Source organism: Atractosteus spatula, chromosome 4 (genome assembly GCF_055471065.1).
Source record: "Atractosteus spatula isolate fAtrSpa1 chromosome 4, fAtrSpa1.hap1, whole genome shotgun sequence".
Lineage (NCBI taxonomy): Eukaryota > Metazoa > Chordata > Actinopteri > Semionotiformes > Lepisosteidae > Atractosteus > Atractosteus spatula.
The window spans coordinates 62,133,622-62,205,710 of NC_142709.1; the positions used below are offsets into that span (position 1 = coordinate 62,133,622).

Here is a 72,089-nt window from a genome sequence, read left to right on the forward strand (position 1 = left end):
CACTGGCTGTTAAACTCCGAACAAAATCCCCGCTCCACCGTAATCTTCATTTCCTTAATTTTCTTTCTGTCTCCCTCTCCAATGAAGGATACTGTCTCTCAGCTGCTCGCAGTCAGACACTGCACCAGTGTAAGTGTAAGGTGTAATTGACTACCACAGACTCCGACAGAATTCTTAATTATAACTCCAGGGCATAGCAGCCAGATGGATCTGAGCTCATTGGTGCATTTTAGAACACCTTGGTTTGTGTTTTCTTGCTGCTTCTTTTCCTTCACAAGACAATGTTATACACTGTGTTCACTGCAGTCCAAGGTCAGAACTGGGACCACCTAAAAATTGAAGACATTTCTGACTGGTGCCAGGCGCTTGTTTTTTCTCAGATTCTTAAAGCGGTTTTGTTAACGTGAAGAGAGTGCAGAGTACAGTATATGATTGATCTCAATTTTAATGTCACAGTTGTGTCGTTAGTAATAAACCCTGAAGCTGTAGCCTTTTACTAGGCGAACAGGAGATTTAAACTTTAATTAAATGGCAACACGATATGGACATTGATCACAGCTGCCATAACTAATAAATTAAATAAGCTGTTTGTTGCTGGTCTACAAGTTTCATTTAAAGATTTAGAGGTTGAAAATGCACATCCTCTTAAGAATTCCCATTGTAATCTTTGATACGAAAATGAAAGAATTTAAATTTGTGTGGGCTTTTAGTTGATATTTTATGTTGTGCTGCTCCACGTTGTTATTGTGCATGAATATTTGTAGTTTTTCTTTTACATTTAATTTAAAAGAGTGATTATACTGTTATGTAGTACTGGTCAATCAGAATTCCACAGTCGATGGTACCAGAGTCTGTTGTCATACCAGTCTTCTTCAGGCCTAAGAAGCCCCTACAATTACAGAAGAAGTCTCAGCAGAAAAACTAAGAGAGGCCTGCTCTTGAATAACGTGTATCAGGTTACATGGGCTTACTCTACCACTACTTAAATAACTAAAGCATGTGATAATATTATACTATACATCTTAAAGCCCAACATTCAAATCCAGACTGTTTAATATCACAGTGAATTATACCGTGTTATATTAAAAGGAAGAGATAATGTTTTCCCACCCCATTGTTCACACAACCACTGTCTGAACAATTTTCTACAACATTTTCTGCACATTTCTCTTTGCTCTTGTTATCAGACAAGAACTTGTAAACCAGGATCCCAATGAGTTTCTGACTTATGATACTAGGATTACCTTTTAATACTCTACTGCCAGCTTTGCCTGTTAAGAGCAAACAAGTTACATTCAGCGTCATGTTCCTTGCTCCATACTCCCACAAACTTAAAAGTGAAGAAGAGCCGCCAGTTCTTGTTTTTAAATGCATGTCCACTCGCTTTTGTTTCACTGTTCATTCTAAAAAATCTGGCTCAGTGTGCCATGATGTGGAAAACAGGGATTCAAAGCTCCTAATTTCAGATAGAAGTTAAAACCGTCTCCTGTTTTTGCTGTTTATTGATGCTGCCATACTTCCCCTGTTCTCAAGATAGTAAGGGAAACTGGCCAGCCTATGTGAAGCTGAGAAGCCAACAGCTGGACATGAAGCCACAATCTTTGCAGGGTTCTGTGTTGATATCTGTGCTGAGCTTTTCTGGGGGAGGATATGGAAGGGGGCGTAAAACAACCAGACAAAATGGCCCTAAAGTGCTTAGAGCCTTTTCTTTCTTTAATCAAAGTACACACACATCCGAAACAAAAGCAAACCATGCAACTGAATTTTATACATCCACTGTGGAGAGATAGTTTCATTCCCTGTTTGTCACATTATTATGGACACTTTTTCTCTCCATGTGTTGAGAATGTGATACGCTAGAGTTGAATGGGGGGGTGTTTAGTGCAGATGGTAACATACAATATCTTGATAGTGGAAGGCTTGGGATAAATTAAGATCAAGTACCTCTATTGATAACCGTTGTAGCGATTATCATCCAGAGAGACTTGAGTGAACGATCAATTCAGAAACGTTCAATCTCTTATTACAAAGCATACCTTGACCCAGAATTTTGACATCCCACAGATATTGCTTTGTAACAGGATTTTTCACTTTTTCTTACCAAATCCATAATGAGCTCCTTTTTCCGATGCCAGCTATGCACTTTTGTTAAAATAAAATCCCCTTCTGTTGCAAAATAAAATTTTCTAATGTCTTGTCTAATGGATAAGATTTTAACATTGTCTAATGTACAGTAACAAAGAATACACTACAGGCCATTATACTCAGAAATAACATTTGACATTTACATTTGACATTTTCGCCATAAAATGACATATTCTGAAAGAGAAAAATCAACACAACAGTGGTTTCAAACCCGACTCAATTCAAAGTGAATCTGACTACAAGAAAACAAGGCACTGAGAACAGGAGACACTCCCGCAGCAATAAGTGAGAGCCCATGAGCCCGATGAGCCACACCCAAAGAAGGCTCCACAGACGAAACACTATGTTTCCTTTCTTCTCTTTTCAGCATGGAATAAACCTTCAACTTGTTCCTTTGCGGCCTACGCACGCTGACGCAGCTGCCTCCTTGAACTACATGAGCCAGATGTTAATTCACCAGGATCCTTCATGAAAAAGCTTGGCTAGGCTGTAGAATAAATGAATTATAACCAAGTCAAATAAATCCATCTATAAATCCATTCATTTTCTATCTGTTTCATCCAGTCCAGGGTTGTGGGGGAGATAAAGCCTATCATGAGGCAGGGTACACCCTGGATGGGACGCTAGTCCATTGCAGGGCACACACTGATACAAAATTTCCCAGAAGCCAATCTACCACCCTATCTTTGGACTGTGGGAGAAATCTGGAGGACATAGAGAAACCCCAATGCTGTGAGGCAACAATGATAACAACTGTGTCACCATGCCACCTGCCAAATACATGAGTTCCTTTAATTTATGACATAATATAAGTCATTATAGGATAATATACTGTAAGTCATTATGTACTTAGGCTTTTGGGAGTTTAACAGACCTTCAAAGGTATATGAAAATCACTCCATATACTGTCTTGTATGTGTTCACTCCTTGATAAAACATTAGACATAGAGGTCTTTGTATGATGGCCAGGTTTTGGGACCTGCTTTGGTACTTAAATTGCATTTTCTCCAGTAATGCCAAGCTGGAAATGGTCATTTTAAATTTCCTAACCACCTTCTTGACCCTTTTGAGAAAGGAGCAGTAGTTTTAAGCAAACTTTGAAAAGGAATAAAAGCGAGTCAGCACCTGGAATCCACTTGGCAGAGTCGAGGTAGTTCAGAATCTATGGCTTTTTTCACGATCCCCTTGCCCTTAGTCTAACATTCAGCCAGCGTGTCCCTTTGTTATCAAACCCCTTTCCCTGCAAATTATCGCAAACTTCGCTTCACCTGCCCTCCAGAGCATTAGGAACTGAGCAGCAGGAATGAGGAGAATAGCTACATTTATAATTTTTTTTTCTTCACTTTCCGTAGATTAATTTTCCAAGAAGCCCTGTCACTACTACAGGGAAACGAGAGAGAAAGAGGGATGGGGGGGGGGATTGAGCATACTGAGTAAGTGAGAAAGAGATTGGGGCTATGGTACGCAAGCCTTGCGTTTTTTTTATTTTTTTACTTGACAGATCATTTTCCATTTCGAGGTATCAGGGGGTCTGGCCGATAATTGGCATGCAGATTGCGGCTGATGGCGTCGCAGCGCAGAAGAAAAGAACTCGCTAGTTAGAATAATGAGCCGGCCTTCCTGATGGATGGGCAAGGAAGGAGGTCATACAAACTGTTTCAGACACAATCCAACCCCCCCTCCTCCCCTTTAATTTTTTTCATATCCCACAAAGCTGTAATCTTTCATTCTCCTTTTTTTCTCTCGGAAACAGAGAGGACTGCTGTTCTTCTTTTTCTTTTTCCCTCTCTCTCTCTCTTTTTCATCAGCCCCTCTAAGCGATATTCTATGGAAGCAGCCCCTTGGTTTAATAAACTGTTTCATGTACACAGAATTATGGCAATGTCATGGCTCATTAGGAGCTCTGTATTCTTAAGCGTTCAGAGAGTTTTAATTACAGCACGAGAATTAATTGTCGCCTTTGCTTGGGTCTCTCTCAGTTCCTCCTAATCCACTTTTCAGAGGGAAATGACAATTAATGGTAATAGTAGCTAAGTAATAACAACAATGACAATGTTGGTAAATGTTGGTACTATAAATAATTATAATTAAATAGTTTAATTTACATGCAAGTACAAAACACTGCCATATATGCTATGTAAATATTTAAACTGTGTTCGTTCTAGATATTGCTTACAAAAAAAAACCAGGATATATCACGCCTTGTGCCCATTGCTTGCTGGGATAATCTCAGGCTTCCCCATGACCCTGTATTAGATAAAGCAGTTAGAAAATGGATGGCTATAGGGTCAGTCTGACATTTTTAAATGTCAAACTTGCATTTTTGTTTACTGTATACTTCACTACCTTTATAGTATATCCACATGTGGCGGGTTATAGAAGGTATAGTTTTTTATTAAATTATATCGGGTGAGCATTTTCTCTGTGCTCCTCCTCCACTTACTTCATGTGTTTGTGCATCTGTGCATTAAAACTGAAACAGTCTAATCCGTCGCACAAAGCCTCTGACAAACCTTGGAGGCCTAACAGGCCTCAACACAAAAGAGTATGTCAGCCCCTGTCATTTGCCGAAATACAGAAAACACATTGCTTCCTGTCTGACAGTTTTAAGTTCTCTGATTTCTTCTTTCATGGTGTGTGGACTGAAGGAAGCTTCCCTTAGCAAGCTTTATAAAACCGTGGAGGCCTGGGGGCACGGTGTGGCCTAGTGGTTAAAGTTTTTCACACAAAGCCTGCTGTCACATCACCTCCACCCCTAAATGCCATGTTAGACAGTTTCTCTCTAATCCCTCCAGTTATATAGATAATTAACCTACCCTGTCATTTCCCCTGACGCCTCCCCCCTTTTGATCAACCTCTGAGCCAGGTAGGTAAATAGAGGTATTAACTTATGAGTGCTGTTAAGTGCCACATAGCACTAAACTGGATGACTCTCCTTAATCCACTTTTGTCTATTGTAAAATGTGAAGCTTTCCTTTTTTGCTTTCTCCAGGTCTTCTGAGAGAAGTACATGTAGAAAACAACATCTAACACAATGACTTCGAGGATGCACTGTTTTGCCAGATACAATTTTTTTGGGACATCCATTTTATAGCTACAATTTCCAAAATACGTACTGTACAGCTGTTTCACAGCCTCTGTTTTGGCCATTCTTGCTTCTTTGGCATCCACCGCTCTGCTGGGCACTGGTGTTTTCCCTTTTTCCAGACGCAGGTAGATTAAGGAAATTCGAGGAGCTCAGAGGCTTCCTGTAGGCACAGATGCTCTTAAAATTATACACCATCAGAAACAATTGAGATGAATCTGCTGTCTTCTTTCACAAGGTCAATGATGTATATTATATTTAGTATTTGTGCACAGCTATATTTGTGCTCCTGTACTGTACATCAAGAAGTGGCCCATTGGAGATCTCCAGATAGCTTAATTAAGCAAGATATCATTGCTGTAACTGCTTTACTGTGGAGTGTGGGTATAGGATTCACAATACTTGCGAATTTGCTTGGCTGCCAAGGTGCACGTAAAGCTTAATTCCACTCTGAAAAGTAGAAATACACTCATACCTGAAAGAAGCTCAACAGCTAAAGCGTTGCGTTTCTTCTTTCCATTTCAAGTGTGGAATTAACCTTTTCTTGTTCCTTTAAAGTGTTTTTAGACAAACAAGTTAATTTTAATGAATAGTACTTAGAAAAAACATAACTGTCAGATTAAAGGGCATAGCCCAAGCCAAGCCCCTGGCTGAATCTTTTATTGACTATGCCACCTGGTGGCCAGCTCTGGGCACCTTTAACCTATGCCTAATGAATAACTTTTCACCCCCATAGATTTGACTCACCACAGCCCACACGACATACTCTCACAATTAACACGAGCGTTGACAAAGTCAACTCAGTGGACTTCTTCAGAACCAACAGTGAACCAGGGGACAGAGGACACAAGTGGAAACTACTTAGAAGTGCACTCAGAACTGAGACCAGGAGGCAAAACCCTTAGTATTTTTCATTGATGTGTGGAGGCTGAGCTAATGAGAATAATGCTTTTTTGACATCTGTGAATGAATATGGTACAGGTACCCAACATCAGATCTTAAGGGGTTTTGCAAGACGGCTATTTCGACAGAGAGCGTAAAACATTTTTTCATCACAATTTGAAATGGTCTACAAACACATGGGCTTAAAATTCACAACTTAAACTTATTTTTTTCCAAAGTAAACCCATACTGTACCTACACATCATGTTTCTATCATATGACAATATAGAACACAGTGATAATCCAACCTCAGGAATGAAGAACTTCCTAGAAAATAAGTGAAACTACATGATCTTAAGTCTTATCTGCTGGAGGGGGGAACTTTCAGTAAGTTTCACTTGAGGAAAGCCACCATCCCAGGAGTGCCAGTAACTTTATCACACTTGCACCTCACTAACATGAACAGAAAGAACAAATTCACCGTCTCATCCGCATTCTTCCAAGCGCGCTGAGGAGCTGTACACAGTACACACCAGATCAAAGCCTTAATTGAAAAATAATTATAGGCACTTAATCATTGAAAGCAGTGGGCTAATTGAAGTGAAAACAAGAAGGGAAACCGAGGCCCTGTGAATCGTCACATAAAGAGGATATTGTGCAGCTTGAGTCTTTAATAAGGCATCCTCTTCAATCCCCATTGTCTTCCAGATTAAATTGGAGAGGGCTATTAGCAGAGTTAATTGGCTCTCTAATTTAGATCTCGCCACTGAATGCATGACGAATGTGAACCCATCAGCCAATAATGTGAGCACTCTGTCACTCCCCTTGCTGTTGCCCGATTGGTTAATTACTCTAGGTTTCTATGACTTTTATTTGTTTATCTAGCCCTCACCCCCTCCTCCACCACCTACCCAACAACCCATCCCTCAAAATCCCTCATACAAACCAATCATGTGCCCCCTTACCCTCCCTGGCCATTTTAATCAAGTGTTTTCCTGATGTTCAAAGCCAGGGGATAATTACTGCCAAGGGATTTCACAGAGGATGGTAGTTTTCAAATACCATAATTTTTGAAGATGAATAGCTGATCATGTTCAGTTATAATCAGAGCAGGTGTTTGAGCGGATTTTCATAGAGCGCAATCTCAGCAGAAGACCAAAAAACTGTGTCCTGTGACTTTTTTTATTCACAGACAGTACTACTTGTAGTCTGGACTGGTTACTGTCAGAAGTGAAAGTAAAGTGAAAGTTGCTTTCTTAGAACAGGGAAAAGAGGCAATAATGGACGATGGTGTAGAAGGGACAGTAAAGAAGGCAAAAAGTGTCGATGAGGCAAGAGTACGGTAAAATGGAAGAATTTAGTTAAAGGCAACTTGTTTTTTCCTGTTTCACCCTAAAGTAATTTTGTTATGCTGCCCTCTAACTAATTATAACCAAGCACTATTTAACAGCAATATTTTCTTGCATATTATTATTAGCTTTTATTAATAAAACACCTTTCCAAGCCCATAAAGGATAGAATGTAGGGCAAACAGACACATTTTGGTCTTAAAATAGCCTAAAAAGTCTACATGTTATAAAAGTTACATGTTACATCATACATGGCACTGTGGGTAAGGATCTGCACCTTGGCTGGAAGTTTGCCATTTCAAATCCCGTGGGCGACAGAGGAATCCTACTTCGTTGGGCCCCTGAGCAAGGGCCTTAACCCCAATTGCTCCAGGGGCACCATATATGTAAATGTCTAACCCTGCACTCTGACCCCAAGCTTCTCTCTCCCCGCCTGTGTGTCACATGGAAAGCCAGCTGGGATATATGAAAAGACAAATTCCTAATGCAAGAAATTGCAAATGGCCAATAACGGGACCTTATCTTATTAATATATCACCTATAAGGCTCTGCATTGCTTGGCACCTCCTTACCTGTCTGAACTATTATCACCCTACACCCCACCTCACAACCTTCGCTCTTCTAATTCTGCTCTCCTTACTGTCCCCCAAGCCCGTCTACATTCTATGGGTGACAGGGTCTTCTCCTGCTATGCCCCCAATCTCTGGAACTCTCTGCCCAAGGATAACAGAGAGTCACCTTCTCTAAACTCCTTCAAATCCAGACTCAAAACCCTCTTCTTTAGAAAAGCCTTTACTTAACTGGTTCCATTCTTCACCCCTCTGCTTTTCTTAGTACCACCATCCATGGTCTCCTCTGTATATTGTATTTGAGAAGCCACCTTTAAAGGTGCCATATAAAATAAACTTTATTATTACATTATTAACATCAAATAGTATTTAAGTCAGGAAGTATATTTCAAATAGTTTTGTAGAGTTTGAATGCAAAACTAGAAACATTCAATCAAGAGATTCTCCAACTGCATCAGAAAACCTTTTCTACAGGCCATATTTACTGTATATTCCTCCTTTTGGTTTAGTTGAAGAATGAAGTCTGTTTTGAAGCTTCGTGTCCTGCTGTTGTGCTGTGTTTCTAAACTTGTTCTGCCCTCTAGTGTAAAGTACTGGGCACCACATGCTGTTTGCTGTTCATCCTACACAGAGTAAATTATGCCTCTCCAAAATCATTCTGTTAACAGTTTCCTTTCTTTTGCAGCTAAGAATATTTCAATTTAAACTTAAATGTATTTTTTTCCTTATCACAGCCCGAGCTGTTTGTCTGAAAACATCTTAAATTAAATTATGGCCTTTGTTAAATTGTTTCCTATAAAAATAAAATGCATATCCAGGCATTTGCTCCTTCAATGGGCCATTTAATAAGTAACCAAATGATTTCTTAGATTGTTTAAAAAAAACCAAATCTCTCACCTTTGAAAGTCCACCCAGTCTTCAGAACATTAAAATAATTATTTTCAGTTGTGCATCTGAATTTTGGAAATATACATTCTTCCAGTAGCACATCCAGAATATAAGAGGGTAGAGGGAAGAGGAAATCCAGAAGAATAAAAATGGAAGCACCCCTATTTTTCTAGTTACAAAGCTGGCTTTCATCTTTTCTGCACTGGACTTGTTTTCTGGTTTCACTAATGGAAGCCAGGAGAAATGTAACACACATAAAAAGTAAGCAGGGTTGGTATAGAAAACAGGAAAATGCAGTTTTTAGAGCTGAGTAGCCCCCAAAATGCTATTTCGGAATAAGCACTTTCTCAGATTGACAGTATTGTGAAACAGCGAAGTACTTATAGTTTATAAGGAAACTTGTATAGCATACAAGAGAAGTTAGATCCAGGAAAATACATTACTTAAAACAGCTTCATTATGGAAACAAGTGCAAGGCTCATTAATGTTATGAAATGTAAGCTGTAAAATATAATTAACAAATGAAACCCTTGTCCGGGGGGTGTTGCATATTCTGGCTTTACTGTTTTTTTTTACTTTCCTATTCATTTTGTGTGTTACACAGTAATAGTAGACAGTAGTAGATCTGGACGGTTTACCTTTGGGTCCCCTCCTCTGGATTGTAATATGTAACTGCGACACCAAACAAAAAGATAAGAATTACAAAAGCCCCCCAAAAATATAACAACCGTTGCAAAGAATAATACTCAGTAAAATACAAATCCTATACTCCATTGCTATTGAAACTACAGTAAAAAAGATGGTTTACCATTACGTATTATATTCACAGAGTTTTACCATGACATAATGCAGAACCGTCTCCCATTTACTTTACAAGCAATAAACAAATATACAGTATGTGCAGTATCTCTAAACTCCAGAGAGGGCTGAAGGGCTGTATTCAGATCATCATACCTTTCACACACAGTTGACCTGGCCAGGGTTGCATTAAGTGGGCTTAAGTGAAGCCAAATCGTCATTTTTTTGTAAATAAAAGACAAAAATTCTGATCCGGGTACAAACCACAATCATTTACAGGTTGCAAACTGAAATACTAATTTTTTGCTTGATTAATTTCATCCTGTTAGGAAAAGAGACCGATAACAGCTCTATGGTAACCCTCACTGGCCGAGACCTACTCGTGTTGACAGAAAGATAACATTCTGAGAAAAAAGGCACCCAAATTACCTCACCCATTTGCTTATGGGTGAAGTTTTCACTGAAGTGCTGGATTACCATAAAATGCAGTACTTAATGCAGTACTGTTCAACCAATGTCTTAGATGGAGGGCAGTCTGTGGTCAAATTTTGCATTACCAGTCCTTTATAAACCCTAGTCTTTGATATAGAAATACAAGTACTAGTCTATGAAGTACAAAGAACCTGCTGTAAATAGCTTGTCTCATCTGTTCATGAAGAGTTGTACCAAAGGGCTGGGCTGCTGTTTGCCTTAATAATGTGTTATTCAAAGATTAGTTTGTCCCAACATGAACTGATAAGATTGATGTAGAGTTTGGCATGACGTGGCACAGACAGACGTTACATTTCCTGATTCACATTTCAGTCTAAACTCAACCAAGTAAGGTGAAAGAATTCATCACTCAAGTCCATCCTGGTCTTGTTCACTGGAGTTTCTACAATATTCTGGTGACCCCTGACTTTGTTTTATGTTTGAATAAATCTTGACTTTATGTGCTTCATGATTTTAAAAATTCATTTCCCCTATTCCTTAAGAATGATTCTTAATAAATTTGAAAGTAATTTATACATTTCCCCAAATACACAAAAAAACCCTAAAATAAGCTTATTTTAACTGAAGGTAACAATGTCTTCTTTGAGACAACACTTCATTCAGTCTGATTCATTTACTCTTATGGCACAACAGTCTGGGGCTGGAGGTTTTCAGACAAAGTAAGGGAAATCAGGAAGGTTTAGCAGGTTTGATGTAATGATTACTGTACATTGGGAACTGTACAGTATATTCCTATTTTGTTCCTCTAAAGTACAATGGCTTCTCTACCACTGTTTGCTTTAGCCTGGAACTAGGAAATATTGCGTCAAATAAACATGGTTTCTGACAGACCTATCTTAAAAAGCAGAGCTGTTCAACAATCATTTTGGGCACAAAATGTAGAGTGCTGATTACTGTACATGTGTGAGATTGAGGCAGTACTAGTGAGAAAGAAAGGATTACATTAATATACAGATTATCTCAAAATCACGAAACATTTTATTTAAAATAAATGAAGAACCACAGCTGGCACTCTTTTGCACATCTCAAAAAAAGTCTTCTTGACCTCCCTGAGTTATACTGTACTTTCTATATACTGCATTCAAACTACTGTCACAACTGGCAGAGCTGTAGATCATGGGGGTCTTTTCATTATCAATATACTGTATGATACCAATTTTAACTACACCGTTAAATTCTCAAGAGCCTTGAACCATTTTCAAATTAAAGTATCTACAGATCAAGAGGATACTCCCCCTTTGCAAATTAATGGCTCTTTTGAAAGTAAATCCAGGACAGCGATGTGGCCCTTAAAAGAAACCCTTGTTTTTTGTTATTATTAATCAATTTGGTTGATGCTTTTTCAGTGACCACCTGTAAATGTACACCTGAAAGAAATCAGTAACACAATTGTAGGCTTTAACCTTTCTCCCTTTTGTCAGGAAAAGAAAAATCTCTTTCGAATCTGTATTAGTATGTTTTTAGACATGAGTTCTACCCAAATGAAGCAAATTGAGAGTGCCTCTTTCACACTTAAAACCCTCAGAAAGGGACACTGGAAACAAAAAAGCTCTGAATAAACAGGAAAGGGCAAAACACCACCACCTGCCAAATGGGTGGCTCAACGATAGCCACACATAAAATGAATATACTGTTATCATGCCCTTTGCTCACGCTCTGACAGATTGGTGTTTGGCGTTTGAAAGGTACCAGGTGGACCTGTCCCTCCAAACCTATCAAAAGAAAACAGTCAGAGGGCCACATTCACGTCAAGAGGACTTGAGTCATATAACTGTGTGGGAGGGCAGATACCGACCCTAGTTAACATCTCAGCCCGATCTCAGCTCTCGTACGGCTTCTGTGCCTGCTTTGTGTCTAGAACTGTGTAGCCAGTGCAGGACACTACAAGACAAACTCCCTTCACTCAGGAAGGATGGCTGTAACAATGTGCCAAACTGCTGGCTTCCTGATCGCTTTTCTGGGCGTAGGGGCTATCATTGCAGCCACTGGCATGAACAACTGGAGCAACCAGGACCGCCAGGGGGATGTGGTGACATCTGTCTACACCTACAAAGGGCTGTGGAATACCTGTGAAGTGGGCAGCTCTGGATTCACTGAATGCAGGCCATTTTACACCATCCTGGGTCTGCCAGGTAGGAACGCTCTTTATTTTTCATTTGTGGAGTATTTGCAAAATGTGTGTGAGTGGGCAAGACAAGATAGACCGGGGAACCTTGGTCAAGCTGCAGAGTACAAGCAGAGCACACAGTTCTGCTTCCCCACTCCCACCTCACACAGAGTTACTGTAAGTCACAAATGGGTTGATAACTGTTCTCCAGTTTACACTATGGCATTGTGCTTTTTGTCTTTTATTGTATTTTCACAAAAACATCCTTCAAATAAAAGCCTAGAAATTAAAAAGAGTGCTAGATTAATTTAGATTCAAAGTAAGAGAAAGTTGGATACATCACATGCCCACAAAGTCATGGTTACATAATTCTATACTGTTCATACAACTACAACCACGATTGCTACTGATGTTGCAACTACACTGCAACTCATAAGGTAGCGTCAGACTAAAACAAGTTAGTACACTAATTGCTAATTATCTCTGAGCAGAAGTCTCTTGACTAAGATAAGCTGGCATGCTGATGAAAGCTAGCTCAGAACCATTGTGAGCCCATTTGAAAAGGAATTGAAAAGGAAAATGACTGTCATTCTGGCTGTCCAAAATCTGTCATTTTTTTAAATTAAATAATCAGAATTAAATGGTCAGCATGGACTTAAAATTATGAATTTAAAAAAAAAACAAATGAAATATTTTAGTGCATACACTACATTTGTTGTAACAACTTTAAAAGACTCTCTAAAAAGCTTAAAGCATAACAAGCATAAGAAGGTTTAATAGTGGTAGTAAAATGTTTATCAGTACATATTAATGAAAATATATGTTTTAAAAAAATAAGTTTGATAAAGTAATGGAAGCATTAACTACAAATTAATTCATCTTAATTCTTGAACTTCTAGATTTGTACTGATGCTTTAAAGTTTAAACATATATTAGTTACAATTAAATGTATGCCAAATTATTTAAATTTAATATCAGGAACATCTTAGTCCTTTATTAATAGAACTTCCATTCTTGCCAAATTGACAATATTTAAAAAATATATATTATTATTACATATTATTACAGTACATTAAACACATCACAGTTAAGACATGAAAGGTATAGGTCTTCTGTAATAACACTTAAAGATATAATCTAAAACATATATAAACATGTTTCAATTAACCATTCATGCTGACACAGCAAATGAAAACATATGTTTTAGTGGTAATTATAAAAATGTAAACGTGTTCTATTCTGTGTACAGATTGAAAGTAACACAAAGGATGGATATAAGATTTCTAAGCAAACCAGCCTAAAAACAAATAATAAAATTAATGTACAATTACATAATACTGTAATTGTAGAGTACATAGTACAAACAATAGTAATAGTACAAACAACTGTTTGTACTGTGGTACAAACAAGTAAGAAACGAGTTACTCAATGTGTAACTATTACAGTACATTTATCAATTATCAGAAAACTGCCTGTTCTTGCAGCAACCTGGTGACTAATCCAGAAGTACAAGGCAGGACGTCAGTCCATCGCAGGGCTCACACAAGCACGAACACAACTCAAACCAACTAACCTAGTCAGCATGTGTTCAAAAGGTGGGAAAAACCTGGAACCCCTGGAGAAACAGCATGCAAACCCCTTACCAACAGCACTTCAGACCAGGATCAAAGCCAGGCTGTGTATCAAAATATACAAAACAGCACAAAAATACGCACTATTGTGCCTAATTTGTCTAATGATACTACTGTAGAGGATTCAAGAAGTCACAGCTCATTTCAGGAAAAGTTCTAAATGAGTTTTAATTTGTTATGAAAAAAAGCATTTTTCCAGAGAACAGTTCCAGCAGTTTTGCAGTACGTTTTATAGTCTGGGTACAGCTCTGGTCACACTCTGTTATTACCATCAGTGAGTGTTTAGAAGTGACCACTGGATATGCATATGCATGCATGTGAACTATAGAACTACTGTATATAAAATACTTCCACACATGGCACAAAGGCTAGTTCTGACAAAATTATCCCCCCTTTTAAATTATTCCTGAAATATCACAATGTCAGGCTAGGCAAAGTCTACACTACCAATAATATATGAACTGTATATAAAAGAAATGGTTTAGAAGAGAAGGATCAATGGAATTATTGTTTCATGTAGTGAGCTTGGATTTTTTTTTCTTTTCATTAATTTAAAAACATCTCAATAGAGCAAAAGCAAACTATAAAATACAATTACAGCAGACACATTCTACAGTATATTTGATTCAATTGACTGTAGTTTAAAACCACAGAAACTGTTTATATACCACTGGATCTGTTTGGACATTGATTTTTGTCACTTCTATGGGAGAGGATGTACAGTACAAGTAATGAGATAATGACTAGTTGTGTATTTCTGGTGCACTGTGTTTTTTGGCAGTAGTTACCTCACAGTGGTAATGGAAGTGGTAGTACCTCACATACCTTTATTTATTAAAGCTATGGAAATATATAAATCATTGATTTCTGAACATTTTAAAAATATATTCCTAGACAGTCATTTTGGAATAACAAAAAAAGGGTATTTATTTTTAGGAAAAAAATATTTCTATTTTCTAAAAATTCTAAAGATACGGTTTAGAATTTCCAGTGTTTCCAAAAAGTATAATTACCACAACAGTTCCGTCATTGCCGAAACAAAACAAATTTATGTAAATTAATGTGACAGTAATGACAATTTACAAACATTTTGTCTTCACCTACAGTACCTTTTAACACCTCATCAAATAATTCACACCTAAAATAATTAATCATTGGATAATCGCAATGTAAAACAGATGATCACAGGAATCTGTACTCCTTGGTTTTCTTCTATTTTGATTTACTTTTTTAAATCTGATCCAATGTAAGAACAAGACTTTGACTACATTGTTTTATTCAACACAGAGTCTCACGTAGAAACACAGCACAAAGAAACTGGAGGGTTGATAATATACAGTATTAGAAGATGCAAAAGGAAAGACAGACATCACTTAAATAAAAGCCTTTCTAAAAAAAGATTTTGAGTCTGGAATTGAATGCGCTTAGGGAGGATAACTTTCTGATATAGTTGGGGATAGATTTCCAAACCTTTGGGGTGTACAAGCTCTGGGGTGTACAAGAACTTTGGGGCTCTGACACCCAGTCTGTAGACGAGCTTGGGGGACAGGCAGGAGACCAGAGTCAGATGAACGCAGGCTGCGAGGTGGGGAGTTGGAAGGTGATAAGTCGGACAAGTACTGAGGCGCCAAGCCATGTGGAGCCTTGTAGGTCAACATGAGATTTCTGAAGCTGAATTACAGGTGAGCATGGATTGTGAAGACAGGACAGAAATTGTGAGATGGTTTCTTTGATTCACTTCACTTTCGTGACTTTCATAAGAGGTTTAGATATGAAAAAGGCATCCATGGCTTATCAAAATTTTAGCCTGAGTTGTATTTGTCATAAGTCCTCTCCCCGTATCTCTGTTTGCTTTATGAAGGGTGACTGGTACATGGTGAAACAGCAATGTTCAAACAGAGTCAGCTAGCCGGTTGGAGGCTGAAAGGCTGAATAAACACCCAATGCAGAAACCAGGTTTTGGGGTTTTGCAGAGTGGCTTTGGAACAATGTTTGGATGATGAAAATGATTCATCACACTGGTGCAAAAACATATCCTTGTTTTATACAGTTTTATACTTCACTTCACAGAAAGGTTGCAACTCCTTTACAAAATGTAACAGATAGGATCTGCTTTTTGGCATTCCCAGGGAATAGAACATCATTCAACTGATAGATCAAGGGTACAAAAACCTATTCAAAGGAGGAAGTCTCTCATTCTAGTAGGAATGGATAAGGGGGCTTAATTACTACAAGTTTTTCATGTTGAAAATTAAGTACCTACAACAAATCAATTAGTGCACAAATATGGGAGTTAAAAAACAAAACATTTTCATACATTTACAAAATTACCCCTTTGACATCACCGTCTACGGTTGGCACTGTATCACAGGCTTTTATAATGTAGCTCTGTTAGTTCGGGTTTAGGTCATTCATAAAGAAGATTCATATTGTTACTCTGATGAACTTTTTCAGTTTATGTGTTTATATCACCAAGGTGTAGCAACAGACACCAGCAGCCACTACTGTTTCTCTTGCCACCTGTACAAGGTCTACACACATCTGGGCTAATTTCTGCCACATTACAAATGTTTTCATTAACTGTTAAGTACATTTAAATCTTTTGACATACAGGAATACCCTGACAGAGTGAGATATTGCAACTGTTCAGAAACTCTGTTATTCAATTTGTCAGTTTACTTTCTAAAATATACAGTATCAGGATGTTTTTGCTCGTTTAAGAAAAAAGTCCACAATTCTGACTAAGGAGAAAAATGTTTTGAAAACATTTTGTCTTTTTGACCCAAAGATTATTAAATGGTATGTCACAGGCTTAAAAATTATGAGTTTTCCGCAGGAAAGAACATAGAATGAGCATGAACTTACAGTATGAGCTCTCAAGGCAACTTCTCAAAAGCCATCATCTATTGTTAATGTATCTCTTGTTTATTAGTCACTTAGCTAGTGTAATATTAGGTTAAATTATCAGTTTCCTATTTCTGAGAGTATCCTGTGAAGAAGAAACAAAGGCTTTTAATAAATAAGCAAAGATAGGGACTTGCTTTGTCAGTCTTAAAACAAATCACCAACCAATGCTATCGTCCTAGTATCGCCAAAACCCATGAAAATCCCCTTCAAGTTTCATCAGCAATACAGCAATATCCCAGTACCACCCCACCCACTCAGCCCCTCCCTATTTTTGTTCAACCCGCAATGACAAGGCCGTGAACAAACAGGGCTTTGAGAATCAAGCACAGAGGTGTAGGGGGACCCGGCAACAATCCTATCTGATCCAAAGACTGAAAGTCAAACAGGCGAGTCCACGATAAGGCCGAATAAGGCAGACCACAGGCAGCACTGGAAAGCATTTTACTCCTAACTCGAGAGAAAATAATTGTGGAGGTTCCAGCATAGCAGGTGCTCCAAAAGCGTCATGGCAGTGACTATGTGCCAAGTGATGGGCTTAATTCTCGGAATTTTGGGGATTGGGGGTGTCATTGCCGCCACTGGAATGGACCAGTGGAGCACCCAGGACCTCTACGACAACCCTGTAACAGCTGTCTTCAACTACCGGGGCCTCTGGAGAACTTGTGTCACTCAGAGCTCTGGATTCACAGAATGCCGACCCTACTTTACCATCCTTGGGCTGCCAGGTAGGACATTACCGTGGAAGGGGGCACTGCTGGGCATCTGGCTGCAGTTGGCCTATATTGCCAAGTTAATAATAATAATTAATAATTGCTTACACTTATATAGCGCTTTTCTGGACACTCCACTCAAAGCGCTTTACAGGTAATGGGGACTCCCCTCCACCACCACCAATGTGCAGCATCCACCTAGAGGGGATAAGGGGACGATAACCATGCCTAGAATATGGAATAATCAGAGACCACTGTCAGGATCATAATTTAACAGAGTGAAATCCTTAAGGGTTTCTCCAAGCCAGTTTACTGTACACGTCTTCGTCTTAACATCACACAATAACAGCTCTGTGTCTAAGAGAAAAATAAAGCCAGGTTCTCTAAAACTAATTGCTTCTTAAAATGTCCAAGCTTATATTTCATCAATTACTCCCCAATCTGACGCACACTTTTTATTGAGATTCATGAATTAAAGAAACATCATTTTAACTAATCTTTACAGTTCAGCTCTAAGCAATGTTTAAGAATTCTGAATGTTAATGATTATGTTGTTCATGTATTCTTCTGAAGAAAGGTTTATGTAGGTGTATACCAAACCAGAATTGTAAGTGCATCATATTTAATTAAAAAGGTTATGATAGATTAGGATTTTGCGAGTTCCTGATCTGTAACATGCTTTCTTTAAATGTGCTTACCAAAGGAAGTGTCTGCAAAAATGTTTTTGAAATGACTGAAATACAATCATGAGGAAACATTTTGATATCTTGGTATACAGTATAACATATGGTAAATGGACTAACAACAATACAAATAACGATTACACACAGATTGAAAGTGGTGGAAAGGAAAATATTATTTGTTCTCTCAAAAATTATTACAATCATTTTTTAAATTTTTAAATGCTTACTTTTTAAAATTATAATGAAAATACATGTTTTGTACAGTACATCCAATTACTGGCAAATTTGACCAATATTTTATAAAGGAATAAAGAATAAAGAATCATGTTTATAAATGTTTACATAAAGGACATGCATAGTGAGATATTCATATTTTTTTAATTTTCTCCATTACTCATTACATAAACCTCCTTCTTTTACAGAAAGACAAAATTCAATAATTTTATAGCAGTGAAGATGACATTAGTTTCTGATTTTACAGTAGACAAAACACAGCACTAGTATTATATATAACATATCAGTTATCGAAGAGTTTTTTTTTTCCATTCTGAACCCGCTTAAAAAATAGATTGCAGAATCAACCGTTACGCTATGTAGCCACACCTTTCTGAAGGTCATGGGTTTCTATTGATCTCAGATACAGAATTCAGATAGAAGTTATTCAGCAAAAGCCAAAAACATAGGCAAACTATTTGATCTATAGTACAGCCTACTTTTGTGAAATGTCAATTTTTTTAAATAAAAAAAATTCAAAATTGTCTAAACTAAGTAAGTAAATAGTGAAACTGGGTCTTCCGTCGCCCATCCCATATTGTCAAAATAAGGAAACTATTTTCGAAAACTACCTTCGCCATACTCGAAACTCATGAGGCAACATGAAAATTCCAAGCAAACACTAGATAAGCTCCAGTCGTTTTGTGTGCACTGATAAGCAATCAAAGCATGGCTTTCATTTCGCGAACAAACGGACGGCATAGTTGAGCTTGTAAACAGCGAACACTTTGCAGGAAAGAAAATGGCCTCCACGATGTTCCAAATGGTGGGACTTATGCTGTCGATGCTAGGACTGTTAGCGGTTGCTGCTGCCACAGGCATGAACCAGTGGAAAATACAAGATCGGTATTTGACTTTGGTGACCAGTGTATATGTATATTCTGGACTCTGGTACTCCTGCGTTGGTGAATCGTATGGCACTTCAGAATGCCGGCCTTTCTACACTGTCCTTGGATTGCCAAGTAAGTGGACAGCTTGTTCCTAGATGAGATTTGCACGGGGGCATCCAAATCAAAGGTTGCAGAATTAAGGAGTCTGGTTAGTTGAAAGAAACAGAAAAACCAGACGCAGATAAAATGATAAAATGGTAAAATGAGTCAATTTCCAACCTGACATGTAGTGTTATAGAAATATACAGACAAGTTAATTTATCACAAAAACTTGCTTTAAAGGACAAAAGCTTTATTCTTTTTGAAATACACAATATATCACCCTAACTGTCAGAATACCTAAGATGATATAGATTTTCAGTGTATATACGTGTATATTCACACAATTCTACCTCTGCCACTGTACTTGTTAACTTTAAATTTTATTTTGAAACGAGTAAATACAATGACCAAAACAAACATTTTCATCACCTGGAGACTTTATGGAATCATATAATTTGTGTATTGAGAGTATGTCTTTCTTTTGTGACACAAGACATTAAAAATATGGATGGAAATATTGTTATCATCATTCAGCAAAGACATCAGCCTGATATAGTTTATCTAGTAAGTAAAATACCTTGAAATGATTATGTTTTTCCTAGTTTCATTAATTGAAATCAAATAGTATAATTGCAAAGTAGAAAACTGAAATTATGTTTGGTATGTTAGTAGTACACAATATGAGACCAACTCAAAACGACTTGAAAGAATTAATCATAAACCTGGATCAAAACATACTCTAGGTACATTATGAAGTATTCTGTTTTAAAAGATTAATGTTCCTAATTATGTCAAATACTTTTACCATGTGGAGGTCAATTATGCTCAGTACATTTAGTTAAGGAACACAGGTTAGGTCTAATTTACTAAATGGGTGCTAATTTGAACATGATGGTACATAGTAAATAACAGTCTTTTTGCATGGCTATAGCAATTTACTAAATGCACTTGATTTCTCCTACTCTGGTCCTGAAGACCCAATCCAGTTTGTCTTGTACGTCATGCAAAATCACCTTTTGTTTTAAGATTAAGAAATTATGTTTTTTTTTTTTATTTTGGGAAATTTTGCGGCAACATGGTAGGGCAGTGTTTAGCATTGTTTCCTCACAGTGCTGCGACCCTAGGTTTAATTATGGAAATTACCCCTCCTTTAAAAGACTTGAACTAACTCATCATTAAGTATGTTAATATGCTGCAGTTGATCTTACACATCTCTTGATTTGCATTCCATATATTCATTTTCTCACCGCTTCTTCCAATTTAGGGTCAAGAGGGAGTGAGTGCCCATCCCAGCAGGCTACACTCTGGAATGGAATGCCAGTCCATCTCAGACACACAGACCCAAACATACACACACACACACTCACACCTAGGGCCAATGTTCCCAGAAGTCGCTTAACCTATCAGTATGTTTTGGGACTGTGGGATTAAACCAGTGAATTCCAGGGGAAACCCACATGAACATGGGGAAAACATACTGTCCTCACGCAGTCTCTTGATTTCCCCCTTGGTGAAATATAATTTTCAGCACGATAACGTAAATCTTAAATACGATGATACAGAGCAATAAACAACACACATCGTTTCGAGTGAAAATCCACGGCCACAGTTTATTACAATTTTTAAAGTAGAATAATGAGCTTCCTATTACAAGCAGTAGAGCCAGCAGTACTCTAGGTAGAAATTGCTAGTTTTTGGACATGAATCCTTACTGTGATTTTTGTCAACCTACAGGTAGTTTCCAAGCCGTGAGAGCCCTGATGATCGTGGGAATCGTCTTGGGTGCAATTGGAATCCTCATTGCCATTTTTGCTCTCAAGTGCATTAAGATGGGGAGCATGGAAGACACAGCCAAGGCCAATATGACCCTGACATCTGGGATCATGTTCATCCTTGGAGGTATGGTAAAGCTTTCTTTTCTGACACTGCTACTCGGGGGTACTTAACAGGCAGCTCGATTCTACTGTTGGCTTGGTTCACACAATGCAGGCACTGACTTAAGTGCCATCTGCACAAGATGGCATTTGAAAAAAGTAACCTACCCCACTCTTGTATAATGCCTCCATAACATATAATTAGCTTGGTGCAACTGTTTGCGGAACAGTACAGACGTCAATGTTATTTGATGTTAGAATAAGAAGAATACTATGAAGTTCTTGTCATTTTCAAGAAGGAACAGTAAGAAATGCTGACAAAGAGGAGTACTGTGCCTTTCGGAATGTTCAGGTTCATTCATTATGATCTGACAACCTTACAGTGTGCCTCCCTCTTGACTGTGGATATGTTGTTCACAGGGATCTGTGCCATTGCTGGAGTCTCTGTCTTCGCCAATCTGATTGTGACCAACTTTGCAATAGTCTCTACTGAGGTTGCATATGGATCATCTCTGCAGCCGAGGTGAGTGCAATCCAGAGACACCTTTTTTGATCATTTGTTTACACTAGACACAGGAAGAATGTCCTGCTATGTTTGAGCTTTCATCAGGGTAAAATTCAACAATGTTCATTTCCTGCCGCGTCTTACTGTGGTTATTCTAACTTTCAGATACACATTCGGGCCTGCCCTCTTCGTGGGCTGGGTGGGAGGAGCTTTGCTGACCGTGGGAGGGATCATGATGTGCCTGGCCTGCAAAGGGATGGTGCCTGAAAAATCTCGGTAAATTTCCTTCTCTACTCTTCATGTGTAACTGGTCACTTTTCTGCGACATACTAGCTTTGTGTTTGAAAAATCATCAAGTTTCCCTTTTTTGTTGCTTATTCGTATAGAAATATCATTGATCATTTTACAGGAGAATTTAAAGGCAGGTATCTGGTAAAAAACAGTTACAGTACAGTGCATATGCTGATCTGCAACAGAAAGATTTGCCATTCAGATTATCATGGGTTGCAGAACTATTATCAAGCAATGAATTAGGCTTTAAAGATGACTTGATCATTTCAAACAAGGGGAAATAAGCTTAAAAAGACCAAATCATATGGGTACATTATATATAAAATAAAAGTTATTTTTTATTTGTCCTCTTCTATACTCAATAAAACAAGCAAGATAATAAAAAGGACATTGTCTTTATTGTAAAAACTAGAGGAAAGTTAACATGTAAAACTATAAGATAATTTGTATTACTGTTTCCTTTGTATTTCAGCTACAATGCAGTTTCTTACAAAGCTCCCTCTCACAACACTATCTACAAGTCTGGTCCAGGATATGATGACAAATCCAGGCAAGGTTATGATGATGGATACAGGGCACGCAGTGAAGACGGCAGGAGATCCAATCCTACTAAGTTTGATTATGTGTAAAAACTACGGAATTTCCATCCTCTAATATCAGACAGGGTAGCTGGTGGAGACTGTGGAATTTCAGACAGAGGTGGATTAGTTTCTAAAAACTGCTGCCAGGACCCATGGTATTACTTGATTAATTGCTGTCTTGAATTTTCAATTTTACATGATCAGAACATCTCAGCAGACCGACCTTCACTTTGCAAAACACACTGTTTTACACTTTTCATAACCAGAGCTATGTGATGTGACACCATTGATAAAACAAATAGCATTGTTTTTCATAAACTCAATTTTGTAAAAGTTTTTTTCATTTACTCAATTAGCTCATCATTGACAAAGAGCATGCAAGCTTTTGTATTTACCCTAACACATTTTATTTCCATTTGCACATGTTCCATCATTGTGTTAAGTGTTTACAGGTTATTATGCTCTAATACTGTGTAATACTGTGCATTTGCAAACCCAACAGGCAAATACTGCTGTTTTATTGAATGAATGATTTAATATCATCACCGAAAAAATAGTTATTTTTCAGTATGAATTAAACTTTCATGTTGTGGAATAGTCATCCACAGCAAATAATACCCTATAAGCTTTAATTTAGATTTCATAAATTGCCCGAAAAGCGCAAACAATTCAGGCCAGGATGATTCAGGATAAATTCAGAACAGAACATCATTACTGGCTTGAATAATTGACAATGGGACAATTGACCTGTAATATTAAAGGAACTGGCAGATGTTTTGCTTATTTTAGTTATTCTACAATAATTCTGTTCAATATTTTTTAATTGTGTTTTACTAATTGTCATTTGTGTATTTTTTTATAAAATATCAGCTCATAGCAAAAGCACAGCAGTTTTCTGTGTTGAGTCACTCATTTATTTCTTGAATTATGTTAAAGCTTTATTGTGTCAGATTAGGTATTAGATTTGATTTTTGTGTTGTACCATGCATGAATTAAATCATTATATGTTTTAATGTAGAATACTAGGTTGCTTAATTTGTCATTTGCAAAATTAATTTTGCCATTTATTGCCCTACCAATTAAGACTATACTACAGACTATTATTCTTGGAACCAGGTTTTGCCTAGAAAATTGGACATTGTGACTTAGAACACAGAAATGTTTTACATGTTAGAAAAGACAGTGTACTGTATTGCTTTCAATAGTCTCAAAACTGCAATTATTTTTTGCCACAAAGAAAGTTAACCTTTGACATTAGTGCTCTAAGTTATAAATCATCCAGAAATATACAGTACCTATGATATGAAAGACTGAGACTCACTTTGTTAATAAGTGGAAATGGATAAACATTTTTCTGGTTTTTGTGTATTTTTTATTTTGCTGTTGTTCATTAAATTTTTCAAATAACTTGAGAGTGATTTTTTTTCATCAAGGCCGAGAAGGAAACCTGAAGACTGACAAACTTTACATATTATAAATAAAAACATTTACATGTAATTAACATCCCCCTAATGCAGATAATAAAGGTTAGATTTGACATCAAACCCATCAAATTACTACTTAAGAGTAAATTGATCATTAAAAACTCCTGATGTTCTTAGAGACACACTCTCCAAAACAGCCAGGAAACTAAAAATTAAAAAATCATAACCCTGGTTAATTAAATATTTATAAAAGCATTAATCATCGGCTATGGAAAATCACATATCTGACATTTCGTGGTTTGAGAGGCTCTGGAATATGTACAAATTCTGCAGAATCAATAAGGTGTATTTTTTCCTTTTGTCCAGCCATGGTCTACTCCTGTTAGAGGACAAGCTCTTCTGTCTTTCACACGTTTACTGCTCAGCACCTGCTGCACTATGTAAAGGGCACAATGTTATGTAGCGCTTTTAGAGATAAGAGCAGCTACTTAAAAGCTTTTGTAATAACACCTGCACAAGCTTTAGGTAGGTATGACAGGGATTTCAATGGCCTGGCAACTGCTGATTCATTATTGGAAAACTAAACATCATGCTGCATTTCAATTGAAGATTCTCATTGTGCCTTAATTGGAAAAGGGTCTGCAATTCATTAAGCCAAGGTTTTGTTGTTAAGTATGTTTTTGTCTTTGAAATATGGAGCTCAGTCATTGGATCCATCTTAAAAATGGGTATTAAGAAATAACTTTTAATTTTTTAAATACCCAATCCTTGGATTTAACTATACAAACCTGGTAACTCCCTCAAAAAAACATTAAAAATAAATACATATATTCCAATTATACAGAGGAATATGAAAAATTCATCAAGGTATGCACAGTGATTAATTTTGCACAAAAATTAATTTACACACACAGAATATTGCTTTTTGTCTCTAGAGGTAGAAATCAGTCAAAATGTTTAACCTGCATAATTTGAAGGGAAGGTTATCATTGTAGCTATGATTTAAAAAACCCATAAGTAATTCATGTCTTCCCCTTAAAGAAAAAAACATTTATCAGAATTTGCTTTTGAACATTATGGTAGAGGCACAACAAGATCTTAATACAGTAGTAAATAGGCTGCACATCAAGAAACCTAAAGATCTTTCCCAGCCAGGTAATGATTAAACCTAATTACGAGAACAAAATTATTTGGTAATATGACCAATATTTATAAAACATCTCAGATGCTAAAAAGGTTATCAAAAATGAGCAACATAACAATTCAATATTTAAAATAACAAAAACAATCTGTTTCATGGGAATCGGTCAGACAGATTTTGATAATATTGGACATAATATAATATAATGTGAAGAGCCATACAATGAATTAGTGGGAAAACAGTATCAGGCATGGTATTCATTGTGCTAAATTACATTTAATGTCACCACTGATAATCTTAAAACCTTCCCTTCGTTATAAAAACCTCTGCTCTGAACATACCTCTCTTGAACTCCGGCCTGTGCGGAGTCCTGCGAGTGAATTTCTCATGTGTGTGCTGGAGAAGAATTCCGCTGTGTGTGTGTGCCAGGCTGGAGGTCGTGCTTGCTCCACTTGGCACTGCGGTTCCCAGGACTCACCACGCTCCCCCCCGACTTGCTGAGGAACTCCAGACACTGGTTCCGGGAGAGCCGACAGAGTCGGCGCTTCTCAGCACCCCTGCCACCCTGGGCGCAGAAGACTGCGGGGTGATTTCTTCAACGGAGGACAGTTCGAGGTCACTCTCCTCGTCGGACAGCTAGGAAAAGATGAAGAGAGACTGACAGAGTGACTGAAATGCGGGAATGAAAGAGAGGTAGGGACTGTGCATGGTTTTCCAAAAGGATGCAAAGTATATGAAAGACTTTTGAGAGCAAAGCATCTTGTACGAGTTCTTTGAGCAATCTGTTTTCATGCTCATATCCCATAAGGCTATTCTCACTTAAGAAAACTCTCATTTTTCTTTAAAAAAAAAGGAAGAAAACAAAGGAAACATTGGTGAAAATCCCTTGGCAAAGAAGTGAAACTCATTTCTACTGAACTTTGAGTTCAGTTTTGACAAACACACATAAAATGTATTATAATTAGAAAGCCATACAGTAAGGTGCACCATGTCACAGTACTGTATGTTCCTGAGATTTATGAACTCTCAGTAAACCTTTACCATCAACAGAAACAGTCACCTCTTCCTGCTCATATGATATCAGACGTCTTAAAAATCTTCTAGTTTACTGTCAGCTTTAAGTGATACAGACCTGTTCCTCTGTCCAAGACCTTAACATGGAGACCAGAACAGGTTTTGAGCTGTCTTCAAAACAAACCTCCAGTAATCCCACACAAAGGATACATTCTTAGAATTCAGAAGAAACACTTATTTGTTATTAAAAAAAAGGAATCATGCAGGTTTCCTTGAGTGTGAGCAGTTTCCTGAAGTGAGTCATAGGGGGACAGGAAAAATGATATCTTCCTATTAATCAGATCAATCGTGCCCAGTTTTCTTTAAGTAATCCAGATCTCAGTTCTCTTACCTGAAGGTTCTTCATAACAGTGCTTGATTTTGGGGAGGCACTGGCTGATGGTGGTAGCACTTTAATCCCACCCACAGGCCTCCTTGCTGGAGAACTTAGCTGTTTTTCCAGGCTCTTGGTGAGTGATTGGACCACAGACCCTACAAACCCAAATGTAGAGCATACAGACTGAGATACAGTCAGGGTGACAGCGGCAAAATAATTTCTAATGCATTTCTTCAGCAAATTTGAATCTTTTAGGACAAATAATAGATTTTTTCCAAGGAAATGAAGAACATACTGGGACATAAAAGGAAATTAATCAACACAATGATAATAGATTGCCTATAGATCTAAAGGTCAGCAAGAAGCATCCCAAAGTCTTGTATTAATGAGGTCTTAATTCCATTTTATTACACACTATAAAATCCTGACCAGCCTGCTACAATGTCCTGGAAGATACCAGTTTGCCTCACCGAGACCAGTGACAACATAATTCTGTTAAGCACTGGGCACTAAAATAGGAGACAATAAATGCAGAAAATAAAAAAATTAAAAAACAAATGCAATATATGTGGTTTTTAACCTTTACAGCCGCCTGCACATTCTTGGTTCTCATCAAAAATCGTTGAAGTAGATCAGTTCTTTATATCTAAGATGTATCTTTATATATCTCCAATAAATATCATAACTACAGAATGAAAGAGAAAGAATTATATATTTACTTTAATTTTGCAGAAAAATTAAGAATATATTAAAAAATGACACACTTTGTTAAGGTTTACTTTAAAATACCAAGGTTTCATGGAACAAAGCAGTTGAACTTAAGTGCCTGTGCTTTATGTTTTCGATGATTTGTCTTCTAAAAAAATCTGGAATGTCTCACACCCCCAGGGGAAGGATAAGAACAAATGCATTAGTCCCACCTTGCGACGCAGGAAGCCTGGTGCTGCCAGGACTGACTGGGCCCTCTGACAGTTCTGTGTCAGACCAGTCCTCCTCAGTGGCCACTGTCTGGTTCTGCCTGGGGCCTGCCTGGACAACTCTGACTGCAGGAAGGGCTTTGCTCCCTGGGCTGGTGATGTAGGCACTGTCACCGCCCGACTCCTCCTCAGAGCTGAAAGGGGGTGTGCTGGGAAGGCAAAGACACGCTCACTAACAATAAACATTAAAAATAAATAAGGAAATATCTTTTTGACCTAAAAAATCAAAACCGCCTTATGTTGAGAAGGTGCGATAAGTGGCCTCCCGCTGTCCTGTAGCAAGTCTGCACATACCTGGTCCTCTGAGGACGGGTTCGAGGGGTCCTGGGTGTAACAATGGTCCGCGGGGCTGGCTGAGGAGCTAGTGGTTGAACAGGACGAGGTGGGTTCCTGGTCTTTGACCTCTTCTGTTGGGTAGGGCTTCCCTGAGCCTTCCCTTCACACACCAGAGGATAACAAGGCAACTTGTTATAACTGGCTTTCACACTCTGACCTTATTGTTCACACACACAAATACTGTGCACCTATACCTATACAAATATATCTCTGTGCTATTCAAAACTGAATTCTCTGTACCATTTTAGTTCTTGTTTCTGGTTTAAGTTAATTTAAAATCAGGAATACCCATAATTGTCCAATATTAATTTGCAATTTCCCTCACGGGATCAATAAAGTATCTATGTATCTTCACTTCCACACCAAATGTCCTCACTTTAACTCCACTGTCTATAAAAATAAAGGGCAGACAGCTAAAGGTTCTTCAATGTAGTAATGGTCATCTTTGCTACAAGTCAAGCAGATGGCTAAAACCTTTTTTCTTAATTACAGGATACCATAAAAAACATTTTGGAAGAAGGTAGCATTCAAGTCAAAAAATAATTTCCACCTGTCACACCCTGAGGATTTCCAAAACAGCAGGTAGCAGCTATATGCTATATACCCACTGTCAGGCGTGAGCCTGTCCAGTACCTGGATGGGAGACTCCTGGGAAAATCTAATGTTTCTGCTAGTAGGGCCAGTAAGGGGTGCACACCCTGCAGTTTGTGTGAGTCCTAATGCCCCAGTATAGTAATGGGGACACTTTACTGTACAAAAGCACTGTCCTTCAGACAATGAGACGTAAAACTGAGGTCCTGAATCTTTGTGGTTATTATAAATCCCAAGGTGCTTCTCGAAAAGAGTAGGGGCGTTACTCCAGTGTGCTGGCCAAATTTCCCTCTGGCCTTTATGGCCTCCCAATAACCCATTATGAACTGGCTTTATCACTGTTCTCCTCCCCACTGATAGCTGGTGTGTGGTGAGCAAACTGGCGCACTATGGCTGTCATTGCATCATCCAGGTGGGTCTGCACATTTGGTGGAGGTGCAGGGGAGTACTCATTATCTGTAAAGTGCTTTGAGTGGAGTGTCCAGATATAAGTGTAAGGAATTATTATTATTAAAACCTCGACACAAGAATGTTTGCTCTAAAGTCATCAGGTACTTAAGTTGGAAACCTCTGCTCTATGGGTTTGAGAAGCAAGGTGAATCCTTACAGGAGGCAGCAGGTGTTGGCACAGTGGTGCCTTGGCTCTTCTGCAAGCGGCGTACTCTCTTAGTGACCTCACGAGTGAGCTTCTCTCTCAGACTGGACATCTCCTGGAGCTTTTTAGCTTTTTGCTGCCTCTGGCTGGCCACTGTAGAGCTTAGGGTCTTGAAGGTCTGTTTAGAAATCCCTTTGGTTCCCTAATGATGAAAAAAAAAGTTCTGTCAGTGCGTGTTTTCACCAAACGTTGTTCTACCATACTTGCACTGTTAATTTTTCATCATGTGCCATTCCTTTACAGATGCCAGTTCTGTTACCTAGTTAACATGATTAGAAATACCACAAGTTCTAATTATGAAACATGACCCATGTTGCCTTTTCACTTAACATTTCAATGGAGATAGTTTTGCCTAATCAATCACACAAACACAGTTTTCATATTAGTTTTATCACTAATCCCTGAGCCCATTTAACTCACATTTCTGTCTGGCAGTTTACTAACTATAATTGTATACGTATCATTGCACATTTATTTCTTGTGTAGTTGAATGAAACATCTTGACAAATATACTTTGCAACGGAACAGAGATATATGTAGTGTACAATAATCACAGCTACAGTATTTTAAGTAACTAGGGTTGATAATGACAAAGATACCCTGTGGTCAGAGGGCAATGAATACATTTTGCTTAAATTGGATGAGCACAGAGCTCACCCTTTCCTATTGTGAGAGACTGGCAGGGACAGGCATGATGGCAGCTCTTGTCTGAACTACATGCCCTAGAAGTTGTAGGGGAATGGCCTGCCACATTTAGTCACCTGACCAAGAGGAAAAAGACCATTGGCCAGGCGTTGATTTAAAAACCAGGAAGCTGAAGCTTTCACATCCAGATTTCTTGTTCCACATTTGTTTCACATTAGCATGTCTCTGTCGCCATCTGGTGACACAGGGCAGATCCACTGTACTGCATTGTAGCAGTGAGAGAAGGAACATAGGGAACAACCAGTGGACGAACAATGAAGACATGTGAGCTTTTTGGGAGGGTCCAGGCATAGCTGCCTAGTTGTTGATAAAGAGGGATGGAAGAAGTCTAGTTAGAGTTTTGATAAGAGAGCTAGGCTTTTATTCTGTGTTTTGTTTTGGTTTTGATCTGCAGTCCCTTGTATTGGAAGTAAAGAACACTCACTCTTACCTGTGTTGGTGTATCTTTTCCTGGAACCTGCTTATTAAGATCACTGGTGCAGCACACCACCCTTAGGGTTGCCACACTATGAACATGGTGATACGTACACAACAACTGTTTTGAAATACCTCAGTGTATACTTCACAAACTTCTAAATTCATTTTTTTGTTTGAAAAAGTGAAAGAACAAGATCTTCCTCAAAGTGTTCAGAGCTGCGGCAGGGTGACAGGTGAGCCGATTGGACTGTACCTTGCGGAGCCCCATGCTCTCCAGCTTCTCCTCCAGGGTTTCTTCCAGAATGGGCCTGAACTCCCGCACTAAGTCAGGGTTCTTCCGTAGCGACTCTAGCAGCTTCTGTCTCAGATCACCCATATCCTCAGGTCCTGCAAACAAAACACAACACAGGCTTGTCGACATTATACGGGTATGTTATCTGCCAGACGTTTGTCAAAGTAGATCTTTTGCATTTCCTTTACAGCTTCTACAGCGTTTGCTAATCCTGCTATTTTATCATCATCTGCACACCTCACTAGTTTACTAACTAACCAATCTCCATGTCATTTACATTATATTGGTTAGGAAGAACAGTGGTTCTAATACAGTTCCCTGTGGCACTATATTTCAGCTTTCAGCCCTTCACTCTGCTCTGTTTACCATCCATTAACCAGTTCTCAGTTAAATAAGTAATTATAAGTAATAAACCTAAGTAATTACAGCACCAGTTTGTCAGGTTTAGTTGGAGCTCCAGTGTTCCTCTGAGATGCAGCTCTTACAATGAGCGTCAAACCTGCTAAACTGAAACACCTCAAGCCTGCTAAGCCCAGGTGACTCAAGAGGGATAGAAAGTCTTTCAAGTTATATGGCAAAAGGAGTCAACCTTGCACTTTTATTCCACTCCATTCGTCTTTGCTCCAGCTAATTCTTTATCGATGTGATTTTCAGCATCTGTGATGACTATTTAAATATCTATTTGACAATTAACTAATTAGAAATGTTAAAGTCCTATAATATCTAGGAATGAACATGCCAAGACTGACCTTCCCTGTTTCTTGAAGGGAGTCACTATTACAAGCTTTCTGAAGCCCTGTTATATACAGTACTTAACACAACCATCTGTGACTGTGTTCATAACAATGTGCCATATAAAGAGACAGCACCCAGACAGTGGCTAACTTATAATTTTGCAAACCTCACTGCTCATTGATACAGTATATCTTCACTTCATCAAAGGCTTCAAATGATTTTCCTTCTATAAATACCTTCTTCTTCCTCATCTTCCTCTTCTGTAGACTCTTCTTCCTGGATTACTGGAGCTGGAGCTGAAACTAAAATGATAGTTAAACTTTCACAAAATGTATCACCCTTTCAGAAATATGCATGATCAGATCATAAGATATAAAGACAAGAATTAAAAACAGAAAAAATAAGTATTGAAACAAACATTATGTATTATGTTTTAATGCCTTTAAGTAAATATTAAATAAATCAGAGAACAACATGAAATCAATTAATGGCAGTATTAAAAGAAGGCTGTGTTGCATCTAAAGATACATGTATATAAAAATCAGATAAATAGAAAACTGCTAAATGGACTACTCACTTATGCTTAATAATAACACAAGTGGAAATATATATATTTTTTACTGTTTAGCATCTTTAAGGTTCATGCAAATATCTTGTTAGATAGTATTCATATCTTTTTAAACAAAGATTTACCTTTGTTTTCATTTATGATAAATTGATCAATTTTGATTTACCTGTTACAGGTCTTGCAGACAGCGTTTTGATCTACATTGTAAAAAAAATGCATGGATTAAAACAACAGACATATTGAAGAGGGTGTTTTAATATTTGGGGCACAACAAAGAATTCTGGACTTTAAGCATTTCTGATCATAAATCATAGTGCAATAAAAATAAAATGCTATGTACCATTTCAATACCTAATTATAATCCAATTCCTTCTACTAGCGACTGTTGGAATAATCCTGTCAGTTCTAAATTAAGCCTCAAAATGTTGATCCGAAGTTGCAAACAGTAGGTGTGGTTGTTAGGATAAAAAATATTCTCAGCGACCATTAATCACTAATTTGACTCTCTGTTACTTATTCTACATAGAATGTTGTGTTATATGAATGTTTCAAACTTCATCTTGCTCTTAAAAAAGGGGAAACATTTTGTAAAGCTGGTTATCACCAATCTGATTATCAAATGAAACTTGATCTAGTTTTCTCCTCCAGAGAACCAATAACTTCCCACATTGTTCCAAACTGAAACTGTGCTAATTCTATTTTGTCTAGTACTAAATGGATGTACCTTCATCTAAAAGAAATGTTTTAAAATTCCTTTTGTAAATGTACGCCAAAAATGTAAGCCTTGGACAAAATCTGCAGACCCTGATTTGGAAGGTTAGAATGTAGTGGTTACCGTCTCCTCCTGTGACCTTATGACCTTCTCCCGCTGTCTGATACTGGAGCTCAGGGAGCTGATCTTCTGCTGGAGGCTCTGGAGGGCAGTGTTTCGATCCACAGACAAAGACATCTTCAGTCTCTCAATCTCGCTCCGTAGCTGCATCAGCAATGAAGAGCATCTGAGACAACTGATTCATCTTTTCACGGCCAGCAGCCATATCACTCTGCAGCTCACAAATGGCAACCTGCTGAAGCTAAGCATCTGTGAGCCTGGTCAGTACCTGGATGGGAGACCTCCTGGAAAGGTTGCTGCTGGAAGAGGTGTTAGTGGGGCTAGCAGGGGGTGCTCACCCTGTGGTCTATGTGGGCCCTAATGCCCCAGTATAGTGATGATATACTGTAAAACAGGCTCTGTCCTTTGGATGAGATGAAAAACCATGGGCCTGGACTCTGTGGTCATTAAAAATCCCAGGGTGTTTCTCAAAAAAGAGTAGGAGTGTAACCCCAGTGTCCTGGCCAAAATTCCCCTTGGCCCTTACCAATCATGGCCTCCTAATAATCCCCATCAATCTGTTCTCCTCTTACCAATCTGTTTTCCCCTTACCAGTCATGGCCTCCTAATAATCCCCATCACTCTGTTCTCCTCCCCACTAATAGCTGATGTGTGGTGAGTGTTCTGGCGCACTATGGCTGCTATGGCATCATCCGGGTGGATGCACCATTGGTGGTGGTGGAGGGGAGTCCCCATTACCTGTAAAGCACTTTGAGTGGAGTGTCCAGAAAAGCGCTATATAAGTGTAAGCTATTATTATTTATTGCCCATTTTGGTAACATTAGTTGCCCAGGTTGTTCAGCCTTCTGCTCAACCTACCCGATACACTGACACAAAACAAAAAATCTGTCTACAAATAACGATCTGGTTACCTCTCCTTTCTCCAGCAGGTGTATGTTCTGCATTTCCTTCATTTTCTTCTTCCACTCACTCTTCTAGAAGGTGAAACAACCTTTAGTAGTGATTTTCATAGTTCATCCATTGAAAACAGCCAAGAGCCACCTATGAAAAACTGCTAAATGCCTCTTAACAAAAATGCAAGCTTAATGGCAGAGGTGGTTGCTGCTCTCTCTTAAATCTCTCACCTGACGAGCAACCTTCTCTCTCAGCTCCCTCTCTCGGGCTTCTCTCTTCTCCTCCTCTTCCGTGTCTCTCAAAGTACCCAGGTTCGAGACAACAACCCCACTCCTCTGAAGGTCTTGGAGTCTCTTGCCAATTAAGAGAAAATCGGAATCATGTGTTTGTTTACGAGAAATGTGTTTTCAACTGGTCATAAAGAACTTTTGGAATGAAGGGTACACTGTGACAAGTTGACATTCAGATTCCCATTCAGGTAATTACATGACCAGGTTGTCAGTTTCAAATACTTCTCTACATTAAGCTTGTCAAGTAAATTCAGACATCAGATTTTGCCATATCCTGTATTTTTAGGACTTTGTATTATGTACAGTAATACAATCCTTTGTTATTTAAATGAATGATATGATATTGTGTAACTATGGAGCAAGCAACCCAGCCATGTTGTTGAAACTGACAGCCTGGCTACTTTCAAGAAATATCTGGATGGGATCCTCAAACAATTAGCTACATACCAGCAATCAAACAGGGTAGATGAGTGGAATAGCCTCCTTGTGTTCATAACCTTTCTTATGTTGCTCTGTTTCTCATTGTAATAACAATGGGGAGTAGTAATATATGTTTTAAAACACAAATTAGTTAAATGGGTAATAATTAAATATGTTTTCATACTGACTGGAGACTTCCTCAGTTGTAAAAGCGAAAATCATTTCAAAGTTTTACACCCACAAGGTTTTAAGAATTTAAGATGTTCAACAGAAAACAGGAATTATAATGAGCTCCTATTTGTGTCTGTCTAACAGGAAGAGGTAAATGGGATAGGGACAGATCAGTTTGTTTCTCGTACGCTAGTTCCACCTAGAAGAGGAAAACTGTATTGCAACATCATACCACAATGGACTAATTTGACATCTATCTAAGATTTGTCAGAATGAGGGCCAACAGCTCTTCTGGATTTTGCTTTCTGAATCCAAAATCGCTCACGTCATGGTGGGGCGTATCTCTGTAAATTCTTTTTTTACTGCACTGCATTTCCAGTTTAAATAATTTCATGTCTGATGATTCTCCAATGACCAAGAACATTAACTTTCTTAGAAATATGAGGTCAAATTGCAAGGGGAAGTGTTCAGGGTTTTGTTTCAGTCTTAATAAATAATGTTTAAAACAACGCGTGTGAGACCAGGACTCACAGCCTCAATGGAGGAGCTCTTGCTGGCAATGTCTTTGAGCTCCTGCAGGAATAGCTGCCTCAGATCGTTCATCTCCTGGTAGAACTTCTTCCTCTCCTCTTCCTTCCAGCTTTCCAGCTGCTGCTTCTCCTTGGCCTCTCTCTGCCGCTGCTCCTCCAGCTCCTGAGGGAACAGAAGAAAGCATCTTTCACTGTTGGCAAACAGCAGATCGTTTCTATTCAGAACATTGTATATTTACATTTTACTTTCTTCTGAGTGATTGACTACAGTCCAAACACACAAGTTTTATATGTAAACCATTTTTCAAACATATTTATTAAACTATTCATAGACCAGTTTCCCCCACTTACCTGCTGCCTCCTCAAAGCCTCAGCCTCCCTCTCAGCCTCCAGTTTGGCCTGGGTCAGTTTCAGTCTCGCCCTCAGTTCCTCAATCCCATCCTCCATCTCCTCCACCTGCCTCTTCTTCTGTCTCTCTGTGGAGCCGCACATAAGAGCACATTTCATTCTCCTGCCTGAGATACTGCCAATCTGCGTCCATGTTTTCCAGTTTTCAGACTGCAGATGTGCTTCAGGGATGGAATCTGGACCAGTATTGCCTAACCACAGCCCACAAGAAAGCACCTCGAGCAACAAGACCATGTGCTACAATAAATGGAAAAGCCTCGTCACACACCTACGTCTGGCCAGCATTACAATGAACAGAGCTGGAGGAGAGAACAAAAAGCTTCCTACTAACCAGCATCTGTGATCTCTGGATGCCTGCGCTGAAGATGGCCTTGCAGAAAGGAATAGTTGACGAAAGACTTGTCACAGAATTGGCACTGAAAGGGAATACATGACACTATTAGTGTGAGTGTTCCAGAAGTAAAGAAACAAAATATTGTTTTTATTTACTTTCTACCGAGGCTGAGCTGACTTAGCATACTAAATCCCCCATGACACATACAGAAAGTGTTTACTGGAACTGGTCAGAATCCAGCAACAGTAGAGCACAATTTACACAATGTGTAGAGCACAATGTGTTGAAGACCAACAGTATAATGTTAACACAACTCTTAAAAACAAAGACAATTTGTGCTTTTGAATGAAAAAGAAAAGCAGAATCTTACTTAGCAACTAAAATCATATTTTGCCTTAGTGAACAGGACAAAGGAAGAAAGACCTGAACACGAGTGCCAAAGAACAAAGGGGTGGGATGTATTTTACACTTGTAAAGCGGAACACAGTGCAGCACCCTCATAATGAACGACTCCCTGCATAGCAGAACTCGTTCACTAGCACTCTGCTCTCATGAAGAAAACACAGAAAACCTCTACCCCTTCAACCTCATTAAACAACATATTAGAGCTACAAGTTCAGTGCCTGGCAAGCACTCAGAGGTAGATTATTCAGTATATCATAATGATTTTAAGTAAAATACTGCTTTTTCAACACAGGTCAAAACTGTTTCTTAACCAAGGAAGGGGATACTAAAGTAAATTCTGTATTTTAATGCTACAGTATATACCTTGTTTCCATTCTTTTTTAGATAGATAGATACTTTATTGATCCCGTGAGGGAAATTGCAGTGCAACAGCAGCTTTACACAGACAACACAGCCACAGTGTAACGAATGATACAATAATAATAATAGTACAATACATACAATACAATCAGTACAGTGAGGGGTGCACTAAAAGAGTTACTCACAGTCCGGACACACAAAGAACAAACTAGAACAGAACAGTACGCAGAAAAATCGTATTGCACATATGAATATAAATATAGATTTAAATATAGATATAGATATGAATGTATTGCACGGGTCCCTGGCATACAGTATATTGCACAAAAAACGGTTGTAAATGGGAAAGAAAGAGAACAGATGTAGCAGTAGATGTGTAGATGTGTTCAGTCCAGAAACAGGTCACTGTCAATGTTGCCTCAGCCCAGATGCAATGTGCTATCCTGATTCTTCCACTGTACTTATTTGCAGTTATTTTTTGTTATTTTCATTTACATGACAAAACCTTAGAGACCTTACAGCTTAGGGGTCCTTTTTTAACTAAGGAACATCAGGCAGTCTAGAAGAAAGGCAGGTCTGAAATAAGGAGCACTGAAAAAGTATGAAAAAATATCCAATTTTCTCCCAGCCTCACGCCGCGCAGATCCTCACCTTGTGGTAGTTGTTGGCCCCGGCCTGTAAGAGGAGCTGCTGGGTGGCGATCATCTTCTTCCGGCGCCGGCCCTCCTGCCGCGCGGCCTGCAGCTCGGCCTCCAGGCGGGCGAGCTCCTTTCCTTCCCGCTCTCGCCTGGACAGCTCCCCCTGCAGGCGGTCCTCCAGCCCCGCCACCTGGGCGCTCAGGAAGTCCTGGCAGTGCAGCAGGTATTCGGTGCTCAGCTGGGACATGCGCAGCACCTTCAGCAGGACGGGGTCCACCGGATTGCGGCAGTGGGGGCAGCGCTCGGCCTCCAGGTCGCAGAAGGTGACGGTGCCGATGTACTCCTGGAGGGTGCCCACGTCCATCTCCCTGGCCACCCGCTCCACATCCAGGGCGCTGAAGCGCCTCCAGTCCATGCCCTCTCTCCGTGCCCGGAAGCGGAACGGCTGCAGAGGGCCAGGGCTCCAGGGGGTAGACAGGGGTTCGTTGGAGGAGAGCTGCCCAGGCATCTTGCAGGGCCCGGGGGAGAACAGGGGCAGGGGGTAGAAGTGATTTCTGTGGAAAGGCTTGAGGGGGGAGAAGGAGAGGAAAGACTCCTCTTAGTGACTCGGCTGGGATCTTGTGTCGTGTGCTGAAGGACCCTATATCAGGCTCAAAAAGTACAAGACTAAAGACTCTAAAATTAGGTTACAGATAACGAAAACCTGTAACAAGCAGCAAAATAAAAATGAGAAAAGTCTGTATTTCTTTCTTAAATGCTGATAAGAACAACATTGATATGCAATTATGTCTCTTTCGCATTGAATTATTTCAGTAAACAGGCAACGCAACCATAAGAATCCTACCCATTTGAAAACAAATACTGTTGTGTTTTTAAAGTCACAAATACTGCGACCTTTTCATAATTTAAAATCCCAGATTATTTTTCTTCTCATACACCAGTGGCACTGTCCCAGAAGTACCCAGCTTACACTCACTAGGAAGTAAGACAAGTATTAATAGTAGCCCATCTGAAGCACTGTCAGACGAAAAGATTTCACTTAAAAAGTGAGCATGAAAACTACCAGTGAAGACCTGGGGTGACCTGAGCTGGAGGCCAGATACAACTTTCAGACATCCATCCGGCTGTAGCTGAGCAGAGTCAAGAAGCCAGGCCCACCCTGACCCACTTAAATTGACTCAAAAATGACATAAATGATAGATAACACAAGGTAGCACACCTACCATCTCTCCCCAGCAAGGCACTTCAAACAAGCAAATGAACAACCCCTGAAGCAGGTTTGATGGTAATTGCAAGTGGATTGCATGAAAATAAATCACATAAAAAAAACGATCAAATGTTTATGTCCTCCTTCTTTAAAACGTGTGCTGCAAACATTCTAGTACAATAACACAAGATTTTGTAGACTAAAAATGATAACCATACTGTAGCTTTTTTAATACAGCATGGAGTTATCTTCCTTTTAGTCCTTGCCATTGAGAAGAAACCAAGTTAATTAAGAAATTATTTTAAGAATAAATCCATGATCATAGGATGTAAGTCGCATTAAGTATCGAATCTCCCCCCCCCAAAAAAACAAAAATGCGTTCTCGTTAAAAACAGAAAACTAAGATCTTCCGGTTAAAAGACATTGTGTCCTGTCCTTTGAATACAGGTTCCAAAGGGGATAACCCTCCTTGCTCTGAAAGAATAACATGGACGCCCCAAACACAACTGTATTGTATATGGCTGCTAGGAACTCTACATACAAACCTCAAGAACAAATGAAAGGCTGGGTAAGCCTTTTAAAGAATAGCACGAAGCCAGTAATGTCCTTTGCAATGTTATGCAAACAGTTACTTAACAACGAGGTCGATGAGTTTTCTGTCTGAGGTTTCCCACAAAGGTATTTGTCAGTGGTTGACCAGGAGATAAATGCTGGTTTGACAAGACTACTTGCTTGACACCTTTGTAGCACACAGCATGTCAATGTTAACTTCTTCTTCTGCGCAATTCAACACAAACTGTTCAAAGTATGAAAATGGATATAGAGATTTCTTATATTTGCCATGGGAGAATTTAGAAGCAGCACAAGTGTATAATTCCAATACCGCATTTTTAAATGTATGATCAAATACTTAGTCTTTTAAAAGTGGATACAGTAGGTTCAGTTAGATTAACAGGATAACATCTATAGAATTACATTTGCATGGTTGAGCTTTTAAACGTGATTGAACTATACTTAATATCTGACTTAACATTTAACATATCTTGTCATGTATTCTTATGTTTTCCCATAACCAAAGCTCATCATAGCCTTGAAGAGAAATGCTCCTCACTTCCTGTGAGATCAGAGCCTCTAACCAGCAATGTAATCCCACTGCATCACCCACACCTTTAATCGAAGGGATACCTTCTTACCTGACTGTAGCTCATTTTTGCACTCCAGGCAGCACAAGCACGGTAAAGCCAATGATACAAGAATGAGGACTCTGCAGTAAAGGTAACCGAGCAGGCAACAAGCTAGGGTCCTAATTAAAGTTGTTCGCTCCCTGGGTGCTCCCTATTGTCCCCAGTGAACACAATAGCTCACCTGCGCACACTCCATGTACAGTACAAGCAAATCAGCCGAGTAGCACTAATACCAGCCTCACATTTCTGTTTTGCTCTTTTTAAAGCTTAAAGAGCAGAAGGACAAGCAGCAGTTTTCACATTTGTTCCATGCACAAGCCACTCCACTACTTTGGCTAATTACAGTATACTGTTTTTTTTTTCTCCCAGTAGTCACTCAATCTACAATCAGTCAATGGAGTGCTTGTGTTTTCTTTTATGTAGACCCAAAGTTACCCTAGCCAGGTTTATGAGATGTAAACTAGTGTTCAGGCCAGAGCTGTGATCTCAGTCAGTGGAGATCTTGTTGCTTATTAATGAACACAAGTTGCTATGGTTTCTAAAGCTCTGAAAATATTTAACAGGTGACTAGCCTAGCTCCTTATTTGCTTAGAAACTGAGAGAAGGTAGGATAGCAAGGGTTTAAATATACTGTGTATATTGGTGATTTATATAGTTTAATAAACATTTTTAATAACTTGGCATAGATTGCATTATTGCAATGTTGGTACACGTACTGAGTCTGATTATGGTAAAGAGAAACTTTTTGAATACTTTGGACTTTGCTACTTTGTGTGAACGCTCCACTCCACCAGTATTATATATTTAGGCGATTTTGTGATGCGACAGGTTTGGACACCTTTTGAGGAAAAAGGAAAAAAAATAGCTTTCAGGTTCAGGCAAACTGTAGGAGAAGAGAATAAAATGTCGCCAAGTAAGAATACACAGTCCATGTGTTCACTACCTTACTTCTATCTGAAGTGAAAAAGAAATATGATGTTTGCTTAAACAATGTATGAATTATGCATCCGTCAACATGAAAACGCTGTACCAAGAACTCTGTAATAGCAGCGATCATGTCCAGGTTTAACTCCAGCACTGAGCGACGTGGACGAGTCGTATTTTTCAAGCCTCGACAACCGTTTGCATAAAGAAAGTATATTAAAACTTGGAGCCGCATGGGTACTAACCCCGCGGCCTTGGTCCGAGAAGCACTTGACTGGAGCTCGAGCTGGTACCTTGGCAATACAGAGGCGTGACGTATGCTCTGTGTTTAAGAACAATGCAACATACAGTATGTAGCATATGAACCAAAAATAGCCCGGGGATTGGTTTATTCAGATATCGGGAAAAGACAGGACTAAAAAGCACAAAAGAAAAAAACCGTGTCCAAATCAACGAAAAACAAGTATCAAATGTCATGTCGAAACTCGCTCAAGTCTGTTCTGTCATCATTCCTCGTTAGAATGAAGTGCATCATTACCCTTAGCTTTTCTTTCTCAATTTCACACCTTTTCATTAAGAAAAAGAATGATCGTGGTTATTTTTTAACTGCAGCGCATTGAACCCCTTTCAAAGACAATGCATTTAATTAGCCCCGACAGCAATATAACCTTACAAATATACAAATATTACGACATATCGCAAAATACCCGTGTGTAGTAATGGGAAACGTAACTTTTCCTGCACATTCACCATTGCAGTTTTTTTTTAATTAAGAAACTTCGGCTCATTAAACATTAACTTACCTAGAATATAACAGGGTGTGCTGTTACTATTTCTGAACCTTTCCAGTTGAAAGTGTAGAAACGGAACGTTTCAATAATTAAAAAGAACCTCGCGTAACTCTACGCCCGGCTTTCAAAAGGAGACGATGAAAAACATAAAACAAAGCTAATAATTAAAACGCACGGCTCGGATCGTCTTGCCGGATTTTCGTTTCGATATCTCGAAAGGACATTCTGCGAGAATGAGGGAATACAGGCAGAAGCCAAGCTAACAGTTACCCGGGTAACACTAGCGGCGCTTCGCTACTGCCCCTGGGACTGGCACCGCGTCTGTGGTTAATGAGTAAATAAAAAAAACTATAACCGTAACACAGTAACAACATTAAGCAGATTCATGGTTAGATATATATACAGCAAAATTGCAACCGCTTATACACCGACAGCAAACTGTCTGTGCAAACTGAATTTCCATAACATTCCGTAAAAAAAAGAAACCGGACTTCTTTTTTATTCCATCTCCCCGGAGACGAGGAGGAAAAGGACAGCCTCCCCGTCGGGGAATCGAACCCCGGTCTCCCGCGTGACAGGCGGGGATACTCACCACTATACTAACGAGGAGTACTGGTGAGCCGCAGGGAAATAGAGGCCTAAGAGGAACCCTGAAGCAACACGCGCGTTCGCTGGGGCTTTGAAGCTTTTCTATTATTACCCACAGCTGTCAGACAGGCTGGCTCGTTGGTCTAGGGGTATGATTCTCGCTTTGGGTGCGAGAGGTCCCGGGTTCAAATCCCGGACGAGCCCTGCTTTTCTTTTCCTCAGTTTGATTTTGTACAGGATCTTGTTAAAAGAGCGATCACTAACGGAGAGCCGACAATGTTTTAGCCTCAGAAAAATGTACCTTATCTTTTTTTTTTCCCAACGTATACCATATGTATGTATAATACCGTATGCGCTCCGTTTACAACTGTAACATCTTTTAAAATCGAAATATTTTGTCCAACAGTTATATATTATTTGACGGTGTTTGCATTTTTGTCTATATATTTCAATACACTATTGATTTAACTTTGGAAACGGAAAATAAAGCAGTGCCTCTCAGGACCTCTTCTGTGCCCACAGAGGTCATCAATTGCCGAAATCAGAAATGTATTCAACCCTACGTTTGAAAGCTAAGAAGAAAACGCGCACATTTCTTCGTATAAGTTAAAGTTTTTTAAGGTTTTCTTGTGGTTAAATTGCAAAATAACATGAAATGCAGGGTAAAAATACTTGGCCCGTACGGGGATCGAACCCGCGACCTTGGCGTTATTAGCACCACGCTCTAACCAACTGAGCTAACCGGCCAATTTATGCCAAACACATTATGAATGAAAAATATATACGAATATTTTTAATAAAATTAACTCATCAATGGATCCAATTAATAGTGTTATTGTCAGAAGGGGCTAAAACCGGGATGCGTTATGACTTGGAGCTCTGAACAACATTCACCCTCTAAAACACAGTACTGTACCTCGATAATTTTGAATAACATTAGAATTACCCAGCGCATATGAAAATACAATCAGATCTTCGGCACCATCTATCGTACAATGACACACATTGCAGTCAATTAAATTAACAACAATGACAGAGTAATATAACGTGTACTTAACTAAATTAACGTTGCACGTTACCCACCATATTCTCCAATAACACAACCACCTGTCGCCAGAACCTTTGATTGAACAGAAGAGTATTAATCTAATTTAAAATGTAAAGGTTTGGTAAACGTTCAATAATTGTATACACTTACCTACACGAATACATACAAATACAAAAACACTTAAATGTACTATAAAGCCAAATGTTTGTTCAAGGCATTGTATTATCAACAAGAAATACATGAAAACACTCGTTTTTCACAAGGTCCTTTCTCAGGCATTCAGCATAGAGTGCAAATCCTGCCAGCTCCCCTCCAATGAATACAATAGGTGATAAGGATATGTGAAGTAAAAATGGACGTTCAATTTGTCATAAGTACTCCATCCGAGAGTACTGCTGACTGCCTTCATGAGAAGCAGAACTCATCCAGAGGGCACCTCACGATGAGGAATGTCAAGTGCCTAAAAGGCCAGCACACTTTGGCTGGAAGGGGTTGGTTTGTGCTACCCAGGGTTCCCTCTTTTCTCTGTGCAGTAGTGACTCTAGAGCAGGGTCCCCCAGTCCTCCTCCCCTTGAGCCCAGTGCCAGCTGGGTTCAGTCCAGCCATACTTTCACTTGCTAAGCTGGAGCCTTCATTTGAATAATTAGACCTTTTGAAGCATTTTCCGCTCCTAACACGCTGAACATTTCAGGAGACTGCTGATTTTCATTAGGTGACATCACCTCTGATCATTTCAAGCCGAAAAAAACCAAACAATTAATAATTAGTAAGACGCGAGTTGTGGATTTAGTTAAATGAGGTACTCCCCTGGAACAAACACACACAGGTACCAGGGACACAAGGAACTGATTGAGAAGGCCAGTCCTCAAACGCCTTGCCAGGCGCCTTTCAGCTTGCAGTTTCATCAGTGAGAACTAAATCAGATAGCTATATGAGATGACTAACAACTCTAACGACCCCATTCCAAAACTCTTAACAAGATTACTGAAGCCGTATATCTGGTTGGCTGTTCACATCATTTGATTACAGGAAATGGCTTTCTAGGGTGCACGTCATGATTAGGCTTAGTTATCTAAGGATACGGTGAATAAGATACACCGTTAATGGGGAAAAAAGCTATAGACCAAAAGCATGAATAGGTCAGCATACAAAACACTAATGTGGATCCACCAGATATGATCAGCCCAGAGCCCAGAGCCTCTGAGGACTTGTTCTGCAGTGCCAAGAGACTGTGGACAACAGAAAATACCTCACATTTCCCCTTTAGGAAGCTAAGTAATCACTATCTATTCAAACACAGGATTACAGACAATCGCATAACTGTCAAGAAAAGGAGCTGTGGGAGTAGAGCTGGGCATGGAATCAGCCTCAACAACCGTATTTGTACACCGGTTTCTGTGCCAAGGCATCTCAGAGCACTTGAAATACATGAGGGGATCCACTTCATTCAGCAAAGTGAAGTGCAGCACGCAGCTGGCAGCCAGAAACCCCAGAATAACAGATCAGATGGAGAAATGAGAAATGAATTACCTCGCCTCTTCAATTAACGGTCAAATGTAGGTAGTCCTGATTTTACAAGCCCAATAAAGAATTTAGCCAGGACACCCTATTTTACACACTGTACATACTCTTGAAAAATAGCACCGTGGCATCTTTAATGAGTCAGGATTTGGGTATATAGCATTGCGTTCAAAAAACAGCATTTCTTAAAATGCAGTACCCTTTGTCATCATTTGAGAGTTCTGGCAGCTGGGGTGATGATGCAGAAAAATAATGTGTTTTTTTTTCATTACATTGCTAAGTGAATTTGAAGGAAAACACGAGGGTCAATCGACAATAAACAGACGAATTGATTATGTGGCCTAGTTACAGACCTGGCTCTGGGGGCAGAATGACATTCTGGGGATGAGTCCTGTACTCCTCGCTTCATCCACTGACAAGCATGAACAAACCCAAAACACAACATATAGTCTTATTGGCTCTTTTACAATTCATGTGCGGAATACAAAAGTCAGATCATAAACTAGACAGAGACGAAACTGTCAGGGTTCAGTAAAGATAAACAGCCTGGTGTATACATTTACACTGTATCAAACCTCAAATTTGTTTTCAGTGGGGAAAAACAAAGGAACACTTTTAAATAGCCTCGTACTTGAATACATTTGTGAGTGTTCAAGACATCAAACACCTGTAATCGCGTTGCTGAGAAATTCGTTTTCCTCTGAGAACGTGGGGAAGGGACCAAAAACATGACCCCGACGTGATTTGAACACGCAACCTTCTGATCTGGAGTCAGACGCGCTACCGTTGCGCCACGAGGTCTTCCATGAAATACTTTTTTCATTATCAGCAGCAGTGCCACGGTGGTATCATTCAGTTTGGGAATGTATTCATAAGTAGTGTCGACTGAAAGAAGGTTATAGCAAGGCCATTGCTGTGTGATGCTGAGATCAAAGTTTAATTAAAAAATAATGTCCCTTAAGGGCCGAACCTCTTTCTCGCCATTAGAAAAATAAACCGTTTAAGGCGCTCACCCGAGTGAAAAAAAAAATAGGAAGGCTATTTAATTGTGCAATTGAGCACTACAATTAGTGGGACATACATTCATTGAGAAATGTCAGAATACTAGGAAAGAGGGAGTGCTATTCATGGTTGCTAATTATCTTCCGTGAGCAACACGAATAATCCAAATCAATTTTTAGGCCGTGTCCCAATGTGCACACTTGCGTTTTTGCGCCCTTCACCTGCGTGTTCTCGCTCAAATCTGCGAGGGTTTAGGGTGTCAGATTTCTAAAATTGTGTCACAAGGGTGCCCAGAAGCGTCCCCAATACTGTACGAATTACCCCCCAAATCTTTGCGGATTAGCGACGTTTCATGTTCTAGCCTACCCCAGCGAAGAGAAATTCACGTATTAGTAAACTTTTTTATATAGTTTTAAAACACATAAGATTTTATGAAAAAAAAAACAAAATTTCATTAGACTACTTTATATTATAGGTATGAAGTTTTGACATGAAGCTTTTATTTCCACACATCGTTTCGATTGAGGAATATTCGTTTACCTGCCTGTTGTCGTATTGTCATTTTTGTACAGATATAGACTAGATTCAATGTATTTTGTAGTACAAACCTTTGCATAAACAGAGAGCGATATTGCCAAGGGTTTCTTAGTTTACTTCGCCCGTTTTGAGTCGAGGCTTCGCAACATGAATGAACACGATGCGTCACTACTTTTGTGCAGGGGTAGACGAGACGACATCCATTTTAGTCAAACTGCGACCGGAGAACGAAAAATATATATTTTTAAATATCTGACAACATGCACTTAGCCGCTGGAAAAGAAACATCAGCAACAGACAGCCGTGTAATCAGCGAGTGACGTCACACAAGGGCGTCCCATTACTCTGTTTATAACTCTGCACCCTCGACTCCTCGCGCACTTGGAAGTCCACACTTCCCAACGTTTTAAAATGAATTTAGATGACAAATGTGTTTTTTGTGACAATAGCCCTGAAACTATTCAGCATTTGTTTTGGTTATCTCCCAGGGTAAAAATGTCCTGGACTAAGTTGCAGAATTATATTAAAAAAGAAACCAATATTGATATTTGTTTTGATGAAAAAGATGTTACGTTAAGTTTCAGCCCCAATGAAAACAATATTTAAGTTTCGTTTGTAATAAATTTAATTATTATAATGGCACGTTATCACATACATTAAATGAAGTGGTCTGGGAAGTACCCTGTGTTTGAGTATTTTAAAATGGAAGTAAGGGGGTATTTGCAGACTATTTCGAAGTGCAAAAATATGAAAGCGGTGCGGACATTATTTTTTATTTAATTTGTTTATAATCTTTTTTCATAACTTGAATTTATGTAGTAATATGTACCCCTGACGTTATTGCTGTCTTGAATTGTTATATGTTCTCTTGTTTGTATTGTAATTTTTGTTCTTTTGTTAAGCATAAATAAATAAAAAAGTCCACACTTACTGGCTCAACGTCACAGAAGTGCGGACTTGGAGGACCTGAGCTGCACATTCTCTGTTTTTGGCAGGATTGAAATCTCAGTATATTGAGGTTCCTGATGTTTTGGTCAGCGACTTTACAGCACAAACACTGCTGCGAGGAACTCTGTAGAACTGTAAATGCGAAACCCTTTCTTACGTTGGTGACTTAATGGTTAGTATAGTTGACTTGAGGGTGATTCCGGGCCAACGTAATGTGTTTCTTCTTTTAATTAATGGAGTAAGCATTTTGATCATATAGCAGAGCAATAAAGAAGTATGGCGCAAGTTATAAGAATATGTAATTACGAGTAATAAAGCCAGCAGATTATAGACACAGGAAAATCTATGCCCATTTAACTCGAGGTAGGGATATACCAATGTTTTTGTTTTTAAATATATATATAAATCTGTAACAGAAGGCAAGAAAAACCTTTTAGGCACTTCCAAATATACTTCCAAATCTTTTCACCACTGGTATAAAAAAAAAACGAAAAAATGATTTTGATTATTCTGTATTATTTTTACTTACTCCACAAAATGAAATTGATCATTTTATATAAGTACAGTACATGGGTTTGATTTTGTGAAAAAAAGTTGCTTATTTGTTTACAAAAAATGCTTATATTATACACTACAGCTGTAAATATATTCTCTCATGTTGAAAGCAAATCATTAAACAGGTTATAAATCCCGAATTTGAACAAGCAGGATAATGCTAATGCCTGAACTAAAAGAACATGTTTATAGGGTGTTTTTAAAAGGGGAACTGCAATGCTCTTTTTATATTTCGGGGTTAAAAAGAATCAGCACTGATGAGTGCATTTCAAACCACAATAAAAGTAAAATGAACACAGTAACTTGTAAAACCTCCAATTTTTTTATGACAAAATAGATTAAATTTCCAGTTATGTGCAGCACCATATTCCATAATTCCGAAAGAGGCAACATCCTGTGACATGAAGCGGCCCCATGACATTGTAAACAAGTATGCTCATGAATACTGTTAATCCAAAAGGAATATTGTTCTTGACTTTGAGACGGTTTTGTCAACAGATACTATTTACTTGTTAACTCAGCAAGCAGATCACATTGGAACACTTCTGCGGTGAAATTTCTGCTGCACCGCATTTACTTACTTTACTTATCACATTACATTAGTCGTTACAGTTACTAGTGAGCAGAAAGGGGCGCTTCACGTCACAATTCTGGTGAACTCTCACTCTTGCCTGTGGGGAGACCAGGGCTTTGTGACTTACAGCACTTTCACGAAGTTCACTATTTTGTGCTAAATTTGAAGTTTGTCATTTTTTTCTGTACCGTCAATGAATTTATTTTGTAAACAAGATTTAATAACCAGTCTGAGAACTTGGGACTGCAGTTCTCTTTTGACCTCACTCTCATTGATAGTTCAGATGCATGTCCTGAATACAGTGTTAGGCTTATTGAGTGTCACTGGATTCAACTGCAAACATAAAGAGTTTAGTCTTGAGCCCCACACACCTGTTGTCTTATCGATACGGCTGGTTTCTTTTCTTCAGCCTCAACTGGATTCGTGGATATGTCTCCAGCCTTTCCTTTCTCAACAACTTGCACTGCCCGAAGCAAACTGTCCCTCAAAACGTGGTTTCGTACCACTTTCCTGATGAGCATTTCCACATCTTCTGAGTACTTCTCTCTCTGCCCAGGCTGGTAGTACTCGGCCTCGTAGCCCCGGGCAACGAAGAAGGCGCACAGCGCTTTTGCGTCACGGCCGCCCAGGCCCAGTTCTTCAAGCGTCGACTCCCACGCCACGTCAACCCGCCGGTTTTTGATTTTCCTTCGGAGGACGGACGCTAGCGTGGGAAGACCACTGACAAGATCTGGCAGTTTCCTAACCACCTGGGAGTGGCAGCAGCGCAGTGTTTCTATCACGTAGGAGAAGAAGAGATTTGTCTCAAAGCTGGTGAATCTGAAATAATAAGAACGTCCCTCAGCATAGAAGCACCATCCAAGTATTTCCCATTCATTTTTTAAAAGAAGCCCAATAATTTATCTTAAAGCTTTAACACGTGCTAAATAAGAATGGTTTTCTTTTATTTACTGCAATTTTTTAAGACAACCCTTATACTTTCGATTTGACCTCTGGCTGCACTGACAGCAAAAGCACTTGATTAGAAAATGATGTGGGACTTCACTTGCTTTCACTTGGATAAAAAAAAAAACTATGATAACTGATGCAGTATTTGAATGAGAATCATTACTTGGTGTATTTCCTAATTTATGTGAAAGACTGAAATATTTCAGTTCAAAAGAAAGAAACATTTTGTAATGAAGAAGTTCAAGAAGGTAGATGCATCAGCATGCATAGGCTGCAATGGAACAGGTAAAGGCTTATTCCATGTTGAAAGGAAAAGAAAAGAGACAACATTTCGGCTGTGGAGCCTTCGTCACGTGACAGCAGACTTCAGCAAACTTTTTGTGATCAATCAATAAAAGTCTATTTTTAAACACTTTAGAAATAGAAGATGGATGACTATGAGATACCAGGTCTAATGATGGTTACGTCTTGCTGTAGTAAGTGGAGAGAGTCTAGCCTACCTGTCCTCCATCAATGAAGACCACACTTCATCGTGATCACACTGCTTGGCTAGAAGCTGCCTGTGCTGCTCCAGTCTCTCTGCCAGGACCTTTGCTGCCCCATCCAACTCATCAAATTGGGCATTTATTGCTTCTAATTTCTGCCCCAGTCTGGTAAAGGACAAAAGAAAAACATAATGTTATGGCAGATTTCCAGTACAGAAATAACACATATGTAACACGGAACAGCTCTTGATTTTTACCATTCTAACATACTCCAGTATAGCTTTTCGAACTTTAATGAAGCCTTATAGTGATTTTGATTTAATATCTAAACAACAAGCTATATGTATATGAATAAAACAGTAGCCCTTTATAACAGCATTTTAATATAATCACATTTTTAAATATTTTTCAAGGTCGTCTTTAGCTTCATGAAAAGCTATAACTTGTAGTATTATTGCTTCTACTGTAACTCCAAATGGTTCCATAAATATCCTAACATCTTAAAAAAATCACCTGTTCAGAGTTCCAGAGACTCTCCGTAGTGAAATCCCTTCTGAAGACATCCTGTTTGTATTTGAAAAGGTTAATCACATGGGCTAAAAGTCGAATCTCTGCAGAAGATTTCAATCATATTAAGGCTAGAAGTTCAGATCAGCCCTATTTTATGTCATCAGATCTGTGTACAGATACGATGGACTGTGGGCTATTTTAAACACCAGTTAAAAAAGCAGGCAAGCATGTAGTGAACACTGATACCCACTGGCAACCATGTAGGTTAGCCATGAAAACACATGATAAACAGTTACAGATACCTTCTTATATCCAAAAGAAAAAAATAGAAATTGTTTAAAAAGTGTGTTGAATGAACTTGCAAGAAGGTTTTCTAACCAAGTGGATGATGGTAGGTATTGGTGGTCTAATTAAAAAAAAGGCAGCTACATATACATTATGCCCTTTTGAAATATCTTACATGGATATATATTTTTCCATACCAGAAAAAAAGATTCTTCTTATCTGTAATGTACTCTTAATATTATTAGGAGTTTGTTACACCATTGTGATTATCTTACTCCTTATGGTTAGCTCCAGGTAATTTATTAAAATTTCAATTTTAATTATCCTAAAAATACAAAAAAAATCTGTATCTTAAAATGTTCTCTAGTCAATTCTAAGCAGCTTCTAAATATTGTGTTTAAATTGCAGAGCACTGTGTTTGACCCTACACAGGATGAATTTAGACCAAGCTGTAACTTTATACCATGTGTGCGGTTTATGTGTTCATCTAAAAATAAAAAGGCTACTATAATTGTTGCTGGGAATCATTTCTCTTCTTGCTGTCAGAGCTAGTTAGAGAGCTTGTATTAATGATATTCATGTCTGTTTAATATGGAGGAATTTTGACATTAGTTACCAGGTTACAGCTTAATAATTAGGTACTGTTTCACTATGTACAGTAAGCAGTGTAATATTATAAAAATACAGAACCAATTGTCTGTTTGGCTAGAATCTCAAATATTGTGAAGTTACTGCCTCTTGTTTTATTTATAGACTTTGAAGGTATTAGCTATCTAAAATTATTATTTATTATTGACTCTAAGCAATTTCAATTTCAAACTCTAAGCTCACCAGTTCTGTTCGCACTTTATACAAATGATTGTACGAGCAGTAGTCAAAGCAACTTCATTTTCAAATTCTCAGATGATACAGGTGTGCTTGGTTTAATGCATAGAGAAAGCAGTTCAGCTGTGTACATGTCAGAAATCCAAAGGTTTGTGCAATGGTGCGACAACAATAGTCTAATTTTGAATGTTAATAAAATAAAAGAAATAGTTTTTGATCCCAGAGCAGTTGGTGATCATTCACATGTAGTAATCCACAACGAACCTATCACTCAGGTTCATTCATGTAAGTACTTAGGAGAACACATAGAAAGTAACCTGTGCTGGACTACTCATGTTGAGAGTGTTTGCTCCAAAGTTCAGCAGCGCTTATACAGTATTTCTTGCGAAGACGAAGAGTGTTTGGGGTTCGATAGGAAATAATCCTACTCTTTTACCATACTGTAATTATCAGATATGGTATAACAGTGTAAGATAAGATCACTTTATTAGCCCTATACAATTTCTTGCATTAGGAATTCATCTATTCACATACCCCAGCTTGCTCACCATGAGACACACAGGTGGGGAGAGAAGCCTGGGGTCAGAGCACAGGGTCAGCCATTGTACAGCGCCCCTGGAGCAGTTGGGGTTAAGGGCCTTGCTCAGGTGCCCAACAGAGTAGGATTCCTCTACTAGCCACAGACACATTTGAACCAGCAACCTTCCAGCCACAGACCCTTAGCCACGGTGCCACCGATCCGTGTGGTTTGGTAATTTATCAGGTCAATTAAGATCATAAATTACCCGTCTCATCCAAAGGGCTTTGAAGGTCTTGGGAGTGAAACAGCACCCCTCCCTGCAGACAATCTTTGAAAAAGCCATAATCAAACAGGCAGAAAAAAAAATCAGATCCTTCCCACATCCTCAATTCTGAATTCCAACTTCTTTCTTCTGGCAAACATTTTAGGGGTCCCAGATGTAAGTCAAACAGATACTGTACAGTACATACATTCCTTTGTTCCACTATCCATTAAACCTGTCAATGCAAATGGCAAGGATAAACACAATTTTTTACCTTTACAATCCACTTGTGTGCAATACGTTTTGTAATGTGTTATAAATGTAATATGTTGTTATGTGTTATACATGTGCAGTGTTTGGGTTTTTTTCTGCATTATATTTATATCTACAGAAGTGCTGTGTGTCCACAACAAATTTCCCTCAGGGGACAATAAATCTTATCTTATAACAAAAAAATATAGGTATTTCTTCACATTGCTATCTTTATTTTTTATGTCAGTATGGACAATCAAAATCACAATCCCCCAATAGTAGATATATGACATGTTAGAGGCAGTGCAGTATTCTTATAAAACCAGTCAGAAGACCTTGAAATATGTTCTTTTATTGTAATATCTGTCGGCAAGTGGCATGGTTTTACGGGGGAAGTTGTAGGCGTAGCTGAGTTCACTGCAATAAATGGCTGAAGTTGAGTGCTTACCCAGTAGGTGGCATGTTTTCCTTTAGTTTATTTTACATCCAGCATCTGCTACCAAATTTCACTATAAGAACGGTGAATTGCATTATCGTAAGTGCTGTGCTTAGGGACTTAAGCAACTGTTCTGTGTGTAAACATAACTGAATGTCTTGTACCTCAGAATATTTTCTGCTTGCAATTTACATTAAAATGCTACTTTAAGACTGGAGCTTAAATCTTAAAAATTCATAATTACAATATAATGTAACGCTTCGGGGTTCACGTGGGCGCCCTCGCCTGTACCTCCACTGCCCACCGGGCGAGGGCGTTACAATATTCATGCAGCAGCTGGCTTCCACCTGGTAGTGGAAAGAGATGACTGAGTAACCTGGGACTGAACTTCCCTCACCACTTTTAGGATTATCACATCAGACACAAGAAGGCTAACAGTATCATGCAGCAAAATATTGTGAAAGTAACAGGTACAGTATAAGTCTATATACAGCAGTCAGTTCCTGGGGAAGCGATATTCCTCAAAAACAGACTTTTGTAAAATGATCAAATATGCACGCATTCTAATTTCATTGTATGAGCCTGGCAGTCAGAAATGGAAATGTGGCCTGAAAGCAATTAATGTCTAGGTTGCTGGCAATCAGAAAGAAATCAGCAGAAAATGGGTGGGAACAGTTTAAAGATATTCTCTTTGAAGCACAGAACAAATTAATCCCAAAAGCAAGCAAATAAAAGGTAGGAAGTAATGACGTAAACAGTTTATTGAATTAAGTGAAATATAAGGAGAGAGATGAGCTTCTATGAAAGAACATCAAAATTACATGAAATGAAGACAAAAAATTGCAAGCAAAGATAAAAGAAATATATCAAAAGAAGCTGAAAGCCATAAAAAAGAACATTGCAATCAAGGTTAAAATATATAATACATGTTATCTCATTTAGACAATAGCAAAAGAAGTAAAGGATAAAATAAAGCATTTCAGATCTAAAAATGAAAAGAATATACCATCACATCTGTCAAATAATGTCTGGATAAAAAGTCCTAAGAACAATTAAATACTGAAACCCAGTGGAGGTCTCCTCTCATTTGCAAAAATTCTTATGTTCTGTATTTAAAAGTATGAAGTACTTTATATTGTTTGTTCAGGATTAATTGACGTTTCAGCTTTTGTTTTCAGAATAAATAGAAAAGGACTCTTTAAATCACTACCTATAAATTGACACAGAACCAACAAAAATACCTCTGAGCGCCAGAGATACAAGTGTCAACAGTTATTTTTGCACAGCTGTGACCTTGTTTATTTTAATGATAACAAGTGTTGGTGTCATTTGAAAATTATACTGAAAGTAACTTCATTTGTGCAGAGGTGATTTTTTGTTTATCCACATTTAGATTTTTTTTTCATAATTGTGAATTACAGTAAACAATCTTAGTATCACGAAATAAAATACTATTAAATAAAACAGGCTATACGTAAATCTTTGGAACTAAGATTGCACTGAAATTCTTCCACAACATGTGTACATTGATCTGCCACATGTGGATTTGCTCAGCTTGTGCCTGGAGGCCTGTGGAGACAGTGGAGCTGCTCTGGGTATTTTTCCATTTTCACTGTGAATCTCACAAGAACTACTGGATTCTATTGAGGTCTGTAGGAGCACCTTGGTGCCTCCCACGTCTTTCTTTGGATGAGCGAGAGAGAGAAAGTCACGTGCTTTAGCCACTCTTGCCAACAGAAATGACCTGTTTCAAGCATGGATCTCCAAAGGAACAAAAAGAAGGAGGAAGAAAAGGAGGGCCTGTGTCTGAAATCGATCATCAGCCTTGATGATCCCTGAAAGAACTCATCTTAAAAGACTGAGAAGCACTGTGGTTAGCTCTGTTGGTAGAGCATGAGATTCATAATCTCAGGGTAGTGGATTTGTGTCCCACGTCGGGCGCCAGATCCTCCATGTTGGAGGTTGGGCACAAGGCTAACAACCCTGTCCTGTACAAAAATGTTGCTGCCCCTACATGCTGGAAGGCATAACAGGAAAACATCCATCCATCCAAAAGACTAAGACTCTGCTAATGAAGAAATGTCTATATCTGATTTTATAACTCGGCAACTGGAACTGCAACTACCAAAAAAGAAGAGTTATTGTGCTCCATAAAGCTAAGCCTTGCTTAGCATTGGAGATCTGAACATTTTAAGTTACAAGGTGCTGAGGTGGTTTGTTGGTTAGAAGTACTGTATATGTGGGATAGTCAGGTGGAAAAATTGCCCATTACTCCTATAATACCTTCACTGTAGAGGGAAGTAACAGGAAATAAGAGACAGGTCTGCTAATTGTGGACTGTCCAAAAACTGTGAAAGGGTTTTTGTAATCGGCCAACTGAGCAACACGCACCTTCTAGAAGTCAGACTATATCAAACTGCTAAAAATGCTCCAGGCAAATTTATGAACCAGATCCCCAATATTCCTAAAAATAGAAACACTGTCTTCATTCTGACCTCCTTACTGGCTCCTGAAATTCTTTCAAGACAACTTTATGTTAAAGCCTTTGCAATTGTCCTCATATATGAATTCCCTGGTACTCTTATTTTTTGCTTTATGAGTTATTTAATTCAAGTTGTATTATTGATTTAGGGTGGGTATACCCTTTCAGAATACCATATCTTAGATTACTGCTTTTCAGCCTAGGGCTCCAGTGGGAGAAAATTTGGTTTAATGCAGAAGAACATCATTACTCAAAAGCAACTTAATCTCCTCTGCAGAGAGGGTTCTCTGCAGAGATAATTGATTAGATAACTCAGACTTTAATCTTTTGCTGGGGAACAAAGATTCACTGCTTCGTACCTAACTTTTTTGTTTATTTCACATGATTTCATATATATTTATATAGTATTCATTCTGTCTATTAATATTTTGTGGGAATATTTAGTATCACTAAATCTTATATTTGGATAGTGTGCATATTCTTATCAGGTCTCCATGCTTTTCTGCAATTTAGCAGGCATTTTGACTATGCAAGAGAAAAAAATACAGAGAACACAAGAACAGTCACACATGGGGGTCTTTGAGTTCACTTTTTAAGTAGCTAATTGATCCAAGGATCTTATTCTGATCTTTCTGGAAGGAGGCCAGAATGTTAGCTTCAAGAAGATGGGTGGTCATCTTATTGCATATTATATACTTTATCCATACTGCAGGTATAGGTTTTGAAAGGAGAATGTCCTTTATTCATACAACAAAGCTTTAAAAGCTACCATAAAATTACTAAGGCACAAGTGATACAATACATGTTTAAAACTACAAGGGGCTTATTCTAGGAAAAATGAATTTTTAATATACCAAAGGATGTGCTTTCCTAAAACAAGGAATACTTTGGTAAGCAAAAACAAATGAAATCTCAGTGACTGACAATTTATCAGAAACCATATTCCAGGAATTTGGATTTTGGATTACCTGAAAAAATATGCTTAAAAACATCCTTAAAAGTAACTAAAGACATATTTAGATAAATACAGTACCTAGTATCCTTGACCTTGGATAATCAATGCCAGCATACAGTTTAAATTAATCAGTTTCTGTCCTCACTTTATTTGAACTCATTAATATTGCTTCTATAGGAAAAGGCCTAGGGACTCAGAAAAAATAAAACACGAATTTCAAGAAAGTCACAAATCTGAGAACGCTGAAATTTAGGTTCTTCTATTTACTGCTTGTGTCGAGGCAGACCCAGCTACCATCCATTCTGGATGAGAAGAAAGGAGGAGTTGGAGTCTGTAGCTGAGTTATCCCTGGCTGGGAGTCTGATGCTGTGCCCAAAGCACAGATATAATCTGTCCTCCAACTGGCACTTGCAGACTTGCAAAATGCTTTCAGTTTAAGTTCCCCTTAATTTTTTTCCTATTAAATGTTCCCTGCATTTAAGGGAGATACATAAAACCACATTGAAGTCATTTCTCTACTTAAAGGAAAAGCTATAAATAAAATAGCTTTTCATGGAACCTGTCTCAGTTGTCCGCAGTCCAGTTTAATAATGCTGCAAAGGATAAGGGTTTGGGAAGATGATTTATTAATCATCGTTGTCCTTAGCCAACAAAAAAAAATTGTGGCCAGCACCCATACATCTACAAAACAGAACCATGGCAACAGACAAGTCCACATGAAAAAGCAGGATCTTAGTTTTTCTTCATTAGAGAACGCTAAGGCTGGTACTGTACCTGCAACATGGTACCTGCTTTTACTGGGAAGCAAGTTTAACAGAGTAAATATGTATACATAGTAATACTTACATAAAAATAAAATCTGTATGGACCTGATCAACTGACCTGTCATAACATACATGTTTGTAGGTCCTCCTTCTCCTCATTCATAGGAGTTAATATTGCATCCACTCAGAAGATGTTTGTGTGTGGTTTTCAGGGCAGATGTCACCTGCACTGTCTATTAAAAAGTAATGGCACCTAGTGAAATGCACCACTTAAACTGGATCACAATGCAAATACTTTCTGACTTTTAAGGACAGCCCTGTTTGAGCATCCCCAAAACTGACGATCTTGAGTGCAATTATGGAACTGATGAGGAAAAGAAATTAAGAGATTGATTAACCCTCCACCCCCATCCATTACTTAAAAATCTAATAGCAGAAAAAAAGCAGAAAACCCACCCACACAAGACAGGAGAACTATGAGCAATGCAGACAGTGCAAGCACCCACCCACAAAGTCATGATAATTTCATGCATCGATGATGAACAGAGATATTGTTAAGTATAAGAGGCCTTGAATCTTTTTTTTCTAATGCTGGCTTCTTTCAAACTATGTTGGAACAGAGACAGTAAGTACACTGTGAAAGAAACTGCTTCCGAGGCAATAGCGAAATTTTAAGAGAAGGCTAAGAACTTAGCCATAAAAAAATATATTTCCTTCCATATTAATTGATGTGATAATTTAGAAATATGGACTGTAAATATTCCAGTTTGGATTACCTTTCTAAACAGATTACCTGAATGTGACAAAGGATTGAAGATTGATTGACTGAACATTGACAAAGATTGGTGTAATAAAATATTCAAAACATCAAATATCATTGATATAAACTGGTATCAACTTACATATTAATGGAGACTGTGTATTTATTATTGAAATGCAAAGTAACAGAAATAAAAGGCAAAAAGAGGTGTAAATGCAGAGAAACAAAGGCATTTCTTTTTGTGCCTGATCTTGAGAAAACAGTTCGGGAAGGTAAGAAAAAGAGATGGTCTGAAAAGGAAATATAATTAAAAGTAAGCAATTCCTGGAGTGAGGACTCACCATTCAGTCGTTACAAAAGTGTCAAAGATAACACAAAACTGGTAAAAACAATAAGAGTGTAATAGTTTGCTTCAAAGGTTGCTGTATCTTTGCACCTAGAAAACACAGTTTAATTTAAAAAATCATCGACTTTTTTGAATCTCTGATGAAAGTTATGATGTGATCCTTGGATCAATTAGCTACCAGCAAACAGAACTAAATGGAGCTAAACTGGCCAAATAGCCCACTCTTATTTGTAACTTTTCATATGTTTTTATGTTCTCGGATTATTAACAGTTAAAGAGTATTTATGAAAGGGCAGCCCTGAAAATTACATTTAGTGGTAGTTATGGAGTTGGCATGTATGTTTCTTAGCTAACCACATCAATCTTTTCCTTTCTAGGTCTGAGCTCTGTAAGTACAAGCAATAAAAGAGTTATATATTAAAAGCATACAGTAACTTTCTTGAAGAAATAATCATAAACTCTATTATTTTGTTAATCACATAAAGTTAGAAATATCCTAATTTGTTCTGGTTCAGCCTCTAGAGAAACACATTATTATTTTAAGGACATTCTGGAATGATATATCCCAGGACTCAAGTCAAAATTATGGTTATCGTGTAAGGCAATGTGTTCCCTTGAAATGCTCTAGAAATGAAACATACTGGCCAAAGCCTATCAATACTTGGGGGCTACATTTTATACAATGTTTTCAGGAGGTACCGAAAGATTTTTGTCTCAAAATTAGTGATGGCCACAGCAGAAAGGCTGTGTATGTTGTTTAAAAGAACAATTTGTCCTCCATACTGTTGTGGCAAATGAAACAGCAAGGAGAAAGAAGGGTATTGTGGAAAGAGATACAGTAACTAATCTTAACTGATGGACAGAGCTGAGAAGAATTAAAGAGACCTGTCAAGTCTGACCCGTATCAAGCTCAAGCCTTCAGCATGGGAAATTTCTGTTATTGTTTGAGGACTCAGTGCCTGTAAAAATTTGAAAATGAGAAGCTAGTGAAGTGGTCAGGAAGGTGTAAATCTCTTTTCAGGCTTCATAGCCTTCTTGAATCTCTTTCTGCAGTGGTACCACTAATTAAGTAGGGAGACCCCAACTCCTTTTCATCCAGATAGAAAATTAATGCATTTACTGTAGCAGACTGTCTTCGGTGAGATTGTATTGCCTCACTGGGGCAGAAGCCTTGCTCCAAGAGACTACACACATTGTATTTAGAGACCTGCCCGCCACATGAGCCCTGACATGTAGAAATCAGAGGAAATGGAATGTTTATGCAGTCCGCTGTCAAGACAATGGTTCTAGTATAAAGAGTTGGTCTGGTTATAACTAGACCCCTTTCTTCAGTCAGTCAGCTTCATATCTAAATCAGGAAGACAGCCCCTAGCAATCAACAACAGTCAAATGGGCCTTTGTTTTTGAAAGACTTTATTGAATACACCCAACTGCTAAAGCTTCGAGTGAAGGCACATTGGTCCAAACATTCAGCAAACCACTGCCTTATTTTTGTGCCGCCACTAACTACAAAAATTATCCTCCCCCTTCTGCCTTTCCATGTGACTACCTAGCATGGCTCCAAAATGTAGTGGTGATGTATACATATTTAATGATGAGAACAGTCTGTGCCCGCAAAGAATAAATATGTCGAATGATTAAATGAATGCAGCTGAGCAAAACTCACAGTTGAAACTGTTTACCCATGTGTTATTGTATGCTTCATACTGGGTATTCCGTTTATCTTTTTCCTGTTTACTCACCCCCAATTCGCATCATCCCAATCCGTGAGATAATTAAGGATACTGAAAGCATATGACTATGCTCTGACAGCCTGCACTCACACAGATATTCTTTGTACTTCCTCAAAGCTATTCCTCATCTGATGTTGCTATGCTGGTGTTCCTGCGTAATATTAATTTTAATAGTGACTTCGGATGGAACAACCAGATGTGACTAACGCATGACAGGGAGACAGAAGCATGCTCATTTGCTTCTCTGCAACCCATGGAGTTGGATGTGATTCCAGCATGTGCTCAATTGAGGGTAACACTTTCTCATTATTTGTACTATTCCAACTAATGTAAATAGAGAAGCCACACACCACAGCTAGATGTTCCCTCTATCAACTGTAATTATAAAATGACAATATCAAAGTAGTATTATGACTATTTAGAAAAAGTACATTGACTAGTTTAGCTGAATACTATGGAGTTATTTACATATATATATATAATCATACAATTAAAGGACCTGAAAAGTCCAGTCATATTCTGCTAGTAGCCTATGGTTTTGAAACACAACCACTGCAGTAGTGCACAATGAGGAAAAGTACAGTTCAGGATTAGGTGTAGAAACCAGATAGGGTTTCAGAGAGAATGAAATAACTAAAACACACAAATCACATCAGGGATTCTATTTATGGGTAAATGGATCAATTCGATGTCTTTGGAAAACGTAATTTGAATTGGCAAAAGGAAAGGGGCAAAAATGCAAGCAAGGTCTGAACATATTAATGAAGTAGGGGATTCTTAGAGTGGCTCCATCAGTACAAATGCTTCCTTCAAGTGCAGATTAAGCTCAATGAGTCATATATTGCTAGTTTGAGCACAGATCATGTTACCAGCCATCTGTGACTAGGATTCCCCAGGAGGCAGCACGGAACCACGAGTAGGAGACAGATTTAATCAGGCAGATCAGGTTGGGACTGACTTTGACGTCTTCAGGCAGATTCTGGCAGAGTATAACTTTCAGAGACGCAGGTCAGTACTGTAAGCGCACTGCCGTGAACTTGAAAGCATCTCAATGACTGAGCACCTTACCAGTGGTGTAAGGGTTTAAATAGTGAAGGCTGGTGGGTGAAGCACCCACTAATTGCATGACGGTGAGTACTAACTCTTCCTAACAGTTGGAATGCCCCCAGTTTCCAAGGAAACCAAGGGCTGTGAGTTTAGGTTCTCTCAGGCATGACAATGGGCAGATGGCCAGGGTGGTATAGTTGACTTTTTTCTCCTTGGATTCTTTCTCCCAACATTTGTTGAAATTGCAGTTCCTGTCTCTTGCAACTTCTTGCTCGCTGTGACATCAGTGTCAAATTTGCCACTCTCCCAACCGGTGCCAAATCTCTTGTCGGGCACGGTGGCGCTTGCAATATGTCAGACAATGAATGGTACCAACATATTGGCAAGTCAGGAGAGAGTATCTATAGTTACCTATACTGCACTACGTGTTTTCTACAGCTGGTATGCTGTAAACTTGATCATGATAAAACAATTCATTTAATTAGCCACATAACAACCTTTGGTTTATTAGGTACAGGCAACCATTATTTCTAATATTTGAAGTCATTTTGAAGTCATTCATGCAAAGACAGATGAGTAAGGTTCTGCAAGAAGCATCTGTTTTTTATCCTGCTAATGGGAATGGAAATTTCATCTTAGAAGCATCCAAGCCAGAACAAGCCCTGTTCAACAAACAACAGACTGTTTTCCAGGCTTTGCACATGCACCGTGTTTAAGGACCGAATAAGACTTTTAATAGGCAGAAACCTGCAAAAAGCTGTCACGATCTCACAAAAGAGTATTAATTAACCACGGTGATTCAGGGAACTACTAACAGATGACAGAAAAGAAAACAGGCATCTTTCTTCGGAGCTTGCTGAAGGAAATTATTAGTTCTTAACTCATCTATTTGGAGATTATGTACACTCAGTGCTGTACAAAAGTTTGCACATACATTTGTAGAAGATGTTCAATTTTGTAAATAATGATCTAAACCTTAGTGCTTATATTGATTATAGTATAGATTATATTAGTCTAAAAGCTTTAGGTTGTTCAGTGTAATGACATGACAAAGGAAACATTTTTCTCAAAAAATAAAAATATAAAATCTAGCAAATTTTTTCATTCCCAACACAAAAATACTTGTCCCTGCAATATTTGGATTCTGAGCTTTTGAACCTAGCTTAATATCACTTTTAAAAAAGTAGCAGTCATAATGTGCACCTATTAATACAAAAGGAAATGTCCCATTTCCTGTTGTAAAAGAGTTTGTTTCCTTACCTAGGAGCTCTGAAAGTTTCATTACCAAGCTGTATTATTTATAGCTCCTGCCGTGCCATTTAAAATATTTAGAGGTAAACAGCTGGGTTAGAGCAGTGACCTTGATTGAAGCTGCCCTACAGTACCTGAGCTTCAACTTACTGTATATCGCAGGGTTTGTGTCACGATGGCAGAGCACACACAAGGACCACTTCACACGCAACTGCACACTGCCCAGGCACCCTGTAGGATGCATGGGACACGTTAGGATTCTTAGTAAAAGACTAACCGTGTTTAAAAGTGCCTAGCTGTGGACATCTTTCTTCAGCGTGTGCTCTACTGATATTACTACAAAAAGCCCAACAAAAAGCTTCCAAATGTGTGAAACTGCTGTCTAAGTAGTGCTCCCAAGCAACTATCCTTTAATTTAATTTTCTGGAATTGCAGCCATAGAGATACTGTACTTTTGCTTCATGGGGAAAATACATACAGAGGTTTGTGGTGCTGTGTGAATTGTAATGGGCCCAGACCCCTCACAAGTCACCGTCCTTCCCTTTACTTGACATTCTGGTGTCCCGCTGTGGAAAGAGGGTGGTTATCTTGCCAGCATGGCTGGGAAACACACCCCAGGATAAACTGACTGAAAATAGATAGCTCATAAGCACAGAGCATGGTGACATCGACGACTCATATCCTTCTGATCATTATTGTATTTTCCTTTTTTGCTTATGCCATATACTTGTATATTTCAGGTGATGAGAATGAAGATGCACCAGACATGCATTATTAATTGAAAAAGCTTCAGACTTCCTTTAAGAAATACCTACTCTACGTTTGATGTTGTTAGATTGTAAGACACAATAGATGACACTGTGTGATTTGATTTAACAGAACTGTTTTCCTTACTGTATACAACATACTGTAGGTTTGCAATAGACGTTATATTCAGGATTTACTACTACTGTACAAATGTGTTTTGCACTGAAAGCAAAGCTCTTGGTTTTTGACTGATTGAAACAGTGGAAACTGCAGTGGAAGCTGTAGTCGGATAAAAAACAGCTGCGAGGCTGGAAATATGAAATGCAGCTGTTTTTTCTGTCTTGGACAATTATAACCAGTCAACAGGAACCAGTTTTCCAACTCATCACTTTGTCTTTTCAACACCTAACTATTTGCATCTGTCTATATGGCAATAATATGAATTGGTGTGTATGTGCCATCGGGCAAAGTACACTGTCTCAATTAAATTAAAAGTACATTACAAATACATTATTAATAAATAATATACAGACATATTCTGTGAATCATAAACAATATAGCAAATTAAGATTTTTAATGGTTAACAAAAGTGTCAATGCATGATTGTCACAAATTCCATTGTAAAGGTTAGGCCCAATTTATTCATTGGAATATGTGCAGTAACTGCAGTGTTCAAGAAGATATTTTGAGCAACCTGTCTGCTCCATTCTGAGTGATGCCATGATTATCCAGCATTGAGCATAATCAAGTACTGGGTATGTTAAGCTAAAATACCTGAAAAAGCTGATGCAAACCACTTCAGACATCAGAGACACACCATTAGTGCATGTTTGAAATGTCACAATGCCAATCAAAACCAACGATAGAGCATTTTCAGGATTTACACAAAATGACAAAAGGCGATGAATCAGAGTTATGCACTTCTGTAGGCATAGCTGCAACAGCCAGAAGACTAACCTAGCAGCAAAAGAATCTGTCTAGAAATACAACCAGAGCCACCTCAAACAAGACATTTGTGACTAAGTTTGTAGCATTTACAACCCATGTGCAGTGCTATGCCTAATGTACCATAGAACATGAAGACCTTATAATAAGAATTAAAAAACTTTTTTAAGAAAGAAACAAAAGCAAATCAAAATCTGGTGTGTCATTTGATAATTGAAGTGTATACACAGTTTTAGATATTGTTTATCTTAGATTTATTGTTTGATTCGTCAGAAACATCGACAATACCCCAGTTTACCACTAACACCAGTGTCCTTCTCAGGGTGACATGTGAGAATGGTAGCCAGATGAGAAAGGTAAGTAGGACTGCACATAACGAAGATAAAATAAAAGTTCAGGAGGAGGTCAAAACCTAATCTCTTCCATTTCCACCTATCTACAATAACTATAAATCTCATGTCTCTTGCTTACTCTCTTGCATGTTTTATTTTCGCACCCCACCTTTCCCCCATCCCCCCATGCCCCTCTCTGCCCTTCTTAACCCTTCAGCAGCTCCCTGGCTCATTCCTATGTTAAATTGTGTGTGTGTGGGGGGGAGTTCCAACAGATTGTCGTTCTCCTTAGCCAGGTGAATAATCCGAGTCATGCTCACCAATTTAAATCCCACCTTTTCTCTGTGTTAATTAGGGTTTGAGCAAACCACTAAAGTAAAATATTGCAAAACACTGCACATACAGTACATAGCCAAGAGTCAAAATATAAAAAGCCCATGCTTAAAATGCTTATAATACTGAAGTGAAAAGTCTACTGAAAGCATAGCTGAATAAATACATACTGTATGCTCTGTCCTGATGCTTCCTGAAAGCTGTTTATAGGTTGTCTGTTTGCTTAGAGTCCACAGTCATATGCAATAATTCACAAAACAGTGCTATTTTTTAATAGAAATCCCAGAGCTCAAGGCCTTGAGAAGAAGTGCTGAGGTGTGAGTTCAGATTCCAAAGTGAGTTCTGGGCGTGGGGTGGAAATTGAGCCATTGAGCCATGCCAAGAGAAAAACAACATGTTTGGTCTGCCTGATTTTTCTGGCAAATCGCAAGACATTTAAGAAAAAACACAACGCCTGTCTAAAAAACTGGGAAAAGAGGAAAACACGTAGATGTTTTATACATTAGTTACCTGTGAGAAATTGCTTGTATTGGGATCTAAGATGCTTGCCACACTACAGAAAGTTCTTTATGTAACTGTGAGACTGATAGGGTCTTGTCCACTCCATCAAATTCTCATTAGTCTTATAAAGGGGAGTCTTGCTCCATTATATCTAAACCTGAGAGCTACAATTTCTACAGAATCTCAAATAACTAGTACAGTACTTCTTATTGTTTTTCCTTTCGCTTATGATGGGAAATCAATCCTTTTGATTGATTAAACAACTCTGCCCTGAAACTAAGTAAGCAGGGCTGGTCACCCCTAATGTTTTTGTCAGCTCACACAATTTGAAAACTAAAAGCTTTGGTTTGATATTCATCATAATTGATGCACTTAGAAGGAGAGATAAACAAATCAAATAAATGGACTGATAACTTTGAAGTAAGAGGGTTGAAGCACAGGAATGGATTCTTGAGGTGAGCTCAATTAACATCAAGATATTTACAACTAAACCAGTGGGGAAAGTGGTGAAAATGGCTCCTTATTTCCATTTTTCAAAGATTCAAAATCGTTTAAGGACAACTTCGTACTTAGGTGAAACATACTTTCCAGACAGACACAGCTGAGAGTTTCTGCTGTTCATCCTTGCCAAGCAGTTGAAGAAAGAATTTTTACAATTGATAGGAAGCCAAGACAAATGACATTGATAAACAAGGCTCTTGGCTATAAAACTGTAGCCTTGGTCATAATATGTCAGCTGTATTTCAGTTACTGATGATGCAGATACATGGAAATATGACAAACCAGTGACTATTTTAAGCAGATGTTTTTCATGGTTTTAGTCAATTTGTCAATTATATTTTCTATCTCATAAGCAAGAAAGTTTTTTTCTTATCATAGAGAAGTTCATTGTGTAAACATCTAATTGACATTCCTCAGTTCAGCTGACATTGCCATGACTCAGCTCTGGTATTTGTCCTCGCAGGTGGCTATTCAGTGTCAAAATTGTTTAATTATTTTAATAAAACTGCTCAGATACAGTACAAGTATATCGTATTATTCTCCCCATAAATGGTGCATGTACAGGACATCATTGTAGAGGATGTAGAAGACTGTGTTAATTGAAAGTGAGAACATTTTAAAACTCAAGCACATACCAAACCTTAAAGGAGTTGAGGGAGATACACCCAAAACAAATTAAATTGATTGAATAAATCCGAGAATTATCTTACCACTTTATACAGGTAATTTAACAGAAGGGAACTATCCTGGAATAAAAAAATTGAAATCTTAATCTAAGGCTGAAGAAGACTTACATTTATACATTTGAAGTGCTATTTTTGAATAAAAGTATTGCAAATATTTATGCATGCTATAACCTTCCTTACATTAAATGTGGAATGCTTAATTTTCTTTTTCACTGGACTTAAGCCATAGAGCCAAGTTCTTTTGAATATGAGATGGTTGGACTCAGTATTGAATATGATTTTCATTTGGTAATACTCGCACACAAAAAAATCTCTCCTTATTTAACAACTGTATAAAAGTAATATCATGTCTCCCTATTATTTAATTATTAGTATTTTACTTCATTGTTGTATTACAAAGACCACATAAATTATTTGTGAATGCAACAGGAGATACATCCATTCTTGTACATATTGTTAATGAAATGCCTTTTAAATGTGTCAGTCTCAAAAGTTTAATTTATGTCTCCACTTTTGTATGGAAAAAGAAACAATTATCAATCCTGTCTTAAATGGAACTGGTTGACAATCGTTTGATTAATGAAATATATTCTGCTTGTAAGTATTTATTAACAAGTTTCTTTCTGTATTTCAGGACTCTAAAATAAAGGTGTAATATATACTTTATAAATGTATAAAGACTGTTCTCCTAAAGTATGATGTATAGTTTTCTGCTTTACTGTTTTTTCTTACACTTGGCTCTTGTGACAAACTCAGCCAGTAAAAAAAATCATCATGTCCTTTGTCTTCCATCATAAAAAAGAGGTACTTGACGTTCTGTCACAGAACAGCAGAGTAGAACCATCAGTGAGTGTTACAATTTTTTCTTGTTGCAGGTAGAGGGATATTTTCATAACAGTTTTCCTCTGGGTCATTTACCATTACTCCCAGAAGGAGGTGATTAGCACGTCACAGCTAAATCTCCCCAACAACAGAAAGCTAACCAGCTTAATTAATCAGGCAGGAATGGACATGGTCTCCGGAGGTGAAACTTCTAGAGGAAACAGGTCAGTAGATGTCTAACTGATCAGCAACTTAACAGATTTTTTTCACAAATTTAAAAACAGTAGTGAAAGCACTGGAGTGCTTTTAGACGATTGTGCCTCTCTTTCTCTTATGTTATTTAAAAATCCTGGTGGTACTTGTTTATTTGAAAGCCACCACTGGGGATTCTTAGCTAGAGCCAAAGAGCACTAGAGCCATTCTTCACACCTACAATCATTAGTCTGCAGGGAGGCACAGCGCACTCTGTACTGAGGCTTTTTTCTATGCCATCAACCCTCCCACCCTTTTCACTTGTTTCAATAATTTAGTTGGTGTGTTTCAGATTTCTTAAATTTCTTGATATCTGCCCTCAGTAAAGTTACATAAAAACCACTGTCTAGGCTCCATGGTGTAGGAAAAATGTGAGGTGCCTGCTGTAATACAAACAGCAGTGGAAATATTGCCGCAAGTAGATTTATATTGCTCTTTGGTCAAGACTATCCTTATTGCTGCTGCAGATTGAAAGGAACAAATCACACTGAAGCCAATATAAAATGTCCAGATGTTAGATGTTAATTATTTACAGAGACGCACACATTCTAGTCACCTGTGGAAACTGAAACGCTACTGTTAAAGGGATATTTCTGAAGACCACTAAGACTTTACCATTAAACGCAAAATTAATGTATTTGGTTTTTTACATTTTTTATATTTCAAACGTTAACATATGGTACCAGGAATGCAAGCATTATAGAAACCTCCCTTTTTCATAAGTGACACTGTGATTCTATGGAACAAGTAATAGGTTTATTCCATGCTGAAAAAAAAGAAGAAAGAACACAACGTTTCGGCCGTGGAGCCTTCTTCAGGTGTAACACGGAAGGCTCCACGGCCGAAACGTTGTGTTCTCTTTCTTCTTTTTTTCAGCATGGAATAAACCTATTACTTGTTCCTTTGCAGCCTACGCATGCTGACGCAGCTCCCCACCTGAACTACTACCGCCTACAGCTGCTGCGACCCACTATGCCTTCCTCCAAATCTTTTTCTAGATCTCTTCGTCATACCTTCTCTTCCTCCCTGGGCCACTTGCCCGCTTCTCTCACTAAACCAGCATTCCGTCTCTTCACAGCTATCTGTTCCAAGACCAGGCTTTCTAACCACCTTCTATTCCTTTACAGATGTCGTCGACATAATATCATCCCTAAAGGATTTCGCCTTAAATTTAATACCTTTTCTTTTGACTCTGATACCACCCAGAGTAACACTCAGAGACTTCTAAAAAAAGCACACCTGAAGAAGGCTCCACGGCCGAAACGTTGTGTTCTCTTTCTTCTTTTTTTCAGCATGGAATAAACCTATTACTTGTTCCTTTGCAGCCTATGCATGCTGACGCAGCTGCCCACCTGAACTGTGATTCTATGTCGATGGGTAGATTGATGCATTGGCTTCTCTGGCCACTTTAAACTTGGAGATCAACCCATTAAAGTGGACTACAAGGACTTGAGGAGCAGGCGTTTCCTGAGATCTGTGGAGAATGAGGCACTTGGTGCGTTTCCTAGACCTCTCTGACTCACAGCTCCTAACGGAAAACAATGTCTTCTTAGTCTGCATCCCTCCTCAGTGCAGCAACATGCTGCTGCATGTGTTCAAATGTATTAACATGTATTGGATTCATTCAGTCCCCTTTGTGGCTGGATTCCTAAGGGAACCAGTCTGGTGCTCTCAAGCTACCATGCGTGTACCACATAGAACATGTACACATTACAAAAGACATTTGATGTTTGCATTATTGATTATAATCACATTAATAATAGACAGGTCTGGCTACCTTGTGCCACAAGCACAAAATAAAAAAAGTGATGGCCCTGACAACTAACCTAGAAAACGTACAAGCCCTAACGCTGGATGCCCTTTGTTTAATTTTGTGACAAAGCAGACAATATGGAAAGTACAACAATGACTACATACTGTATGGAACATAAACAGATTCAGAGCAATAAATGCCGAGCTAAATGTGTGTGTATGCGTTTTTTCTTTTTATATCATGCAACAGAATTATTCACAAATGCCTTTCTAATGTGTTGCTATTCTTAATTCCAGAAAAAGACCCTAGAGGGAAATGAAAAGATAATTCAAGAAAAGCAAGCAGCTTGTAGTGTTAAAAGGAGTATGTTGCATTCTTTAATAGCAACTTTTTAAAGTGTTGGGATCTTCATTTTGCTGAAATATATTTTTCAGCTAGGCTGCCTCACAGGGACATGCCGTGTAGGCAGCAGAGGTAAAGGCTTTTCAGACTAATGCGAAGCTTCTATTTTCAGCCTCATTCTCCAGTTGTTGCCACAGCAGCACTGAACCCCAACTCTCTCTGGGAAACATTACTAAAGCTTATTGATCAGAGTAAAGTGTCAGCATCGGGCTTTATAAACACATTATTAATTTGTCAATAGACTTACAGTCACTCGTTGAACTCGTTAGGATTCTCAACAGACCTATGCATTGTTTCATGCTGGAAAAGAAAAAATGTCTCATACTAGACAGTTACAGTAGTTTGTAGCCTTGATGGCCAATATTTTCTAAATAATAAATGGTCACACAAAGGGGCTGTTGTTGGTGATTGTTCTTTTAAATATTTACTTTTTTAATCCTCTGAGAAAGTGAAAGAGAATCTCTGGCTGGGGAGCGCACACTAATCCAGGGAATTAATTACACAGTTAATTTCACTGCACTGTTAAGTGCACTTTACTTGTAACTTCCCAGAGTCAAATGACAGCCTGTAGGAAGGCAGAATGGGATTTTAACCTTTTTCTTTTGTGAACTAATTTCACCCTATGCTGGTTATAATTATAATGTTAAAATAACTCAGATATAGAAGAGCCTGTGAAGTACTTTTCTCTCCATTCACGCAACTCATTGTAGCTTGCCATGAATTGAAAGTGCTTCAAAATTGCAGTTTTCCTGAAACCCAGGGCAACAGGAAAACAATTTGTATGGAATGGGATGGTGAAGATTGTTTTGCACCAGGTGCAGATTTTCTTGGGTATAATACACTTCCCAGTATCAATTGCTTTAATAATGCACAAGCTAGGCCAATTAACATACATTTCAAATTAATATACCTGTAGCACCTCCATGCCAGACATAAATGGACCAAATGTAACCAAAACAAAATAGACCACAAACATCATAAAAACTTCACAGTAATGCTTGAACAAAACATCTAAAACTTCAAACAAACATTTGTGCCAGAAGGATAAAAGTATGCTGTAATTATTAAACTAGCTCAAGTTTGTGACCCAACATTCTTCATTATATTGTTCATTATATTTTTCCAAAGCCAAATCCTGTAGCAGAGCTAGACACCTTCACTGAGAGTACCACCCTCACTGTTTCTCTCTCCTGGTTCTGTAATGTCTCCAGTTCGTGAACTCTAGAGAGCAGTGCTGTACAGACTGAGCTTGTGCTTGTTTGAATTAGTTGTAGCACAGGCTTCACATTTCTTACAGCTCAGAGCCTTAACAAGCAAACTGGCAACTGCTCTTTTATAAGAGCCTCAGGGGAATGGTAATGTGGAATAGACATCAGATAACTGGGGACATCTCCCTGTCACAGGCTTTCTCTAGCTTCTTGGTCCATCTGCAATTAAAATTTGAACACCTCACTGTCACATAAAGTATTAGTGTGTAGCCACTCTGCTGTTGCATACTTAAATCCATCTGTTCCTTGATGTTTAAACAATATTAATCTACATTAAGTTCACCACATCATAAGTGTCACCTGGATAAGGATGTCGGCTAAGCAAATAATAATTTAAAGAACCAGAATCTTTTCTCATGACTGCAGAATTTTCAAAAAACTTGTTTAATGTCATCATGACAGCATTTTACACAGAGTCAATACATCTTTCCTCCCCTCCTTGCTTCTCATCTGGAACTGCCTTGTGATGACTGTCTTCCTACAGGAGTAGAGAACTGTGACTAGGAGTTGTGCCTGGAATGTTAAGCTCATATTTTCTAAAGTGTGAACTGCAAAGCACGACTGGGAAATAAATGTAGGAGATAGTGCAGATGGTTTCCTCTCTCGTTTGGATGCAGAAATGAAAGCGCAAAGGTGAACATCAATGGGATGAGTTATTTTTGTCTTTGCCATGTCATTAAATGCAAATGGAGACATGTTCTGTGGATTTATTCAGCTGTGCAGAATGCTAATCAAAGACTAGCATTAGGTTTTCAACTCATAACAGTGGTATACAGTATGTTTCTGCATTTGTCAAGTTTATTGACTTTTAATAGTCACTTCAATCGTATAAATTCACCTGTGTCTTTGTCTGTTATTTTTCTACTCTACCTTTGCCCATTTATTTAAGCCATAAACAGCACAGACTTATTATAATTCCTCTTAGGCACCTTGCTAATTCTTATACCACTTTGCCTCTTCAACAGCTTTATAGCTTTGTATTTTGTAATATGCAGGGATCGTTTTAATAAACATGGATGTCTTAACACAGAAAAATCATATCATATGCGAGAGGATAGATCCCAGTAAAGTGACCAAACAAATGCATTTTGTTCCCTATCATATTCACTTCCCACAGTTATAACTTGGCATTTACAATGCTGTATTCTAGAAAAGCAACACATGTGATTTATTGAAATCTCCACATTAGGATTAAAAATAGAATAAAATTCTCCACATAATTCAGAATGCATGTAATGTTTATTTAACACATTGGATTAGCGCACAGCTGAGAACAATTCTAGGTTCTAAAGACTACCATCTGTTTGAATGAGTGTATCAACCAAATTAGGATGTTTTTGCTCATTTAATTACAGCCTTTAAGCTCTTTGTAAATGTTTAGCAGCATCATGTACTTTACAACAATGCTATATGTCACAAGTTTAATGACATTATGAATGATAGAAAAAGCAGTGTAATGTTTTTTTAATTACATTAGATATTGATAAAAGTATGCACACAGATATTTTGTCACTCCTGCTTGGCTCTAATAGGTAACCATACCTTTTTTCTTCATAAACCAAAGAAGTGTTAATATCACTAATGCACAGTGC

At 38.4% G+C, this 72,089-nt stretch overlaps 3 protein-coding genes and 4 non-coding genes across 7 annotated transcripts; 2 read left to right on the top strand and 5 right to left on the bottom strand.

Moving 5' to 3' along the window:
• Nucleotides 1-17,177: 17,177 nt before the first annotated feature.
• Nucleotides 17,178-24,106, top strand: LOC148836788 (claudin-18-like). The gene is made up of 5 exons (XM_088913031.1): nucleotides 17,178-17,578; nucleotides 21,186-21,350; nucleotides 21,746-21,848; nucleotides 21,996-22,106; nucleotides 22,594-24,106. The coding sequence occupies exons 1-5, from the start codon at nucleotides 17,359-17,361 to the stop codon at nucleotides 22,748-22,750; spliced, it is 756 nt and encodes a 251-aa protein (XP_088769157.1). The 5' UTR covers nucleotides 17,178-17,358; the 3' UTR covers nucleotides 22,751-24,106.
• A 1,635-nt stretch (nucleotides 24,107-25,741) lies between these two features.
• Nucleotides 25,742-39,630, bottom strand: dzip1l (DAZ interacting zinc finger protein 1 like). The gene is made up of 16 exons (XM_088914836.1): nucleotides 39,616-39,630; nucleotides 37,229-37,780; nucleotides 35,810-35,894; nucleotides 35,422-35,546; nucleotides 35,072-35,233; nucleotides 33,890-34,012; nucleotides 33,677-33,739; nucleotides 32,769-32,909; nucleotides 32,100-32,130; nucleotides 31,602-31,667; nucleotides 30,592-30,725; nucleotides 29,169-29,358; nucleotides 27,929-28,070; nucleotides 27,578-27,783; nucleotides 26,673-26,812; nucleotides 25,742-25,903 (listed from the first exon to the last, which is right to left on the bottom strand). The coding sequence occupies exons 1-16, from the start codon at nucleotides 39,628-39,630 to the stop codon at nucleotides 25,742-25,744; spliced, it is 2,337 nt and encodes a 778-aa protein (XP_088770962.1).
• Nucleotides 39,631-41,858: 2,228 nt separating this feature from the next.
• trnad-guc (transfer RNA aspartic acid (anticodon GUC)) lies at nucleotides 41,859-41,930 on the bottom strand. Its single transcript has one exon. It is a non-coding gene; the product is annotated as a tRNA-Asp (tRNA).
• Nucleotides 41,931-42,041: 111 nt separating this feature from the next.
• trnap-ugg (transfer RNA proline (anticodon UGG)) lies at nucleotides 42,042-42,113 on the top strand. Its single transcript has one exon. It is a non-coding gene; the product is annotated as a tRNA-Pro (tRNA).
• A 469-nt stretch (nucleotides 42,114-42,582) lies between these two features.
• On the bottom strand, nucleotides 42,583-42,656 carry trnai-aau (transfer RNA isoleucine (anticodon AAU)). The gene has a single exon. It is a non-coding gene; the product is annotated as a tRNA-Ile (tRNA).
• A 2,551-nt stretch (nucleotides 42,657-45,207) lies between these two features.
• On the bottom strand, nucleotides 45,208-45,279 carry trnaw-cca (transfer RNA tryptophan (anticodon CCA)). Its single transcript has one exon. It is a non-coding gene; the product is annotated as a tRNA-Trp (tRNA).
• Nucleotides 45,280-47,544: 2,265 nt separating this feature from the next.
• Nucleotides 47,545-50,202, bottom strand: LOC148836794 (single-pass membrane and coiled-coil domain-containing protein 1-like). The gene is made up of 3 exons (XM_088914775.1): nucleotides 50,041-50,202; nucleotides 49,543-49,692; nucleotides 47,545-48,913 (listed from the first exon to the last, which is right to left on the bottom strand). The coding sequence occupies exons 1-3, from the start codon at nucleotides 50,088-50,090 to the stop codon at nucleotides 48,445-48,447; spliced, it is 669 nt and encodes a 222-aa protein (XP_088770901.1). The 5' UTR covers nucleotides 50,091-50,202; the 3' UTR covers nucleotides 47,545-48,444.
• Between the last annotated feature and the right edge of the window lie 21,887 nt (nucleotides 50,203-72,089).

Excerpts from the sequence above, each read along its gene's own strand:
- LOC148836788 (XM_088913031.1), top strand. The coding sequence starts at position 17,359 with ATGGCAGTGACTATGTGCCAAGTGATGGGCTTAATTCTCGGAATTTTG. Across the intron at positions 21,351-21,745 it reads GATCATGTTCATCCTTGGAG|GGATCTGTGCCATTGCTGGA; the intron begins GTATGGTAAAGC and ends TGTTGTTCACAG. Across the intron at positions 22,107-22,593 it reads ATGGTGCCTGAAAAATCTCG|CTACAATGCAGTTTCTTACA; the intron begins GTAAATTTCCTT and ends TTTGTATTTCAG.
- dzip1l (XM_088914836.1), bottom strand. Across the intron at positions 35,895-37,228 it reads GGGCCAACAACTACCACAAG|TGCCAATTCTGTGACAAGTC; the intron begins GTGAGGATCTGC and ends ATTCCCTTTCAG. Across the intron at positions 32,131-32,768 it reads TAAGGTCACAGGAGGAGACG|ATCAAAACGCTGTCTGCAAG; the intron begins GTAACCACTACA and ends TTTACAATGTAG.
- LOC148836794 (XM_088914775.1), bottom strand. The coding sequence starts at position 50,090 with ATGTCTTCAGAAGGGATTTCACTACGGAGAGTCTCTGGAACTCTGAAC. Across the intron at positions 49,693-50,040 it reads GTCTCTGGAACTCTGAACAG|ACTGGGGCAGAAATTAGAAG; the intron begins GTGATTTTTTTA and ends GTCCTTTACCAG. Across the intron at positions 48,914-49,542 it reads TCTTCATTGATGGAGGACAG|ATTCACCAGCTTTGAGACAA; the intron begins GTAGGCTAGACT and ends TTATTATTTCAG.